At 48.8% G+C, this 70,752-nt stretch overlaps 1 protein-coding gene and 2 long non-coding RNA genes across 6 annotated transcripts in view; 1 reads left to right on the forward strand and 2 right to left on the reverse strand.

The window, feature by feature from the left end:
* Positions 1–15,084: 15,084 nt before the first annotated feature.
* On the reverse strand, positions 15,085–39,600 carry LOC128337994 (uncharacterized). 4 transcript variants are annotated; one of them, XR_008312492.1, is made up of 4 exons: positions 39,461–39,600; positions 18,799–22,433; positions 16,678–16,886; positions 15,085–15,936 (listed from the first exon to the last, which is right to left on the reverse strand). It is a non-coding gene; the product is annotated as an uncharacterized LOC128337994 (long non-coding RNA). The 4 variants fall into 4 exon arrangements; XR_008312491.1 differs by having other exon boundaries at positions 16,678–22,433; XR_008312493.1 differs by having other exon boundaries at positions 15,085–15,994; positions 16,678–22,433.
* Positions 39,593–56,378, forward strand: TBX3 (T-box transcription factor 3). The gene is made up of 7 exons (XM_053279842.1): positions 39,593–40,447; positions 42,136–42,403; positions 43,601–43,747; positions 46,692–46,768; positions 49,549–49,706; positions 51,374–52,083; positions 54,454–56,378. The coding sequence occupies exons 1-7, from the start codon at positions 40,053–40,055 to the stop codon at positions 54,892–54,894; spliced, it is 2,196 nt and encodes a 731-aa protein (XP_053135817.1). The 5' UTR covers positions 39,593–40,052; the 3' UTR covers positions 54,895–56,378.
* Positions 56,379–59,902: 3,524 nt separating this feature from the next.
* LOC128337995 (uncharacterized) overlaps positions 59,903–70,752 on the reverse strand; it is a 61,615-nt gene continuing 50,765 nt past the window's right edge. Inside the window, exon 3 of the long non-coding RNA XR_008312495.1 lies at positions 59,903–60,969. This is a non-coding gene — a long non-coding RNA (uncharacterized LOC128337995). The remainder of the gene's footprint in view (positions 60,970–70,752) is intronic.

The following is a 70,752-nucleotide window of genomic DNA, read 5'->3' on the forward strand; positions in this document are numbered from 1 at the left end:
CAGGGGAAATGGAGCCTGTTGACTCATTTAGCTGTCACTCATTTTCCCAGGGACTTTCGGATTTGGGAGATTGACAGGGAAGGGAGGGGAGACCTCAGTGGCACAGGTGTTCATCTCACATACATCCGTGCCTGTAGGAAAACCCGCAGTGAAAGGAACATGCAAGGGATTTGTTCTAGGGGGTTTTCTTTTAGAAAGAGGGGCCTTTGACTTTTATCAAGGAAGTTGCGACCCGGCTTAAATTTTGCCCTTTCCACATAGTGGCTGGAGTGTGAATGCTAGAAATCCTATGACTGTGGATAGAATTGATTGATTAGTCAAGCGACCAGCCGTATCAAACAACTGCAGATCGAAAAACAGTGCAAACCCCAAAACATAGACAATTAAACCCAAAATGAACCATATCAAACCACTGCGGGTCTAAAAACAAGGCAGAAGGAAAACATAGAAATATAAATCTCAGGAGGGCCATCTCAAAAGACCATAGGGTAGACCAGGCCTGCTCAGCTTAGCCCCCCCCCCCAAGCTGTTTTTGGACTACAGCTCCCATAATCCCCAACCACACTGGCCAATAGCCAGAGGTTATAGGAGGTGTAGGCCAACACCTGCAGGAAGGCTGAAGTGGACCAGCCCTGGTGTAGAGCTAGATGGACGAACAGTCTGACACAGGAAAAGGCAACCTCTTATGTGTCTATAGCAGGACTTTACCCCCCCCCCCCCCCCGAGGAAATATGCACAGACTCTGAGCAGCCGGTTGACTTGCTTCTCTTCAAAAATAAATACATAAAAGAGAGCCTGGGCAACTGCTACCTTTCCTCTTTGCTGACATGGAGGAACTGAAAAGCACACTACTCAAGAAGACCACATGTCACTTTGGTTTGGTTGTGCTTAAAAGAGGAGTTTATCAGCCGATTATTGTGGCATTTGAATCATCACCATCATCATGGTGATGATTCGCCATGGGAGGAGAGTTGGTCTTGGGGTAGAAAGCATGACTTGTCAGCTAAGCAGGGTCTGCCCTGGTTACATATGAATGGGAGACTAGAAATGTAAGCACTGGAAGAGATTCCCCTCAGGGAATGGAGCCGCTCTGGGAAGAGCATCTAGGTTCCAAGTTCCCTCCCTGGCAGCATCTCCAAGACAGGGCTGAGAGAGAGATTCCTGCCTGCAACCTTGGAGAAGCCACTGCCAGTCTGTGTAGACAATACTGAACTAGATGGACCAATGGTCTGACTCAGTATATGGCAGCATCCTATGTTCCTATCATTAAAACAAAAACATGTGTGAGTCCAAATGTGAGTATAAGTCCATTCTCTTTCACGAACGTGTTCCTAGCTAACTGCTTCACGTTTGACACCAGATCGCTCCTCCACTTTTTTTTTTAAGAGGCCCTGTGCAGTGTGTGTGTGTGTGTGTGTGTGTGTGTGTGCACGTGCGCGCAGAGGAGATGAGAGCAAGCTGGAATGACACTTATTTGTTTTGCCTTAACAAGCAGCTGACGGGGGTTGGCTTTAAGGGACGCCATAAAACCCCATCTGCGGGGAGGGCTTCTTTGCAAAGAGACAAGGGCTCCTCCTGGGTTTATTTGCTCTGAGTAATCAATGAGAGCCCTTCAGGTGAGGAGGTGCTGGGAGGGTAGAATGTCAGGAGAGATTTACACCTGTCCTCATAGGAGAAGCTGACGGCCCCTATAGCCTACAGAAATGACCACTGGAGACAGGCAGTCTGGGAGAAAGCGGCAGGTCGACTGGCAGAACCAGAGCGAAGGGAGATGCTGCGTACTGATAAAGACACATGTCTCCCCAGAGCAGAAGTGATGGCGCTCTGAAAGCCCTCCTTGGAAGCCGTTCTTGCCATGGGCATCCACAGGACTTTTTCTGCAGTGGGAGAAAAGGCAGCACTCTTGTACCCATTTCTCTGAGAAGAAGCCCCGTGGGTCTGGCTCGATCTGGGGGACAACTGCCCCCTTACCCTTCCCTCCAGACACCGATGATTCTTGCTGTGCCTCCAGTGGGTTTCTGGACTCAGCCAAGAGCTCCACCTGGGGAATCTCCTTGGATGGCTTCCTCTTTCCATCACCACCCTCCTCCTCCTCCTTCTCCTCCTCCTCACCCCCAGCTGACTCTCAGTAATCATACAGGAGGGGAGACCCTTCCCTCTCTCCCCTCCCTACCTCGCTGACAGATGCTATCCAGATGCCCAAGGAATCCAGCCCAATGAAGCCGGCTTCCTCATCTGCATGGAGGGGGAGAGGAAAGCATTCCTGTCTCCCAAGGGCCTGTTGCCACCCCCTACAGCCTGCCAAAACCAGCCTATCTTGTTACCCTTGACTCCCACGGCCTCTACAGTCACGGGCCACTCAGCCACCCCACCCCCACCCCGCCCTGGTTGGAAACTCCACATGACTCTCTCCAGACCTGGAGACCCAAGAAGGCTCTTGAGGGTCAGTGCTTGTCAGAACCCAGAACAGTGATTCAGTGTCATCACTGGCACTGGCACCAAAATAGACCTCCTGCGTCTGAACGCGGGTTGTGGCTAAGAGACAGAGCTGAAAACCAAGCCGCCTCTAATTCCAAGCTGGCCTCTTCCATGGACTCAGAAGGTGGCCTTCAGCAAGCTGCTATTTGTGCCGGTTGCACGCTTTAAAAGCCGTGCTGTATGCACATGCGTGCGCACACAACACACATGCACGCACGCATGCACAACACAACTTGTTTAATGTGCAGCCAGATGCAAAATGTGCAGTTCAAAAAGCAAAACAAAAAAGCACCACCCTATATGCAGTTTTAAAAGAGCATCTGTGTGCAGTTCAAAAATTCAAGTCATGCAAAAGTTGTGTTTTGCGAAATGATGTAACCATAGGGAAAGTCAAGGAAGTCGCCCCAGCTCCTCTAGAACCCAGCACCTGATCAAGGGTACCTTTTTCTCCTTCTCTTAGCAAAGACATTTCCCACAGACTCCACTGCTACTCCCCACAGGGTCTTCATCAAGAAATATAATGCTCTTCTGCAAGGGTGCTATCAAACTCCCAGTTCTGAGGATTTTCCACTCCTGGTAGGCTTCTAGTATGTGACTCCATGCAACAGAGTATATATGCTCAGAGAAGGGAAAATGCATGGGCATGTTTTCTATAAGAAAATAAAAACAGCCCTGCTGGATCAGGCTCAAGGCCCATCTAGTCCAGCATCTTGTTTCACATAGTGGCCCATCAGATGCTTCCAAGAAGCCCACAGGCAGGGGGTGAGAACTTTCCTCCTCTCCTGCTGTTGCTCTCCTGCAACTGGTATTTAGAGGCACCTTGCCTCTGAGGCTGGAGGTGGCCCACAGCTACCAGATTAGTAGCCACTGATAGACCTGTCCTCCATGAATTTGTCTAAGTCCCTTTTAAAGCCATCCAAGCTAGTAGCCATCACCACAGCCTGTGGCAGACAATCCCATCAATTAATTATGTGCTGTGTGAAGAAGTACTTCCTTTTGTTGGTTCAAAATTTCCCTACCTTCAGTTTCATGGGATGATCTCTGGTTCTAGTCTTGTGAGACAGGGAGAAAAATTTCTCCCTGTCCCCTCTCTACTCAGTGCATAATTTTATGCACCTCTATCATCAGGGGCATATCTAGGGTAGGGCAGGCAGGGCACATGCCCCAGGCGCCACTTGAAGGGGGCGCCATTTTTTCAAATGATTTTTTTTTTTTAATGGCCACTGAAAACAAAATGGCCACCACGCATGCTCAAATGGCCTCTGCAAGGCCCTAGTATCTGGGAAAAGTCAAATTCTCCAATTAAAAAAAAAAACTTACTGTATGTAATAGTGATGCCACAATGCACAGTAGAGAATTAGACAGGCACTTCTGTTTAGTTTTCCAAGTACACCTCCACATAGTGTTTGGGTATTTTATGAGCCCCAGCTTACTGAAATTTGTAGTTTTCAAGCATTTTTTGGTCTGGCTGCATCCACTGCTAAATAGTTTTTGAAATATTAAAAGATTAACAAGCTTGACTTGTATTTTTGAGCAGATATTATGGTAACATTATCTGAAAGATGGGTGTCAGATGTTTGGACAGGCGGCGCAATTTCAGTGCTTGCCCTAGGTGATATTTTCCCTAGATACGCCTCTGTCTATCAGATCTCCCTATAGTCCACTCTTTTCCATACTAAAGAGCCCCAGATGCTGTAGCTTAGCCTCATAAGGAAGGTGCTCCAGGCCCCTGATCATCTTGGTTTCCCTCTTCTGCACCTTTTCCAGTTTTGCAATGTCCTCCTTAAGAAATGGTTGACCAGAACTGAACACAGTACTCCAAATGTGGCCGCATTTATGGTGCATTTCTATGCAGAAAGCTGGAAGTTTACTGCCCAGAAGGTGTGCGTAAGGCTCCAGACAAAATTTCAGAGAGAGTTGGGGAGGGAGGGGGAAGGAGAGGGAGAAGGAGAGGGAGGAGAGAAAGAGGGAGAGAGAGAGGGAGAGAGAAAGAGAGGGAGGGAGAAGGAGAGATTCAGACTTGTTGTACTGTTATGCTGCTGCTGCTGCTACTACTACCACTACTACTACCACCACCACTACTATGGATATGTATATACCTCTCTTCAAGCAAAGTTCTTAGATTGCAACAGGCCTGCCCTGACCAGCTCTCGATCACCAGGATAGCGTCGGAGCAGCTAGGGTAAACTATAATTAATTCCAACGCAACTTGTGACTTGTCAGCCCCAGACCTTGGATCTTGTTCAGAAATCTGGTTCCAGGGTGGGGTGTAAAAGCTCTCAGGGAGGGTTGCTTCACTCGATGCTTCTCAACTGTGATTTAATGGACACATTAAATGTTCAGCTAGATCGCCGAGAGGCACATTAAGCAGCAGATTAGCAGTAGCTCCACACACCCAGCTACAAACTGTAGGCACTCCCAGACCCATCGCTGGGGAGGACCTAGGGAGGGTCTGCCCCTCTAATTTTCCTCAGGCCCCCCCCATTTTTTAAAACTCATAAATAATTTTAAAATAACTGAATGTTGCTTACACTTAGGACTGATAAGGAGGAAAGGCGGTCTTGTGGTAGCAAGCTAAATGGACCCTCCAACTATTATTATTATTATTATTATTATTATTATTATTATTATTATTAATTAATTCGATTTCTATACCGCCCTTCCAAAAATGGCTCAGGGCGGTTTGCAATTGCAACTAGATGAGCAATTGGCAGAACCGCTTGTCTTGGAACCTTCCCAGAGCTACCAACAGGCCCCAACTACGGTGGGTTCACCCTGCGCCCCGCTGCTGATTTATGAAACCTCAGTGCAAGACCTCCAACCACACCTATCCCGCAAAGCCACTGCTCACCCCAAGCAGCCTGCACGTCCTTTCGGATCCTGGTTTGACGTTGACTGTGTCAAGACTAAGACAGGGCTTCTAATCAGCTATCACACTCGCAGGAACATGGAAGCGACTCATCCAGGCAACTAAGGCCAAGGAGGACACATCCAGATTCAGGAGTTGTGTTACTAACTTCCCCGACAGTGCTGGTCTGGCGCAGATAGACAGTCACGTCCTACCAGAGGTCTGGGGAAATAACTTCCAGAGGCTCTATGAAGACTCCGACAATTCTGGCTTCCTCCTTCCAGATATGGAAATTAGGGAAGAATGACTAAGTGGTCACCTGTGTCTATATATCTGAAATTAAGAGACTTTTTGCACATCTGAGACCTGGGAAGGCCCCTGAGGGGACCTTATCTCCCAGGACCTTATAAAAATCAATCCAGAGTGATGGGTGCTGGTCTCGGCCGCACTTTTAACTTACATCGGTTCGCACAGACGCATCCCTAGAGACCGGGGGCTAGTGATTATCGCTCCCATATTCAAGAAAGACAGATAAGAGGACACTGTCAACTACAGGCCCATCAGCTTGCTCAACACAATTAGCAAGCTTTCTGGAAGACACTTGGAATGGAAACTGAAGGACTGGGTAGCTCAAGAAAATCTCCTCGCAGAAGAGCAAGTGGGTTTCAGGGAGGGCCAATCTACAGTTGATCAATGTCTAGTTGATCAACTAGATGTCAACTACAGTTGATCAATGTCTAGTTGATCAACTAGATGTCAACTACAGTTGATCAATGTCTAGTTGATCAACTAGATGTCAACTACAGTTGATCAATGTCTAGTTGATCAATGTCTACACCTCACTGAAAAATATTCCACCAAGATTGAAACCTCCCTATATGCAGCTTTTATTGGCCTCAAGGTCTTTGACCCCGTTTCGAGAGTCTAGCTTTGGGAGAAGCTGGAAGGCTCCCCGGTTGATCGACACCTGCTCTATCTGATCCGTATCTGACACTCAGGCACGTCCCTTAAGGTCAGGTGCAATCCTCAAGGCCACCTCTTGAATCCAGTTCCAACCCGGCAGGGAGACAAACAGGGATGTATACTCGCCCCACTCCTCTTCAACCTCTACATCAATGATATGGTGAGAAACTTAAACAGGCCAGACTTACATAGGGGCATAGGAAGCTGCCATCGACTGAGTCAGACCCTTGGTCCCTCTAGCTCAGGATTGTCTACCCAGACTGGCAGCGGCTTCTCTAAGGCTGCAGGCAGGAGTCTCTCTCAGCCCTATCCCGGAGATGCCAAGATACCAAGACTTCCATCCCCCAAGTCGACTGAAAGATGTATTTCCACCCTGCTCAACGCTGATGATGATGCCATCCTCTCAAGGACTCCCACTGTGCTAAGGAGAGCCTTGGGGTCTCAGGCTCAGTTCTGCAAGGATGAACAGCTCATAATTACCTATCCAAAAATGAAAATCATGGCCTTCACTAAGAGACTTATGGTCAGAAAAGGCGTCTGGCAGAATTTGTTCTTGGTAAATTCATACTGGCTTATAAAACAGCTGCCAGTATTGGCATGGCATGGATAAACCAGTTCTCTGATAGTCTAAAAATCAGCTTCAGTACATAGGTTGTAAATTGTTTTAATGTTTTTAATTGTTTTCATGTTTTCATTTTTGTCCTAATTTGTTTTATGCTGTTGTAAACCACCCAGAGGCATAAATCTGGGGCAACGTAAAACTATAATAGATAAGCAAATCAATAAATACCAACACTTATCCTTAAGATACTCCTTACTTTTGATCTTAACACTCAAAAGGAGCTGGTTGGTCTTGGTTTTCTTTGGGTGGAATACATTAACTATTTGTTAATGTGGGCAGGCTGGAGTTGTGTTGAGTGTTGCTTCTGGCAAGACTGCAAAAATGTGATAAGTATGTGTGTATGCAGAGCGCATGGAGGCAGGGTGGGGCACTCTTACAACAGGAGGCCGAACAATGGAAAAGGAAAGTGTGCCAGCCACATTGTTATGCAGAGGTCCTCCGAAGAGCCCAAGTGCAGATAGTGACTCCATGAAAAGAAGGAGGGAATACAGTCATTGCCAGCTGGTGTTGAATCCATCAAGTGGGCTTGACAGCATCAGCAACTAGGTAGCCTTATTGGTCCATTAAATAAATAAATAAAAACAAAAAACAGAGTGAAATTCAGATATTGGAAGATGCTGAAAGGCACCATCTCCGACTCATACTGCCAGAGAGGAGACAATGGTCAACCCCTCCTGTATTCCACCAAAAGAAAACCACAGGGCTCTGTGGTGGCCACAAGTCGAAACGCACAGGAAAGATGCAACTTTTGAGTAGCAAGCTTTTGAGTTCTGCAGGGCTCTTCATCAGGAGGAATGTAAAGCAAAGCCAGGGGGGACTCGGCAAGGTGTAAGAACCTCCCCACTCCCCAGTGGTTTGAAGTTTACAATGGTTTTGACATGGAGTCTTGAGGAACAGTTCTACAGAGCTGGAAAGCTCGCTACTCAGGACTTCCTTGTGCCATTATGGTTAGTCCTGAGAACGGAATGAACAGATTGCGACTTTCAGATATGCATTACCAGGAGGGACAATTGCGTTGTATGGGGAACGGGCCACTCCCTGTCCCTCAGTGATCCTGATAGCGTCAAAGAATCTTGCAGCTGGATGCTAAAGTTGTGATGCGAAAAGGAGATATGCATTCTTGTCAATTTTACTGCTTACGCACGTTCGCTCCAAAGTAATTTTCACGGGGTTCAAAGGCATTTACTTCCAAGTAACTGCACAGGACTGGTTACTACCGGGTTACTACTTGGATACTACCTCCCCACCGTTTTTAGAGAAACTGTCACCTCTCGTCAAAATCAAGTCCCAGCGTCTGGAAGGCAATGCTGGTGGTGGGCGTTTTCACCCGAATGGAAGTTCAGCTGTGTCCAACAGGGCTCACTCCTAGGTAAAAATGTGCAGTGTTGGATCTTTGCAGTCCACGCGGACCCCTCGAAGTTCAGGTTGACAACTGCGCGAGGACCCGGTGGGGCTGCGATCCAGCTAATTTATCCTTTCAAAGGAAATCGGTTTAAATCCTGCCCTGACCAGCGGATGTTAATCGCATTACTCGGAAGCCGCGGCTTTTCTTGCAATGAAGTCCGAGGGAGAGCTCCCTGAGAAGCAAACGTGGCTTGGATCCGGATGCAGCTGACAACGCTTTTGGTTAAACTGGGGAAGAAAGAAAAGCAGAAGTTGACTTCCCAGATTCTCACTTCCGCCTCTGGTTCCCAGGAACTGTGTGAATTTGGGTCCGTTTTAAAATAAAGTTTTTCTTGTGCTATAATGTTGTAGTCGCCTTGGGTACTCTCAGGCAAGAAGGCGGACCCTGTGAGGTAGGTTAGGCTGAAAAAATTAATGACTGGCCCAGAGTCACCCAGTGAATTTCATGGCTGAATGGGGATTTGAACTCAGTCCAACACTCTAGTCCAGCACTCTGACCACTACACCACACTGGCTATTGCTTGGAGCTGGCACGTCAAAGAAATCTCAGGCGATGAACCGAATGACTGATTAATCAATTAAACAACCCATTAAGTGTGCATGAATTTGCCATGAGGAAAATTTAATTCTTTTTTTAAAAAGACATACTTTGATGCACACACACATCTATCCTATCATAGGAGGTATCCCCTCAGAAGATGCATTCTTTCTTTTCTCTGGCCTAAGAGGGATGCCAGTGGATATAAAAGGATTATCTTCCTTGGAGGCCTTCAGAAAAGCCTTAAAGTCCCATCTTTATTGCCTGGTTTTAATGATATATAGTTTTAGATTTAATTTTAATCTGTGTTTTTAAATATATATATATTTCATTATGTGTTTTTATTTTACTGTAAACCACCCTTTAGGAAGGGCAGTATATACATTGAACGGATGGATAGATTAATAAATAAAATAAAATAAAATCCCTTCTCTAAGATGCCTCTGCCTATATGTAGTGACCATATATACATGTAGTTAACATCATTTAACATCTGCTGCCGCCTAATTAACTGGCAGCACCTCTGTGGTGGATCAAAAAGTTTTAATCTTCTGATCGGAGCCAATAATGGTCGCAATCTTAGAAAGGAAGAAAGGATGGGAGGGAGGGAGGACCATCCCTCCCTCTTGGATAAGACCAGAGGTCCTGGTGAGAGAGCGCTGGCCCTGGGCTAGGACGCCGGGAGACCCGAGTTCAAATCGCCCCTCAGCCACCAAACTCACCAGGTGACTCTGGGGCAGTCGCTTCTTTCGCAACCTAACCTACCCCACAGGGTTGTTGTGAGGAGAAACGTAACCATGTACATCACTTTCTGGGCTCCTTGGTGGAAGAGCAGGATAGAAATGTGAAAATAAGTAAAAGGCGTTATGGGAAAGGGAGAAAAGGCTTTCTTATAGACACCTTAGTGGTCTTTTTTCTGATGACGGACGGACAGACAGACTTCCCTCTTGTATTAGACCAGAAGTTCTTTCCTCCTGCACAACCGCCAACCAATTGTATAAGATCACACACACACGCCCTAGTATTATGGGTAAACACAGTGTATCCTCACTCTTCCCACCCCATTGATAATTTCCCCATTATCACTTGCCCCCATAGCTAGATTTTCCTGGGAGCAACCTCTACTTAGCCCAACGGGGCTTACTTCCCGGTAAACAGGATCGGGGCCGGAAATATTTGCACGAAGGCCCGGAGAGGTGAGTACAAGGGTGGGGGGTGGGGGGTGCGCGTTCCCGTGCGCCCGGCGCGCGCTCCTGCGTGCCACTCTTGATGAAGCCCGCTCCCCGCATGATGCGACCAGACATGAGATAATGAGTCTCCCTCCTAGCGCCGGGTCCCCTCCCAGGGTCTCGTCGCCCCCTTCCCCGGGCCCAGAGCTGTCGCCAGTGGACAAAAACCACCGTGTCGGACCGCACCACGCTACTCGCCTCCAATTTGTCCGGCACAAAAGCTGATCTTTGGGTCGGAGACAATGCAACCGAAATGTTTAGTTTGATTCATTTCTGGACTAATTAACTGGAAGCGCCCCCCCCCGCCCGCTCCCTCCTCTTCACAGGGCCCAATTAATTTGCGATGTATGTCAAAGGTCCTCGGTCCACGCCAGCCTTTTGTGAAGGGGTCTTCCCCCTCCCATATTGATCTGATTAGAACCTGGGTTTATTTTCTGCCTTTGACTGCCTGAAAAGTCTGTAGATTTCTCCCACCCCCACCCCCACAAAAACCACCATTAATTGGGGGGGGGAGTTAATAGAGTTGCAATTCCCAGCCCTGCCCCCCTCCCCCTCCTCAGGGAAGTTTCCTAAAGGGGAGGGGCTTACATTGCCTAGAGGTTTGGAGGGGCACAAAAAGGGGGGGGGTTATCTGACCCCCCAATCAGTCCTAAGTGGAAGCCACATCGTTATTTAAATACTATTTGTTTAAAAATGGGGGGTGGGTTAGAAGGGGCAGGCAACCCTAGCCCCCCCCCATGTGTCTGGAGGGGTCGCTCTTGCTTTCAGCCTCAAACTCCTTTCAGTGTAAGCTTAGAACTGGATCAGAGGAAGAGTCAAGAAGGGGGTGAAGTGACCTAAAAAGCTGGCAGGGGGAGGTCTATTGGAATACCTTGAAATAGTGGCCCGTGGAACAGTGTTTGGGTCGTTGGAGGTTGAAAAACAGAACTGGGGAGGCGGTAGGGGGCACCTCTTCCCAAACACAGTGTGGCTGGTGGACTCTCCCATCACTGGTACTGGGGATTCCTGCCGTTTGGGACCCGGGTCTGAGGTTCTCTGGCCAGGAACAGAAGGAAACACGTGTCTGATGAGAGATTGCGGCGAAGAGGTTTCCAGCACGTTATGTCTGCATTAGCTGGAAAGCTGGGCGAGGGACAGTGGGGAGGGGGGGGAGGAGGAGAGGGTCTTTTCTAAACCATCCTGAATTTATTAGCTTTCAGGCCCATCAGAGCTATAAACATTGATTTTATTGACCTAATTATGGACCGAATGACCTCTTCCATCGATCAAGTGAAATGAACTTGGGAGAAGAAAGGATTGTGCTGGGGAGCGAGAGGGTGGTTCCAAGGGGAAAGGGGATGGGGAAAGGGATTTTGGAGGTATGAGTTTGGAGAGGGAGGGAGGGAGGGAGGGGGAGAGAAAGAGAAAGAAAGAAAGAAAGAAAGAAAGAAAGAAAGAAAGAAAGAAAGAAAGAAGGAAGGAAGGAAGGAAGGAAGGAAGGAAGGAAGGAAGGAAGGAAGGAAGGAAGGAAGGAAGGAAGGAAGGAAGGAAGGAATTCTTCAGGATGTTTTACAGCTCTGCTCTCTCAAATGTTATTTGCTTCCCAAATTGAAAGCTAATGAAAAATCTCTCTTAGGCAGGAGATGAGGAAATTGCATTGACATTGAATCTGTTTTGTAAACGCCAGCTCGCTGGTGAATTCAGATCCGGAGGAGGGTCAATTTGGCTAAAAGAGCATTAAACAAATGGACAGCGGCAGCTCGCTCCTCGCCTCGCTTTTCCTACCGCCAGCCGAAAATGGCAGAGGAGGGAAGCCTCTGGGCAGGGAGGATTACACCCGAGGAGGTGCTACGGCGGCTCGAAAGCTGCGGAGGAGGCCTTGGGCGAGTCACCTTTTGCTTGCCCTAAAAGCTGATGCCCCCACGGGCATTCCTGCAGGCGGGCTGTCTAGCCCTGAAGTGAAACTTTCACACACACAAGCGAAGAAGGTGCAGTGAGTTGAGAGGGATACAGTTTGCCTTTACCAAGGGGCGGACACTAATAGCGAACCCTCGACCATTCTCCCTTTACGGGTCGCACGTTTTTTCCCCAGCAAGCGTTGTGTCTCTGTATGTGATTTCAGGCACACTGTTGTGTCTCTGTATGTGATTGTAGGCGGTCTCTTAGCTGGCCGGACTTTGCTTATATATTATACTTGGGAAAAAGCCTCCTTGCTCATTGCAAAGGCTCTCTCTCCCTCTCCCTCTCTCTCTCTTTCTACACACACACAGAGAGAGAGAATCCGAATCCTAAACAGACTAGCACCGCAGTTAAGGGTGCGATTCCGATTTTCACATCACAGCCCCAGTAGCGTAGATAGCACTTGCACTGAAATCCGTCCGGGTCCTCAAGTGTTCAGTAGTCTAGTGCAGAGCAAGCCAGCGACACGTGTGAATCAGCCGCCCTGGATGACTGCCACTCAGTGTGTGCAGAGGCAGACTGACGAACTTGGCAATTTGAAGTGATTGTGATATGAAAGTTCTGTCCCTCGTGTTGGATTTGTGATGAGTCATTCACACGTTGGAATCCGCTCTTCATTCAGCCGTTACCCCGTGTTTAGCTTGAACATGTGAACCAGCCCACAAACCAGGGGCGGAGCTAGGAGAGCTCTCCCCAGTGGCCCCCCTCGGAGGGGTGGATCTGGGGGGCCCTCAGGAGCTGGGGGCCGGGTTCTTTCAACCTATCTGCTCAATTATAGCTCCACCCCTTCCCCAAACCTGTTTACTGTCGATAAGTATGTTTAGGACCGCAGGCTTCTGGGGTGCCACCACGGGACTCTTGACGTGCTTGGGACCACAGTATGTTTCAGCTTTACGATTAAAACCATTTGTCTGTTCAGGACTGTGCCTTTCAGCTAAGAGGACGCCGGTAGTTCCGTAGGAAAGTGTTTAAGATCGCAGGGTAAAGTAACCATATTAATATATTTCACTACTACAACTGCTTCAAGAAATCACAACTTTCCCCACCTCTTAGTCAAAAAATATGCATGAAATGCAAAGTTTGTAAATTACTTTGTGGAACATGGAAGGGACAGAAAAGGAAGGCGAGTAGAAGAAGCCAAAAACGAAAGACTCCGCATCTCCTCTTTCATCAATGAGGAGGACACCCATTCCCCCCCCTCTCTTGCGGAGCCGGCAGCTGGCTTTCCTATCCGAAGAGAAACAGCATGGAAATTACTGTAGCCCCCCTGGGCACGACTCCTTTCTGGCCAAAGAGACAGCATTTGATGTCCGTCGATTTGGCGAAAGTTAGACGCCTGCTAAGTTAGCTTGAAACCAAAACTCTTGTGGATCGGGGCCCCTTGTCATGGCTGCTGACCCGTCTTGGCAGTTGATTGACTAGCCTCAGACCGAGGATCAGATAGTAAACAGGTTTGACAATAAACAGCAAGCCAGTCTCATCCGAGTTCAGGGCTAAGTGAGCAGAGAAGTACCTTGTACATCTTCCTTTCTTCCTTTCTTCCTTCCTTCCTTTCTTTCTTCTATTTAACAAATTTCTATATCGCCCCCAAACTCACGTTTAGCAGGGAGAGGGGACAGTTGAGGAGAAAGACCTTAATTTTATTATTATTATTTTTACCAAGGAGGAAAGACACTTTGGGGGAGGGGGGAAGAAAAATATGTTTTGCGAACTGACAATACCGTGGGAGCAGTTCAGAAGAGGAGATGCCTCATATGTTTAACAGCGGAATCTGCACCCCTCAGAGACAGCGAGCAACTGGTCCTGTTCAGCTCCAACACAAGAGTGCAAGTCCTTTGAGGACAGGGAAACATTTCATTCATTCATTCATTGTCTCTGAAAACCACTATGGGATTTTTTCTTGAAAAGCAGAATGTAAATACACACTGATTGACTGATTGATTGATTGATTGATTGATTGATTGATTGATTGAGTGCCGTCAAGTCGGTGTCGACCCCACATAGGTAGATTCTCTCCAGGATGATCTGTCTTCAACTTGGCCTTTAAGGTCTCTTGGTGGTGCCTTCATTGCTGTCGTCATCGAGTCCATCCACCTTGCTGCTGGTCATCCTCTTCTTCTCTTTCCCCAGCATTTCCCCAACTTTCCCCAGCATAATGCACATAGCAGTATATATAAATATTCACTGTAACAGCAGTATTCCCAATCCTAAACTCACAGGAGCACAGCCTAATCCATGGGAGATATAAATATACTGATATAGATAGGGATCGGCTCTCTCCTCTTTTTATTCAACGCTCTTGATTCTCTTTATTTAGCAGGGGGAGAGCAACTGGCCCTATCCACCCTCCAGTGGCTGCTGCTGGTGTCTGTCTTATGTTCCTTTTTTTAAGATTCCGAGCGCTTTGGGGGACAGGGAGCCATTTTACTGATTGATTGATTGATTGATTGATAAACCACTTTCGGGACAGTTGGTGAAAAGGGCATGTAAATATATGTCGTATTTGTGCTGAGTTAGACCCGTTGTCCATCTAGCTCAGTATTGTCTGCACTGACTGGCAGCAGGCAGGAGTCTTTCCCAGCCCTACCTGGAAATGCTGCCAGGGGTTGAACTGGGGACCTTCTGCATGCAGAGTGGAAGCTCCACCACTGAGCTAAAACCCGATCCCTAAAGGAACACAGGAGGGAAATACTTGACTAACAAGCAGAAGGTTGCCGACTCGAATCCCCGCTGGTACTGTATCGGGTAGCAGCGATATCGGAAGATGCTGGAAGGCATCATTCATCTCATATTGTGCGGGAGGAGGCAATGGCAAACCCCTCCTCTATTCTACCAAAAGACAACCACAGGGCTCTCTGGGCGCCAAGAGTCGAAACCGACTCAACGGCACACTTTACTTTTAAAGGAACGGAACATGCACACACCATTCCCACAAGGCTTGAGAACCCCACCCCACCCCCCGAAAAAAGCCCTTGGGGACTCGGTTTTTGTAGCCAACGTCAGTCTCGCCTGTTTCCCTTGGGCCAGATCCCTTCCCCAGCCGCCCTCCCACCCCTCTCCCAGTCGAAAATGCCCAGTTTCCGCTCTCCTTGGCCGCTCCCGACGGCCGCCATCCCAGCAACAGGGACGCCTCCGTTTCCGGCAGGCTGCACAGACCATGCTCGCCTTCCGCGCTTTGGCAAGGGGGGCCTCAGCGAGAGAGAGGGCGCTCCGTTTCCAGGCGGCAGTTTGCTTCTCAGGAGGGCTCCGCCGCAGATGCGCTTAGACCTTTGGCTTCTTCCTCTTCTCCTCGTCCAGCCCGGGATCTTTGGAAGTCAAGGCACTTTGGTGTGTCTGTGAGCCCACTGCGGGCCACCGGGGCGCCCTCCCGCGGCCAGAGAGGGAAACTCCCCCGGGAATCAGGGGCGGAGGGCTCTTTTGCCGCAGCAGGTGAGCTGCGCCGAGCAACAAGTGAGGACCGAAGAAGCCCCCTCTTGCTGGCGGCGGCGGCGGCTGTGGGAAATGCCTTCCTTCCAACATCTGCGTCTGCCGCCGCCGCCTCCCCGCCCGGTTCAAGCAGCGTTCATCGCTCTCTCATTAAAGACGGGCCTTTTTATGCAGCACATCTGGGAGGGCAGCCCAACGCAGCGACAAGGCTTTTGACACCGCTTCCTACTTAACTCCGCTTTCATGTGGCTGCTCTGGAGTTTCCGAGGCTTTGGCGTCTCTCGGGGCGTCTTCGAGCACGTCAGACCCTGGCTCGATCTTCCCTCCCAGGAGGGCCCCCAGCAACGCGGCCATCCAGAGCGACAGAGGCTTCTCTCCGTGCGGGCTTTAAACACGCCAGGATGTGCGCACGCGTGTATGTCCGCGTGTGCAGGGACTTCGCTCTTCCTTGAAAACAGCCTGGTGCAGGTTCGGATCCTACTCCTGGTTCCTAGGAAGGAGGGCCCAGCGACCACCAGAGACCAGTTAAGGCTTCTGCTATTTAATTCCTAAAGTGGCGTATAAATCTAATAAATAAAACAAGCAGTCATGTTCTGTACATCTTTTCTAGAAAACTGAATTTCCTTCTGTGTGATTTACCTTTCAAGCCACCTAATGGAGCAGCGGGGAAATGACCTGACTAGCAAGCCAGAGGTTGCCGGTTGAAATCCCTGCTGGTATGTTTCCCAGACTATGGGAAACTCCTATATCGGGCAGCAGCGATAGAGGAAGGTGCTGAAAGGCATCATCTCATACTGTGCGGGAGGAGGCAATGGGAAACCCCTCCTGTATTCTACCAAAGACAACCACAGGGCTCTGTGCCGGTAGTCAACAACGACTCTGCCACACTTTACCTTTACCTTGAGATGGAGACACTTTCTCTGAGAGGGGAGTTTCACAGCTAGGTTGAAAGGACCACTCTCAGCTCTTAAATATCTAAATATTAAAACTTGGATGAGGGAAGCGTGCAGTTAAAGATAATCTGCTGGTGCAGGCCTCCTGCTAAATAGGAAGGTATGTTCGCCAGAAGCAGAATCATGTAGTCTGAAAATCAGCAGAAGGCGAATACTCCGCACCCCCTTGAATGGTATCCTGAGCATTGTGCATATGTGTATATGCCCAGTTGAGCTTAGAGAAAATATAGGACCCAAAGTCCATCTGTTTAGCTTCTATGGTAAGTCACCTCACTCACCTCCACCGCAGCCCACAGAGGTCTGTGCTGTGTGGAGGTAGTCAAGCCTCCCCCGAGCAACTGGCTGATGAGATAACTCCAGCAAGTGAGTCAAGCCACAGGACACAGGGGCACATCTCCGCAAATCCACTGGCCAGTCTGTCCAGAGTGGGCATGCCTTCTGACCCCGCCAAGGATGGAGTTCAGTCAGACTGTGCTTGAGCCGTCCACTGCGGAGAGGGGCAGTGCATTCATCACCTTCAGTTCACATCTTAATGACTTCACGTCTTAAAGATGTGAACTGAATGACTTAAGTTCACATCTGCATGCAGCATATTAGCAAACCCAAAGGATGAGAGCAATCAAAATTATTCACCGCTAAACGCCATTGCTTTGCACAGAGAACTAAGCACTACATTAACCTCTGGAATCAGTGGGATTGGGAAAGTTTAACTTTGGTTCCATGCTGAGATGGAAACTGGAAATCTGTTCACTCTCCTCTGAGTTATTGGTGAAGCTGGGAAATAATTATTCCACAAGAAGTAATGTATTTGTCTGTAGAATCACCTGAAATCCCATAGCATGCTTGCTAGGTATAACCAACCCTCCCTCCCTCCCTCCCTCCCTTCCTTCCTTCCCTCAGTTTATTTTATTTCAGAGTGTGTGTGTGTTTTCTTCAAGTGATGGAAAATAAAATATTATGAGAAAGGAAATACAAATATTAGGAGGGAGGGAGAGAAGGAGGGAGGGAGGAATCTGTCCATAATCTCTTTAGACATGTGATGAGTTCCAAAACTGTGACTCAGACATATTCCCCGGAAACTCCAGAGAAAAAGTTGACCCCATCAGCTTCTGCTGCCTTGTTTCAGGTTGTCTCATGCCAAGTTGGTATGGGTGTCTCAGAGATCTCCTCCTAGCTTTATGACCCATGCCTGTGATTCCCAAATTATTCCAGCTATCCCTCTTGAACCCAACTTCATCTTAGTCTGTAACCTGGTTAAGTGAAACCACATAGCTTTAAAATGATATGCTTTCCATTCATCTTCATGAGGCCTAAACCAGCATATGTGGAAGTTTATTGCAGCCAAGGTACATGACAGGGGGGATTTAAACCAATTTTGGCAATGTAGCATTACTTAATTTCAGTGGGACTACACTGAGTAATTTTCCTCATGCTGCCAGACACTGCTCTTTGGGATTTTCTTGTATTGCATTCTCGGATCTCGATTTCTCTCTCCTCGACCCGTTTTAAATTGGTATCAAAAGATGAAGAAAGAACACGAATCCCAGTTCTCTCCAGTTCTAGGTTCTCAGCCCCTTCACAGCTCCTAAACTCACCAGTCCTCTTGAAAGATGAACCGTCCGATTCCTAACAGAAGCCAGAGGAATTAAAACTTGAGGACTTGAAGGGTGAAAGTTTCCCAGTGTGGGAATTATAAAAGAATTCTGCAGTGTGAAGGAAAGATAACATTTTGGGGGGCGGGGGAGGAAGGAAGGAAGGAAGTTTTCCGTAAAATGTTTCTCAAGCATTTCTTGGAGTACGCCTCCAAGCAAGCATTCGGAACCCAAATGCCTGTTCTCAACAGTGCGGTGTAAGCAGAAAGGTTGTTGAACTCGAACTTGGAGAGATTCTGGATCAATCCCCAACTCAGCCGGTTACCGGCTCACCGGGTGACCTTGGAGTAACCCGGCGTGTGCTCTCTTTCTCCTGGTCAATCTTCCCTCTGCTCAGGATATTGTGGAGAGGATAACGCTGCATGGGTAGTTTATACCCCGTGAAAGAGTGGAATATCAATATAATAAATCCAATTACAGTGAAGTTTATGGGATTTGCTACTAATTCAAGCTTAGGGCTTCGGCTTCCCTCCCTAAGCAGATTCCACGGGAAATCGGCGCGCATTGCTTCTAAGCGACTTCGCTGAGTTTCCGGCTGCTTATTGATTGGATTACAGGCGGTAGCATTACGCAGACCGATCCCTGACATATGTATTCGTTTGTTTATTCGGAGCGAAGTTGCCCTGTGGTCGCTTGAGGCTTACTCCCAAGTAAAAACACATTGGACTCTGACTCTGCTTACTTACTTCTCAATACCCAGTCGACATTAGTTAGAAGTGAAATCGGACTGAAACGAAAGGATCTCACCTTTAAGGCTGGGCACCTGGAATCTGCGGGGTCTTTTTCATTCCCTTCCAAACGTCCCTCGAGATTCACCTTCTCCGTCAAGCTTTCAGCACCCGTAGACCCCAGAGATCCTGCTATAAATCCTTGTAAATGAAATAAAGGCAAGTTTCCCCTCTGTTCACTCCCTACCTCCATTTCATTTCAATTTTAGAGTGTAAGCCCCTTAGGGACAGGGACCCATTTTGTTGTACATTGTAAAGCGCCATGCCCATTGATGATGCTACAGAAATAATCATCCAACAATCCTAATAATCATTCCTGAGCACACTTGTTTGGAAGCGAGTCCATTAACACCAAAAAGACGCTGCTTCCAAACAGAGCGTTTAGGTAATTTCTTGGATTTAATGTTCGGGCTGTAGGGATTTACTTATTAATTGTTCGATTTCTATACCTCCTTTCACAAAACTCATTCCTGAGGCGGTTTACAAACGTGTTATATAAACAACAATCCTACGATCTCCATAAGGAATTGATTTACTTCTTGATTGATTGATTGATTGATTGATTGATTGATTGATTGTTCTCTGTCTATACTGCCTTTTATACATCTGATCCCAAGGCGGTTTCCAAAAGTTAATCCACAAGACTAAAACCCATATGGAAATAGCTTGGAAAGCAATTAAAAGCAACTCAAGGAGCCCTAAAACCAGGGACAGAGCCGCAACCACAAGATGCTACGCGCATCCCATGCAGGTGCTGTGGGGCTCTGATTTTGAGAGGACCAACCAGCAAACCAGTCTCCAAAGTGGAATTTTTTCCCCTGTTTAGATCAACGGGGGGGCGGGGGGGCGGGCTTTCACGGGCATGTAAATGCCCCCCTCCTCTTTAGATCAACCATTGGGGGGGGGGAATAGGTTTCCAACGGCCCGCCCGTTCCTTGAAGGAAACATTATTTACACCTGTCCTGGAACGGATGGCTGTATTTCGGTTCCAATTGGCCTAATTGTAAATCTTTTCCTTATGGCCCAAACTCCGGCACCCATCTGGGTTTAATAAATGTTCCCAACACCCCTCCTGCAAAAAAAAAAAAATCCGACGGCAGGAGCCCCAGCCTGCCGGGACGGTAATTACCGAAGGCAGCCTAATGGTCTGAGACTCGCTCGGGGTACGGAGAGGGGGGCGCCGGGGAGGGGGGCGAAGGCGGGCGGAGGGCGGGCAGGCTGCCCATTAAGCGGTTCCCTCCAAAGGGTTTCTCTCGGCCGAGAAGCGAGGCACACAAGCGCGGGCCCAAAATGGAAACCACATCCCCTCCGCGCTAGACAGGGCGAAATTAGAAGGCGTTTGACAAATTGAATTAAAGGGGACTTTAAACTCGGCGGGGTCCCCGTGTTTATTCTTTCCACCTCTGGCTTTCTGGGATAAGCTAAGTCCTATTTAAGAAAGGGGGGATAATAATAATAATTAACAATTAATAACGCCACTGCTTTGCTTTTTTCTTTGCTTTTCTTTTCTTTCTTTCTTTCTCTTTCTTTCTTTCTTTTTCTCTTTCTCTCGTCTGTCTGCCTCATTTCATCCTTCTTTATTTATCTTGACTGTCTGCCTTTTCCTTCTCTCTTTCTCTCTCCTGTCTTCCTGCGTATTCTTTCTTTCTTTCTTTCTTTCTTTCTTTTCTACGCCTGAAAACATTTTGCAAAGTTGATTAGCTTACAGGAGGGATGGAAGTCTTTAATGCTTACAGTATAACCAACTCATAACCCAGGAAACTTAGCAAAGAGGCACCTTTTAATGTGGTGATTCTCTTTATTTAGCAGGGCGAGAGGAACTGGCCCTATCCACCTCCAGCACAGTACTTCCAGTGATTGTTGCTGGTGTCTATCTGAGGTTTCTTTTTAGATGGTGAGCCCTTTGGGGACAGGGGTCCATTTTATTTATCGTATTTATTTATTTCTCTGTGTAAACCACCCTGAGCCATTTTTGCAAGGGAGGTATAGAAATCAAATAAATAAATAAATAAAGGGTGGGGGCTATTGTAAAAGTCCATCTACCGGGCGAGAAGTTCCTTCCCCCAGGAGGGAGCATTTCTTTCTCCATCGAAAGATGCACAGCATGGATGTACGGACTGCGATCTCAAATCGATTGCCTTCCAAGCATGTCCCAAGCGGTGTGTCAAACAAGTTCAAAACAACTAGCTTGACGTAACTGGATTAAGAGATCGAGATAACACTCCCATAATTGCTGCAAGATTTGAAGCTTCTGAGTTCCTTATTTCAGAATTCATTTTTATTTGCCCACTTGTCCTGCGGGAGGTGCAAATGCAAGGAGCATTTGGGGAAGGCTCCCTTCCCTGGCCTTGTTCATCCCCACAGGACTTGCTTGGGTCGCTGACCTCCGAGATTGCCCTGAGGTCTCTGGCATCCATCTCCAGTGACAATTGAAAGCAATGGAAATTGTAATGGCTTAAAATTGTGAAAAATATTGGGAGAAATATATGGGGGCAGGGGAGAATTGCAGGAATAGCTGCCTTCAGAGCTGGAAACCCTTGGATCTGAGCCACAGTTTCCGGAGGGACTGTGGTACACTATATAGTTTAGGGGCTGGGGTGCTTTTATGCTATTTTAGGGATCTTTTGATAACGCCTTGGGGGCTCACAGAGAGAGAAAGGCGCTCAAGAATGGGAAGTTCTAGAACGGGATCCCTGCGAAATGAACAAAGAGGCACCTTTCAGAGTGGTGATTCTCTTCTATTTAGCAGGGGGAGAGCAACTGGCCCTATCCAACCCCAGCACAGCATCCCTCCAGTGGCTGTTTGTCTTTGCCTTCTATTTCTTATTTAGATTGTGAACCCTTTGGGGACAGGGAACCGTCTCATTTATTTATTCTTCATTTTTCTATGTACACCGCTTTGGAAACTTTGTTGAAAAGCGGTATATAAATAGTATTCGTATTAGAAGTTTTGCGACCTCAGAACGGAACAAAGGCGGTCTTCTGGACCCAAATATGACCCCCCCTTCCCCCTTTCTCCTGTGGAGGTTCATTGTGCAGACCTGGCCGGAACTGAGCTGACGGTAGACCCAGCCAGGACCTCAAGGGAAAGAGAAGATTGCGACTGTAGCAGTCCTCTTCTACACACTGGCTCTCTTGCAGGAGTGCAGACCGCAGGAAAACCTGTGGAGCAACTCCTCACCGGCTTTGGGGAGGGGGCTGGGAGGGAGGGAAGACACTTAGGGGGAGATATGGGTTTGTAGATGAGGGGGGAGTTCAGTCAAATAAGCAGGGACTCCTGAAATGCTTGGGGTGGGGGGTCTTTCTCGCACAGCTCTGCAGGTCGTGTTGAACTCGGTGGCTTTCCGGAGTGGTGGTTTGGTTTCCCAGCGGCAAATCCTCCGGCCACTTGTTGAGGCGCTGCTTGGCTCGCTTTTCTCCCCCCAAGCCGGCTAGACTCCGTTCGGTCCAGGACCACACAGCCGAAATGATCTCCGTCCCTCAGCCTCCATCTGGGAAAATAAGACTCTAGACCAGAGAGCCCGCCGCCAGGGCCGTGCGGGGCTTTTCCGAAGCCGTTTCCGGACATTCCGAACCTGGGCAGGTTGGCTGCCGCCGACTCCCGAGTAACTGCGCCTCGGATCGCAGCCACCCGCAGCCGCCCCCGACGGAGAGCTGTGAGTCCATGAAAGACAGAAGTCACTAGAGGCTCAAACAAAGGAAGATCGAGGTTCATCTCGGTCTCAAAATCGGAGTGGGTGGGTGTCTTTTTTTTTTTTTAACTGTTGCCCTCCTCCCCCGAAAAAGACCCATCAGATTTATACAGAGTGCCTCCTTACAGAACAATAAAATGTGAACAACCCTATGGTCGTATATTTGGGGGGGTCAGATGGTTCTCCTGAACAACACAGTGGCATAGAACTCTCTTAGGATGGCATCTGTGTGAAATCCGAGTTCTCCATCTCTCTCTTGCTTTATCGGACTCTCTCCAATAACTTGAGCTTTTTATCTTCTTCTTTTTTAGTGACACCCTCCTCCTCCCCGAACCCACTCCAAAAGACCCATCATCAGATCCATGCAGAGTGCCTTATTTTGGAAATAAGTCTCACTGTGTACGATGGGATAGAACTCAGAATCTCACATAGTGAAGTATGAAATCCAAATTCTCCACACACCTCTCTCTCTCTCTCGCTTGAGCTAGTTTTCCCCTCATAATTTTAGCTTTGCTCCCGCACAAAAGGCAACCTCGGTTTTGTTTCCGGACATAGTTATCATTTATTTATTTAACCGATTTGTATACCGCCCACTGCCAAAGTCTCTAGGCGGTTTACAACAATCAAACAAGCAATGAAAACAAATAAAAAAATCACATTGAATATGCCCCGTGGGATCTTTGCTTCTGCTCCCTTCCTCCGCCCCACGATAGTCACGCAATTATGATCAACACACCACACAGATCGCTCCGCAGCGAGGATGAGCACAGCAATAATCCAGACGTCTCTCCCGTTTTGGAATACGTGGACGCACTAGTATTCCAACAAAGCAGGACACACTCACAATATCCCTTGGATCGCGTGGAAGGGATCCCTTCTTTAATACAATGCACCTTTAAAAGAAAGGATAGATTCACTCGCGTGTCTGTTGCAGGGAACTGCGGGGCTATGTACGAAGGGGGGGAAATCCTTTGAGTTTGTCACTCTGCTTAATTAAGGACAGCTCTGACGCCCGATTCTCCCTGTGTTTCTGCTAACTGTTTTATTTTCTGTAGGTCCGAGACTGTGAGACTTGAATCTAAACGTGATAGGAGCGCTTTGAAAAATACAGTTTAAGGGGCTTGGCGGGGCTGGTCCCCCCCAGGAAGAACAGACTCTTCTTCGCCTCAGTCAGGGTTTCCCCGGTTTCCAGGAGCACTGACAGGCTAAAGGGCATCGTTCCCTGGGGGGAACCCTTCACGGCAGGTATGGCTACAAACTGCACGTATTTATATTTAAGGGCCGCCGCCGAGCCCGTCCCGTCTGGATCGCTCCTGCGTGAAAGGCAAAGGCTGTGCACAGCTACAACAGGCAGAGAGAGGGAGAGAAATGGGGGACAACTGGAAGCAAGGGGAGATCAGGCCGCCGAGGGGGGAAGAGGAGCGAGAGATCCGACTGGCTCCTCGGAGCGAGTATCGAGGAAGCGGCCCGGCCATTGACAAGGGCCAGCCAGGCGTGCTGCTCGGTCAGACGCGATCGCAGGCCTGGGTTACTGCGGTATTCCTTTTGGCTCCAGCGCGCTCCTGGATCTCGTGCACGCTTCAGAAGTAGGGCTATAGGACGACCCAGCCCCCGCGCCGGACACGTCGATTTCATGGGTCTTTGGCAAATGGAAGAGCTCCCCTGAACCGTTGTTGGGCTCTGATGGCTCTCTCCCTCCCTCCCTCCCTCCCTCATTCATTTATTTATTCATTCATTCATTTTATTTCTCTCTTTCTCCCTTCCTTCCTCCCGCCTTCCTTTCTCTTTTCTTCCTTTCTTTTTCTTTCATTCTCTCTCTGCCTCCCTCCCTCCCTCCCTCCCTCCCTCTCTTTTCTTTCTTTCTTTCTTTCTTTCTTTCTTTCTTTCTTTCTTTCTTTCTTTCTTTCTTTCTTTCTCCCCCCCAATCCTCCTCTCAGCCTTTCCTTTACTTTCTGCCTCGGTAACTGACACCCAGTCGGGTAACAGATACTGTGCTCAAATTGAGAAAACGTGTCCCCGGCTACGAGATGGGCGTTAGTTCAGCCGATCTGGAAGACTCCATCCTGCGCCTGCCTGTCATCTACTGACAACAGCCCCCTTCCTCTCTCTCTCTCTCTCCCTCCCGCCCCCTCGAATCCTCCAGGGACAGAGGTCTACGCTCCTCCCACACTCTCCAGCCGCCGGCCCCCCCCCATCCACCCAGGTACAACCACCAGCCCATCGCTTAGCAGCGGCCTAACTGGCACATTTCAAAACACGAGCGAGGGGATGACAGTCGGTCTGCGCAGAGGATCAAATGCCCGCTTTGTTTGGCTCTTGAGGCAAGCTGGCCTCGCTTGAACTGCCAGGGAAATTGCCTCCCTGGTTCCCAACCTCTCCTGGCTGGCTGCAAAGTCCTGCCTATGCCTGGGGCGGGGGGGGGGGTGTCCTCGAGGACACGTGCAGACGCCTGCCTCCTGACCATGCCATCCTCGGGGGAGGGCCAGCTTCTGCGGGACTGTGGGATGGAGCTACCAGGAAGCCTGCCCGATGCGGAGAGGAGAGAAGGCTTGGCTTCTCTGGCGAGCTGAGCTGGTCGGCCTGGTTCTGCCGGGTCGACAAGAACCGGCGTGTGCAGAGACAGGCGGCGGCGGCGGCGGCCCTGGCCTTCCTCTCCACTCTCGGGCCCCTAAACAGCTTGCTGGAAAGTCCATCCTTGACATCGGCCGGAATTGGACAATCGAGTGTTTAGGGAGGTTCAGCTCGTGGAAGGCCCAGAGAAGGAGGGAGGGAAAGAATTAGGAAGGGAGGTTTGCCACAAGGAGTCTGTTATTAAGATGGGAGGGAGGGAGAGAGAAAGAGAGAGGGGGGGAGAGGGAGGGAGAGAGGGTGTTTTAAAATCCCTCATTTTTAGATGTGGAGGTTGTGAGTTCACAGCAAGGATTTAAAGGCCTGCACCTTGCATATCTCCACGGTTAAATTTCACAAAAGCAGCATTTTAAATAATTAAGAGAATTGTGGTTAAGACTATCTTTCTAATCTACTTGTAGCCAGGCCGTCCGTTTCAGCTGGCCCACCCCCACCCACCCCACCCACACACCTTACTTATTAGATGTATGCCCACCACCTTCTTCCGTTATTAAACTGAATGGGATGTCCTAAGAGTTCTCAGGGCAGACCTCTCCCATGCAGGCACTGACCAGAACTTCAGCAAGATTCCTGAATCATCCACCCACCTTCAACATACAGTCCTAGTCTATAGACCCCCATGTGGCTTCAGTGTTCTGCATGCTTGCTCAGAAGGAAGCCCCACTGGGCTCAGCAGGATTTACGCCCAGGTAGGGGTGCATAGGATTGCAGCTCAGGGTGGGAAAGCACCTTAGCCAGAAATCAAGGTGCTCCCGCTCCCTAAATGGCCTGCAGTGTGTTTGCTTTGTTTACACACACACACACTTTCCAACGATCATCCACCACAAATTCAACTGAAGACCACTGACTTTATAAACTGCTTTAAAACCATTGGAGGGGGGGCGGAGCCCATCCTCAGTTAGATTTATTACCATTGGGGTTTTCATCCATGGAAAAGTACTCTTTGGTTTCAACGCAATCAGGATTGCACACTATGGAGACGTTATCCCGCTCCCAAACACGGTAGAAAAATCTCACAGATTTCTCTAGGATCTACTAGTTAGAGAAAGCATGTTTAGGACTGGAGTATAGATTGGCTTAAATCCAGTTTACTTTCACCTAAGTAACTTATTGATCGGGTCTTTTAATTCTCCTTCAGACACACCACACAGGATGTGCACTGCACAAACGTAGCCCAAGAACGCCTGATTTACGAATTATAGTTGGGACTTCTTTTCTAACACCAAAGAACCCGATCCAGCCCAACTTCAGCACCCATATGTTTCCTTGATTTCAACAGATGCGTTAAGCGCTCAATATGCTCCCCTTGTTAAAGCCAATGGCTGTTGAAATCATTGTGATAGAATTAGGCGCTTGTGCTTTGGATTTCAATGGGACTGCTTGGAGCAATGGGTCAGCCACCTTGACAGGAACGGAGGCTTAAAATGACTTAAGGTGGGCCGGATCATTCCCTAGGGGGGCGGGAAGGAAACCCAGTTTGAACATCCTAGAAGGGAGCATGTAACCGCGTCCAAATGTAGTGCACCTACCCGGCAGAAAGCCGGTTTGGGTCAAGGAACGGTTAGGAAGCTGTCAGGTCTCAGACCTAAGGAGGTTGGTGGCAAAGAAGAAACCAGGACAGATGTTCGCCCAGGGGTTTTTGGTCGGGAAAGACCGCGTTTGAGGCAGAGGGCAGGGGAAGTGGGGAGAATCACCACGGATTGAATGCGTAGCGTGGAATGGTTTATGTGGGATTTTAAGGCGGCTGGCGCCAAAGCCGGGTCTGGGAGCTAAAAATACTGGAGACCTCTAGAAAGACCCCTTGGAAAAATCAGCGCCCCTGCACGCAAGATTTAGAAGCGTCGCTCTGATCAATAATGCAGAGTCCTTATCAAAGGGCACGGAATGGAAGTTGTAGGAAAGCTGGTGGGAAAGAAAGAAAGAAAGAAAGAAAGAAAGAAAGAAAGAAAGAAAGAAAGAAAGAAAGAAAGAAAGAAAGAAAGAAAGAAAGAAAGAAAGAAAGAAAGACGTTTTGGTAGGGAAACAGAAAACAAGCGAAGGATAAGGAGGGGGTTGCCAGGATACCAGCAGCAGATGAAACAACCAAGTAGGGTCTAACTCCCGAAATATGAGAAGATAAGAACTTAAGACGAGCGCTGTTGGAACAGATCCAGGATCCATCAAACCAAGCGTCCTGTTTCCAACACAGAAGCCAATCAAAAGCTTCCTAAAAGCCCACAAACAGGGAGGGGGCATGAAGGCAGCAGCCCGTCCGCCTCCCCTCCCCCACCCCCCGTGGGTTATTTATCCCTAGCAACTGGTTTTCAAAGATATACTGCCTATGAACGTGGAGGCTCTATCGCGGCTTACAGATCTGCCCTTCCTGCCACTGTGTGTGCGATCCTATAAAAAAACAAGCATAGTAAACGGGGGCGGGGGGGGGGACAGCCACGCGTAGCATAATTAAAAGGCTCAGGACCTATCAAATAAATAGTGCTCAAAGGGATCCCTGGAATCGAGGGATAAAACCTTCTCTGCACTTACTCTGAACAATCCCCTTTGCAATGAATGGAAGACACACGACAGATTTCATGCCCTTGCAGGACGTCCATTCATTACAGCTGGGCTTGCTCAGGAGAAGTTCCTGGAGGACTGGGCCCCATGCCTTTAGCAGTCTGAATGGAAGAAACAGCCCCTTCGAATTTCACTGGATCCTAGAGCTGCGTTGCCTCTCATTCCTTTTCATTTCAACGGAGTTTGCTGCTCAGTGGAGCAAACAAACACTTTCGGATTCATAGGGGAGGCCAGTTTTGGACTTCAACAGAATTCTTCTTCAGGATTAAATGGGGGGCTGTCAAGAACAGGCTAGGAATTCCACTTTTACTGTTTTATAAAATCCAAGGGAAAGGTGGCTTGTCACCAGTACTGAGGATCACAGGACCCTCAGGATTATATTGGGAAGGGGGCACAGTGGGGTGCAAAGGATAGGGCTGATGAAAACTCCCCCTCCCTGGCTGAGCTCCAGCAACATTTATCAGCATGGAAAACTTCCTCTGTACGCCAACCACAGTGCTTCAGAGTGTTCAAAACACTTTATATAATATACATTGAGGCCATTCTCACAACCAAAAACAGTTTTCTACCCAGGTTTGGAAACACACCCAATTTTCGGTTGTGTGGAAGCAAAGTAAGAGAAAAACCTTGGTAGAAGTGATTTTGTGGAAGCAAGGCCAGAGAAAAAGCTAGCCAAGTTTCCCTCCTACCTTGCTTCCACACAACCAAAAAGTGGGAGCACACATAGCTCCCAAATCCGGGTAGAACACATTGTGTGAATGACCTCATTATCTCAGAAGTCTCAGCCCTGTAAAGTAGGTCGATTTTACTAATCCACACCCAGACCATCTTGTCTCCACACAGGCACCACACAATTCCTGTTCCCAGGAATGTTTCACGGAAATACGGAGAAACAGAATATAACTTTCTCTGTGAGTAGGGCTGGGTGGTTAAATGAGTGTTAAAGGATAGCTAATCTGGAGCTCAATCTGGAGTTCAATGTACCACTTTGGCGCCAACCGAGGAGGTTAGTGGATTGCCTTCAGAGATAATCTGTGGGGAAGTTCTCCCACACAAGCTGCATGGAAAGGAAAAGGAGCTGTGCAATATTCTTTCCCAGGCGCACAAATGTTTATGCCTCACTGCAATCAGTGAGAAATAGATTGCTTCAAACCCATATGCTTAACACAGAAGCAAACTGGGGGAGGATGATCTAACAGGGATAATCAGAATGATTCAATCAGGGCAGATAAGGACTCTAACCCTAATCTAAAAGAAGGTAGCTGCCTCATGATTCATGCCCAGGAGATATGCACAGGAGGCCGGCTTCTGCCCTAGGACCCTTTTGAGATCATGGGGGAGTTCTCAGTGGAATTCCACACACCACAATTAAACCCTCCTCGATTTGAATCTGAATGGATTGGAGCCTCCCAAATTGAAATCTCGCCCAAAAGAATTTTTTTTTTAAGCCAGCTGATAAAAGTGTTTGTGAGAGAAGAAAGAGATGATAGGTAGGTTGTAGATAAATGCTCTCTTTGAAGTGTGTTTTTGCCTTTTGCATGCAGAGGTAGATTCAGGATTCTTGCAAAATCCTGCTTCATGCAAATGCAACAGATGGCCCCCAGAGGAGAAGAACTGGTCTTGGGGTAGCAAGTATGGATTATCCTCTGCTAAGGAGGGTCTGCCCTGGTTTGCATTTGAATGGGAGACTGCATGTGAGCACTGTGAAATCTTCCCCTTAGGGGATGGGGCCCGCTCAATCTGCATGCCGGCATGCAGAAGGTCCCAAGTTCCCTCCCTGGCAGCATCTCCAGAGAGGGCTAGGAAAGACTCCTGCCTGCAGCCTTGGAGAAGCTGCTGCCAGTCTGGGTAGACAATACTGAGCTAGATAAACCAAGGGTCTGACTCAGTAGAAGGCAGCTTCCTATGTTCCTAGTGGAAGAGGGGAGAAATCATAGGTGCCCTCTGCTTCTTGTGACCTTCCTGTGTCTGTTAGATGCCCACCAACTGCCCACTCCACACTCAAGGAATAGCACCTGTCCTCACCAGCAGACTCCACAAAAAAACTGATTTGGAAATAGGCCAGCAGGTTTGTGTAGTTCAGACTTACACAGTCCCTTCACTATGTGATCCTACAAGACTCCTAAAATTGGATCTTTCCTTTGGCTCACCCCCTGGTCTCAGATGTATGGCCACAGCCGGGCGTAGCATTCATTGGGGAAGAAATAAAGTTTCTGAAGCCACCACTCAGTGAGTAACAGAGAGAAGATCTGTATGTTAAAGCTGGAAGGGATCTCGGAGCCAACCTGATGTGTGTGCCCTTAAGTCGCACAGGAACATTACTCAGAGAAGAGTAGTCCCATTGAAATTAAAAGGGCAAGTTAAGCATTGTGTGTGTGTGAGCACACACACATAGATACAGGGAACCCTTGAGGAGCAATTTCTTACTCAGTTTTTGGTGGGGAAAAGAAAAGACACGTTTGTGGGGGAGAAAGCATGTTTGGGGGGATTGAAGATGTGGGTGATTAGGCCAGAGGTGCTCTTACCCCTGGACTTCCAGGCAGAAGTCCAGGCCCCCCCCCAGGGCCCCCCAAATCCTCTTTAGTCTGTCCCCATGGTGCGGCTGTGTGTTGAAATGTTTCTGCTAATGCATATTTTGCATGAATATACCTGTTTTATATTCTTACATTCTTGTGAGTTCAGTTGCTGTTTGTGCCCTCAAGAACCCACCTGATAAAAATAACTGCCTGTGTGTGTCACGGCTCTGTGTGTGTGTGTGTGTGTGTGGGTGGGTGGGTGGGGGGGTGATGCTTAACTTGAAGCGGAGTGGGGGGTGGGACTCCAAAGGCCTTTAGGTCCAGGCTCCAAAATTTCCTAGGTGCACCTCTGGGTTAGGCTTGGGGAGTTCAGTCAAATGGGAGGAACTCCTCAAATCCTTGTGCCCCTGTGAGTGTGCAAATGATCTACACCACCCTGCGTTTGGGTGGGTGTATTTTGATTTCAGACGGATGCTCTAAAACTGCACCACCAGGTACAACTCATGAGCAGAAGCTCCTTTCTACTCGCAGTCAATGGGGCCAGCCTGAACAGCGGCCTTAAGAAGCAAGCCGGCCCCAGAGGGGGAAGTGGGCCCCTCCCTGACTCTCCTGGGGATGGAGATGCCCCCCCACCCAAGGACCTGCACCTAGTGCCTCAAGGAGCAGGGAGAGAAGACAGTGCAGGCCTGGGAGAGCTCCCCTTCCAGAGGTGTAAACATTTTTTATGTAGTCCAAGAGGTGATTGAGCAGATCCCCATGGAGTCCCCTTTAATGAGAAGCCAAAGCCTTTCAGCAAGACAGGAGGATGCCACTGTGTCAACAGGTGAGGCTACTTAAGCATGCCCCCCCCTTGGGCCGGCCCTGCGCATGGGGGTGAAAGTTTAAGTTGGAAAGAGCGTGTAATTGTCCGCTTTGCCAGACCTCACACGTGCCTGGCGGAATGTTTACTGCATACAAGCCAATTCACTCCACCGCCGCCGCCTGCAGCTGCCTTGGCCCCACACAGAAAGGCTTGCAGAGAAACAGCCCCCGCCCCCCCAACACAGAGCATGTGCTGGGGCATAAGCAAAGAGGCGGCTTAGCCTAGTGGTTAAGTGTCCGGTCTCTGCAGGAGGTAAAGCCCTGGATTCGAATCTCACCTCTGCTAAGATATTCTGGTCTTCAAGAAGGGATTCTCCTTTTAGCCCTTCCTCTCCGATAGGGAGGCAAATCACCTTACAGGTGTCTGCTAAGCACTAGTGAGGTTCACATGTTATGTTCAACACTGGTGCACTCTTGTGTGCGCTGTCAAACATAGCCTATTGTTGGACTACAACTCCCATCATCCCTGATAATTGTCCACTGGGGGGATGGGAGTTGTAGGATGGGGAGTCAAAGCTGTCTGGTGGGTACATGGCACACTAGAACAGAAGAAGAAGAACGCAAAAAGCTGCCATATACTGAGACAGACCATTGGTCTATCTAGCTTGGTATTGTATAACTTACTGCATGACTATCGAAATATGGCCCCTATTTGGGGTTTCATTTAACATTGTATTATGATGGTTTTTATCTGTGGCTCTTACTTTATGACCTGTGCTTAACATTGTATCACTCATTGTATGACTCTTCACAATATGGTTCTTGTTTTGGTCTCTATTTAATATTGTATTATTCAATAAATGGTTACAGATTCTGGCATTGTTATGAATATATATTGTTTATTTTCTTCATATTTTAGTACCCTGTTTAATTCTTTCTTCTCTATTTCATTGTGAGTAAAGTCTGCCATAGAGTTGGTGTCGACTCCTGGCAATCACAGAGCCCTGTGGTTTTCTTTTTGGTAGAATACAGGAGGGGTTGACCATTGCCTCCTCCCATGCAGTATGAGATGATGCCTTTCAGCATCTTCCTGTATCGCTGCTGCCCGATAGAGGTGTTTCCCAGAGTCTGGGAAACATACCAGCGGGGATTCGAATCGGGAACCTCTGGCTTGATAATAAAGTCATTCCCCTCCCGAGTTTTGTATCTCGCTACCTGGAGATGCTGCCAGGGAGTGAACCTGAGACCTTTTATTTATTCATTCGTTCGTTCGATCGATTTTTAGACCGCCCTTACAAAATAGCTCAGGGCGGTTCACAAACATCAAAGACCCTTTAAAACAATTTAAGAGCACTGGAAGGCCAGGCCGAACAGGCAGGTTTGCAAAGCAGATATGGGCCCCATTCCCCATTCCGAGAGTAAATTGCCCGATCCACCGGGAACAGAAGATTGATTGCACAGGCTTGGACGTTCGACCCCTCAGCCAACCTCGCCCTGGAATTAAGAGACTGATCCACCTCACACACACACACACACACACCCCTGGCCCCCTTGGCTGGGTGTAGCCACTTTGGAGAGAAAAAGGGTTTCATCGGCCCTTTGAAGAGATGGGACGCAGCGGCCCGTATCAGCGGGCTGGACTCGAGTGAGTCGCCCAAATCAAGCGGAGTCAGCCTTATCTCGCTCTTTCTTGTCCCCTTTCTTGTCTCGGGGCCCTCCTGAGATGTTGATCTGGCTGGTCTGCGCCTCTGCCGCCAGCCAGAGCCGGGCTAACGAGGAGAGAGAACCGCTGGCCAATATTTAACTAAGCTGGCTGGCCACCGGGCTCTTTCTGCCCGCCACCCCTCCCTTGGGGGGGCTTGTTTGTTTGCTGGCAAATTAATCAGCCCGCGCGCGGTCGGCGCCAGGGCAGATTTATCACACGCAAGAGGAGGAGGGGGAGCGAGGAGACACAAAGCCAGTTCGCACCTTCCTGCTTTTGATCCCGGCTTAGGGCGGCCCTCCCTCCAGAATAAGAGTCTCCAGGGGGCTTAGGCAGGAGGTCACTCCAAAGGGGCGGAAGTTTGCACACCATTAGGAAGAGGCGCTCGCTGGAAAGCACGATCCGCAAACATGTCGTAGAGGGGGCGAGAGAGGGGTGAGGAGGTGGAGGCTGGTACACAGAGAGGCCTTCAGAATCTGTGTCCTGCCCAGAGCTGTGTGCAGAGGTGCACCCCGGTGATTTTTGGAGCCTGGACCCAAAGGCCTTTGGAGGGGGCCCCCCTGCCACCTTCCCTGCAAATTAAGCATCATCGTGGTCAGCCAGGTGACCACACCACCCAGGACAAACTGAGGAGGATTGGGGGGGGGCAGGGGCTGTGGAGGCCCTGGACTTCAGCCCCAAAGTCCAGGGGTAAGAGCACTTCTAGCTGTGTGCGCTCTCGATTTTCGGTTGTGTGGAAGCAAGGGATAGCTTTTCCTCCTACCTTGTTTCCACACTATCACTTTTACCCAGGTTTTCCTCCTACCTTGCTTCCACACAACTGAAAATTGGGAGCACACATCACTCCCAAACCCAGGTAGAACACAGTTTTTGTTTGTGTGAATTATCCCAGAGCAAGGTTATGGGGAGGGAAGGTCCATGTTTCATGTTTCACCCACCCTGGATGAAAGAAGGCTGGGATAGAAAGAATCGTGAGGAGCCACTACATACCATAAAAAAGTTGTGCTGGATCACGTAAAATAGTTGTGACATTTGTTTCGGTCAATCACACAAGGGTTCTCAAACTTGGGTCTCCAGGTGTTGTTGGACAACTCCCATCATCCCCATTCACAATAGCCAAGGATGATGGGGATTATAGTCCAACAACATCTGGAGACCCTGAGAACCCACAAACAAGGTAGCACCTTTCAGACTAACTGATGTTTTAATACATAATAATAACTTCTCCTCTTCAGGGATATCACCTACTTCTTCAGATGGAGAGTGAAATCAAGGATAGTCAGTCACAGCAGGACGTGTTTAGACATTTACAATGCCTTTATACATCCTAGGTAGTAAAGGAGAGAGATTACCGACTATGTGATTCTATAATGTTCATAAAAGCCATAATCTCTATTCAAAGAGAGATGGGCACTGTCAATTTTTACTCTAAATGTTTGTTCAAGAACACTGGAGACTGATCCAGAATAAATAATTAATTTACTTCCAGCACCGAAAATCTGGATTGCAAGCTATTGGCTGAAGACTGATCTTCCTCAGCTTTTGGACTGCTGTCTAAAGTTGTGGATTAGCATTGTGTCTAAACTGCCTTACTGTCTAAGAAAATGAGATAAGTAGACAAATGTATAGAGAAACTTGAATCTATTTGTGGGGTTTGGGAATGACACGTTTCAATATAACAGTTCCACCATTTGTGCATTTTTAATTCTTTATTGTGAAGTGCATTCATGTTACCTATTGTTGGTGGTTGACATACACAGCAAGGATGAACCAGTACAGTTACTGTTCTAGAGTACAAGAGCAGAACTAACCAACAACTTGCATCCATTCAACAGAGGACAACTTTTGACACCCTCCCCTTCCCCCCCCCCCAAGCATCCTGAGCCACCTAAAAATATGTTCCCAAAGTCCATGCAACCCTCAGGGATATATTTTTGGGTGACGCAGAGGGCTTCCTGGGGAAGGAGAGGGTCTCCAAAATTGCCACTTCCCAGCTTCATGGGGCAATTAGCTGGGAAGTTCAGTTAGCCTGCTCTCTCAAGTAAACTTTGTTCTGTACGGCAGCCAGCTTCATTTTCTTCAAAAACCGGGGGCTGGCTGGAGGAAATCAACATCTCTAGCAGAGGTTAACAAGAAGGGGGTTCAGCCTCACCCCCTGCCTGCTCACCCGGAATCAAGTCCCATGGGGTTCAATGGCACCCAATCCTGTGTCTGGCCTTTGGGGTTTTGTTGTTGTTGTTTGGGTTTGGGTTTTTTTGTTCGTTTGAGCGGGGAGTCTCTCTGAAAGGCACTCAGGTCTGCTTCTTGGCAGACAAAACCGTAAGAAGCCTTGACACTCCCAGACCCTGCTGTAACTTCGCCGTGGGCTTTCTGGCTTTTTGCAGAAGGCCTTGGCCAAGTTACAGCCTGACTGCCTAAGCAGTGGGAGTGGGGAGAGAGGAGAGGTTAGTAGCTGTTATTACACCACCACCACCTTCTAGGGTGTTGCCCTGTCCTGAAGATGAAGAATGCAGAGACACAAAGGACTGATCCATAGAAGAAATCCTAATCGTGGCTCACCAAGTCTCTTGGGTCCACATGAACACCTGCATTTCCTTCCAGCTTTTTGGACACACACACACACACACACACACACACACACACACCCTCCACACTCCCCTGAAGAAGCCCCTCTGGCCTGCCCTCCCTCCCCTCTTTCTTCTCCCTCTGCTTCTCCAAAGGGCCCAGCCGGAGAGGGAAGGGGAGATCTTTCAGGGAATGCAAAGGAGAGCCTAGACACGAGATTTTCAGCCGCCTGGCGCCAAGCGCTCTTAGCCCTGAGCCTTGAAAAAAACCAAAATGTTAGGAGAGCTAATCGTGTTAGATGTCCCGCCCCCATCTTGCCCACACTTAGGGGCCCTCAGTTGTCCTGGCCTCTCCCCCGCCCCCCCCCCCAACACAAACTGTTTGCCTCCTTCTCAGCACACAGACTCCTTTATCTCATTCAGCAAGGAGGGGAGGAAGAGAGAGAGACTGAGAGGGGGAGAAACGGAGATCACCTTTGATCTCCATTAGCACACTGGCCCTGATCCACTCACACACACTCATCTCAGGCATCATTGCATTTTCCTAGACAACGCATATGCCTAATGCATAAATGTAGATTCCCACAGCACACCCTGGCATTCACACACCCTGGCCTCCCCGCTCCACACACACACACACACACACACACACACACACACACACACAACATGTCCACTGTGTCTGTGTCTATTACATCCTTCACTCTCCTATTATTTTGCCCATTTCTCCTGCAAGTGCAAACAAACACCCAAGAAAGATAACATATACAAGCCAAAGTTAATTCACGCCCATGTCCTCTGTTTTTGGGTGTGTGTGTGTGTGTGTGTGTGTGTGTGTTTGTTTATAACATAACCGGGAGAAAAAACTTCCCCAGAGAGATCACTACTTACTAATACAGTTAGGTGCCCGCGAATCTTTCTCTCTTTCTTTCCTTCTCTTTCTTGTACCTATATATGAACCCCTCCTCCTCCCTCACTCATCAGGGGCCCCCCACTCCCCCCCCCCCCTCTCTCTCTCTCTCTCTCTCACACACACACACACACACACACACACACACACAACGCTCCTATCCACGCCTCCAGCTCCCTGCGCAAGGGCTCCCCTCTATCTCCAAGAAATCAGAGATCTCAGGGGCAGATCCCCGCGTGCCAACCACACACACGCCCGCCCCGAAACACGCGAGGACTTTGCACATGTGCGCTGCGTCTCGCCAACGACCTGCCTCTCCGCGAATTGCCAACTTCAAGGCAGATCAGACCGGCTCCGGCTCCCTAAGATAACCCGGCGGAGGAGCTGCAGAGAAGTGGGCGGTGGGAGGGGAACTGGGAGAGGCTGTTGCTGCTGCTGCTGCTGCTGCCTGCGCCTGGGGTTCGGGGCGCCGATCTCCCGCTCGGCAGCACAAGGAGGCGCGCCAGGCTACCGCCCGCCCCACACTCTCCCTCCTCAGCGAATCCCGCGCCCCGAAAGCCCAGGTCCCACCTCCTCGCTGGGAAAAGGAGGGGTCAGAAGGAGCTGGGATGGAGAGCAACCCCTTCGGCGCCGGCGTGCTGCGCCAAAGCTCTAGCAACCCGTCAGCGCTGCCGTGGGCCCAGACCGCCGCCCCCCACCCGCGCGCGCCCCCCAGAACACCCAGCCAGGAACGCGGACACTTCAGACGGCGGGCTTTCACAGCTCCCTCTGCAAAGGCTCTAAACAAACAAACAGGCAAACGGGAAGGAGGCAGCTCTGATCCCAGAGGCAGATAAAAGAAAGAAAGAAAGAAAGAAAGAAAGAAAGAAAGAAAGAAAGAAAGAAAGAAAGAAAGAAAGAAAGAAAGGATGAAGCCAGGAGGAGGAGGAGACGGCAGGCCCCAGGCGGGTCATAAAGGCGATCCCGGACCCAGATAGACGCTAGAGATATACAACCCACCCACCCACTGCTCCCTTCGGCTCCCCTGAAGCGAGCAAGCTGCGGAGACTCCAGCCCTCACCTTTTCTCCAAATTAGTGACAAATTTGTGAGAGAGGAGAGGACACAGCTCTGAACCAGGAGAGCGGTAGCCAGAGAGAGTCCCCCCACCCCACCCGCACAGACACAGACACAGACACAGACACTCTCTCTCTCTATCCATCACTCTGTTCCTAGAAGTGTACTGCAGCATCTGTGGGCATGAAGGCTTTGAAATGCCGGCTGAGGTGTGAGGAATCCTTTGGTCACGTTCTCCGAACGCAGGATTGTATCGCTCAGCTAGGGCGCGACAATCCCGTCTCCCCCCCAATTTCCCCTATATGCCCGCTTCTACCCAGTGCCAGTTTGAGGATCTTCTACTGCCCCATAAGGAGCGCACTGAAAGTGTCCAATGGGGGTGGGGGGCAGACACAGGCGTCCGCCTCCGACGCCCCGCGTAAAGAGCCCCATCTCCACGCAGACCCCAGTTCTCCTGATTATTCTCCACGTTCACTCCAGCAAAAATCCAAACCAAACCAAACCACCCCACTCGGGTCCAGAGCAACGCGCGTGGGGAATACTCACGCCGGCCGAGCCTAACTGTGTGTGTGTTCGCGCTGCCGCAGCTCCACCAAATCAAGGGGGAGGAGTGTGTGTGTGTGTGTGTGTGTGTGTGTGTGTGCGCGCATGAGGAACTGGGGGTGGCTGCAGTAGACAGAGGAATGACAGGCGGGCTTCCCAACATCTCAAGACCAGGGGGAGACATTTTAAAAGCGGGCGGGTCGCGGCGGAAAACGCTGGGAGCGGATCAAGCTCCCTTCCTTAGAGGACTAGAGTCCGGTAGACTCCCCCCAACCCAGGAGAGAGAGGGATTTTCAAAGGGGGTGGCCTGGGGGAGCGTGCGGCAAGCCTGGAGCGGATCGAGCCCCCTCCCCTCCCTGAATCGACTGCAGCCCCATAGACTTCCCCCTACCCAGCACACACGTATCTTCTGCTGCCAATGGGGAGAGAGAGAGAGAGAAGGCGATGAAATTGAAACCTTGCCGAGAGGCTGTTGATAAGTCCAAATTGAAAATGTCCCAAGCTGGGTCAGCCAGTGCCAGAGAGCGCGAGAGCGCGAGAGCGATTTCCCCACCCCCACCCCCCTCCCCCCTCCCTCCCCTTTCCTTCTCTGGCTGGAACTGGCTGCGTCGTGGGCCAATTCGCCTCTTCTCCTCAGCCCCCTAGAGGCGGCTTCCTCTCTCTCTCTCACTCTCACTCCCCCTCCACCCCCCCCCGCCTCGCCTTCCTGGTGGCTCTGCTCCTCCCTCTCCCCTCCTCCCCTCCCTCCCTCCTCGCCTGCCCACCCCCTCCCTCCCTCCCTCCCTCGCCTCCTCCTCGGTCCCTCGCCTCTGATCATGTTGACATCTTCGCACGGCACCAAGCAGTGGGGATGCTTTGCTGCCGCGTTACAATTTCCGACACCTTCTTTTTATAACTCGCCTCTGTCCCCCTCCGCTCGACCTGTCAAAACCACGCCTATGGAGCCACACAATTGGTCCGAAAGCGTCAAAGAGCCAATCAAGTATGCCGCAGCTGCCCTGCGAGCCCACAACACGTCCATACAATCCGGGGCAGCCGAGCAGCGAGGCACAGACACCCACACTCACGCGGGGGGTGCTCGGAGCCCAGCGCGGCTCGCTCTGGCCGGCTCTGCCTCGCTCTCCCCGCGGCTCGCTCTCGGCTCCGCGCTCTCCCGGTCGCCAGCGCCCTTGCAGGAGCTGAGGACCGCGCGCCAGGCGCCTTCCTCTCCCCAGCGCGATCCTTAATAGTATTTTTTTTTTTTTAAAGGCACCGAAGAAAAAGGAGTGGAAAGGGAGGAGAGATCCCAAAGAGGACGGCGGAGAGCAGAAGAGAGGCGGCTTCGTTTCTGGAATCCAAACTTTGGCCAAGCTGTGCGGAGGGGGAGGGGGAAACGGAAGCCACATTTCGCTGCAAGCTTTGGCTCTCCAGCTTCTTCCCAGCCTGATTAGAACAAGAGACTTTAAAAAAAAAAATCATAATTCTGCTTCTCTTTCTCTTCCCTCCCTCCCTCCCTCTTTCTCTTTCTCTCTCTCTCCACACACACACGCACACCTCTTTTCCACCTTCAACAACTCAGCTGTTGCGGGTGGGGGGGAATAAAAGGCAAGAGGGGGCCAATCCCAGGAGGGCGAAAAAGAAAAAGAAATAACCCATCCAGAGCCACCGATCTGAACCCTCGAATAATAAAAATTAAAAACAAGTCACCAGAGACCCAGCAAGCAAGAAGCGTTCCTACCTGCACGGCGGAATTCTCCGGTGGGGTTTCTGCCCTTCCGACTTCTCCTGCAGAACTCAGGCGGCGGCGAAGGCTTGGAGAGGTTTTGTTTTGTTTTGTTGGGTTGTTGGTGGTGTTTTGTTTTTGGGTGTTTTTTTTTTTTTCCTGTTTTGAAAGCTGGTTTCCCAACTGCTTCCAAACACACGTTAAGAAAGCAAAACATCCAGCAGCCCTCGACCTCAGAGGCTGGAGCCGGGCGAGCCGGCAGAAGCCAGGAGCGGCTCCGGGCGCCCGCGTTGCCGGCGACGATGCCTCCTTTCTTGGACTGGGGCGCGTGGACTCTCTGGTGACTGCATATGTGTCCCCCACCCTCCGTCGCGCCCGCGTCTGGTGGCTGATCTCCTTTGCTGACGACCCTCGACTCCCTTTCCCTTCTCCTTGCCCCTCATCATCCTCCTCCTCCTCCTCCTCCTCCTCCTCTTCCTCTCCTCCTCCTCCTTCTCTGCTCCTTTTGTGAATCGTGTGACTGCGGGATGAGCTGTTAAAGGCCGCGCCAGGATTCCTCACTGCTCGGGCCTCTGCAAGGACTCCAGCCGCGCAGGGAGGCAGTCGGATGAACATCTCCATGAGAGAGCCTGTGATCCCTGGGAGAAGCATGGCTTACCACCCGTTCCTACCTCACCGGGCCCCGGACTTCGCCATGAGCGCCGTCCTGGGCCACCAGCCGCCGTTTTTCCCGGCTCTGGCTTTACCTCCCAACGGAGCGGCTGCCCTCTCGTTGCCCGGAGCTCTGGCCAAGCCTATTATGGATCAGTTAGTTGGGGCCGCGGACTCCGGCATCCCCTTCTCCTCGCTGGGACATCAGGCTGCCGCGCACCTGAGGCCTTTGAAAACCCTGGAGCCGGAGGAGGAGGTGGAGGACGACCCCAAAGTCCACCTAGAAGCCAAGGAGCTGTGGGAGCAGTTCCACAAACGGGGCACGGAAATGGTGATCACCAAATCAGGAAGGTAGGGCCAGCGGGGTTGACCGGGCTGCATTTCTACCCCTCCCACCCACCCCCCGTTTCTCCCCCTCCCCAGCGGATTTCCAAACAGGCCGGTCGGTTCCTTCGGCAGAAAAAACAACGCCGCTCACATTTCTCCGTGGGGCATTTTGGAAATATTCCGGGCTTATGTGACCTGTTCTTTCTGTGCCTGCGAGCCTTCAGACTCTAGAACAATGGCTCTGTGTGTGTGTGTGTGTGTGTGTGTGAGAGAGAGAGAGAGAGAGAGAGAGAGAGAGAGAGAGTAACTGCACAAAACAATACATTTTGCACAGAGAATACCATCACTGTACAAGATAATATATTTTGTGTCTGCCACGCACAAACATGCCACTTCATTTGTGTGCACAGAGAGAGAGAGACTGCAAAATAATTTAGAGGGGTTTGTGACTGTGGATACTGGACAGATTTCCCCCAGAATAAATGCAACCGACCATCCCCTTGAAACTTTTATTTATATGCATGCAATCCTCTGCACACTGAAATGTGTGAGACTTGCTTCCAAGGAAAGGCGCCCAGGATCAGGCCCTGATAAAATCCCTGGGAGGAGTCCTAGAGCTGTGATCTTTGCCTCCCCAGAAACACTGCTAGGTTGCCTTCTGTGTAAATCTACTTGGGATTACACAGCTAAGAGCTCAGTTTTAAGCATATCTACTTGAGTGAGTAAGTAAGTCCCACTGTAGGTAAGTAAGTGTAACTTAAAAGTAAATGTGTGAGAATACGGGTGCTTATAGAAGGCTTGGATCCAGGAACAATTAAAAATATAATAATAATACTTTTGACTGTAATAGAAAGTTCTGAAGTTCTGCCTTCCAATAAATAAAGCTCTGTCTTCCATAAAAGTTTGCCAGCAGTTCCTTCAGTGGGCACCTATAAGCACAAAGAGGGTGAGAGACAATCAGAAAAATAACCATGCCAATAAAAATACAAGCTAGTTTTCCCTTCACACATGTCTATAATTAGGAATTATCATCAGGGAATTATTTCATTGAATGCAGAATCTGAAAGGGTGACTTGATGAAAATATCCCTGATAAATGCTCTTCAGCTTTTGAGAGGGTCACATTTGAAATTCAAGGCACGTCTTAAATTGCATTTTAAGTTGCCCAAGAAACTGGAACTAGAAGGCAGTTAAAGGACTTTGGATGTTGCAGGCGGTAGCCACAGATTTCAGGAAGATTCTAGAGAACATTACTTCATTTAAGCCAGAATTTCTGGTCACCAATAGCCCCATATAAAGTCCCATATCCTGATAATGTTGAAATCAGCTGAGGGAATAAAGAGTCTGTGTGTGTGTGTGTGTGTGTGTGTGTGTGTGTGTGTGTGTGTGTGTACACTTGTGCATGTGTAGCAATCTTTCCAGATCTCATCTCTGTAAAAAATCCCGCTCCACTCCTGCCCACAGAAAAATAGGCTATCTTCTATTATTTTTATTTATTTAAATTCACAATGCCCTCTTTAGAGAAAGACAAAAGGTCGAGATAATTGGACATTTTAAAAACAAACCAACTTAAAAAATATTTGCAGGCATTGGAGAGCAAAATATCCCTAAACAGGAATGATCTGCTGTATTGAGATTTTCTTCGTTTGTGGAGGTGGCTTCCCACTAAAATCTTCTCCTTCTTTGTGTGTCTTCTGCCTCTCTTGTCTCTAGGAGAATGTTCCCACCCTTTAAAGTGAGGTGCACAGGTCTGGATAAAAAGGCCAAGTACATTTTGTTGATGGACATTGTGGCGGCTGATGATTGTAGATATAAATTCCATAATTCCCGGTGGATGGTGGCCGGAAAAGCTGACCCTGAAATGCCAAAGAGAATGTATATCCACCCGGATAGCCCTGCAACAGGAGAGCAGTGGATGTCCAAAGTTGTCACTTTCCACAAACTTAAACTGACTAATAATATTTCGGACAAACACGGATTTGTGAGTGCCTTTCACTTTTTTTTCCTTCCTGTCTGGCCTTCAGACTACAGTTGGTGCCTCTCCAGAACTCCCACCTTTAAAAAAAAAAGAGAAAGCAAGCAAGGGGGAAGTATGGGGAATTTAAACGGGAACCTACCTAGACCTGTTTCAGAAGGGAAAGAATTGGCCAGCCCAGGCCCAGCTTTATAAAATCCAGATTTTAAATAAGGAAGGAAAAATGATCTCATATTTTGGCAATTATGGCGGCCTGCTATAATGTAGTGGGTTGCTTTGTGTTATACGTTTTAGGAAGTGGGGGTGGGCGGTGGGGACTGGGATCCAGTACTAGGAAGAAGACGGTCTTTTCCAAGACTATAAACTGAATTAGCAAACTTCCGAACAGTAGACACTGGTAGGATCCACATTAGGTTTAAAATGGGGGGGGGGAGAGAGAAAGGAAGGAAGGAAGGAAGGAAGTTAATTCTAATCACAGTTGATCTGGCCTTTATTTGGTAGCTCTTTAATGAAGAAATAAAGAAGAACTAGGCAATTACAATTGCAGGAAATAGTTAGAGGGGTGGGAAGTGGGTCGAAAAGGCGAGGAGAAAGTGAATCAGTAGACAGAAACTCCGTTCCAGAGCTAAGCAGCTTTAATGAAGATGAACCGCTTGGAGTTGAGCCGGTTCATTTCCTGATCGACTTAATAAACTCCTAAGCTGGTCTCAGAGAGTCAAGGGCTCCGTTCACAGCACACTCTCTTTACTGAGAGAAATTGCTTTCAGGCCAACAATCCAGGGATATACGTGCAGCCAAATGAGCTCATCCCTTCTGGCTGTTCCTTTCCTTTGGAAGAACGAGGATGAGAGGGGAGATGATCCCTTTCTGCGAACTGGCGTTTGGGGATCTTGGGTACTTCCTGAGTGAGAGGCCTGGCTTTTCCTGGCCTGGACGGAACGGGATCAGAGAGGCCGACCAGACTTTCCCCAACACACACTCCCGCGAAGTTAAGATCGATGCGGGATGTATTTGTGCGGGGGCGGGCGGGTTTCTGGAAAAGGCAAAAGGTTCCCAAGCAAAGGTTTTGGAGCAGTGGCGGAAGGCGGGCGGGCAGGCAGGCAAGAGGGGCGAGAGGCTGGCTCCATTCAGCCCCCAGGGTGTTGGTGCTTGGTTGCTTCCGTCTGACACTGGGTCTCTCTGCTCCTCTGTGCCACAATGCAGACCATCTTGAACTCCATGCACAAGTACCAGCCGCGATTCCACATTGTCCGGGCCAACGACATCCTGAAACTGCCTTATAGCACCTTCCGAACCTATGTGTTTCCCGAGACCGAATTCATCGCCGTGACTGCATACCAGAACGATAAGGTAAGGGGATTCATCCGAAGGGGTGATTGTGCAGGATGGGTTTAGGAAATACCTCAAAGTTGAGGCTCCTTCCCCCCCCTCCCCTCCACCTTCCTTGAAGCCCTATGCAAAATAAAATTGAAAAGGGGGGGAGGGATTAAACTCCTCCTGGTTGTGGGGACTCTAGATCCAGAGAGAATGCATTGAACAGCGGTGCATTATTGAGCATGTGTGTGTGCATGGGCAGAGTAGATGCCGCCGTTTGGTGCATAATGTGCGTGAGACAGAAAAGACTAACCACGTGGCATTGGCATTCTCTCCCTCCTTTAAACTATATTGCCATCTAGGCCCCCAACGAAAGTCTGTTTCCTATTATATATATTTTTCCCCCTCCCTATACGGGTGAGTTTCGTTAATTTGCGGTGTGGGGGGGGGGGGGGAAGAGAAAAATTCTCTTGTATCCGAGAATCCATCTAGTAGCGTTTAACGGAAAAGGCCACGCCAGTCTTGGATTGGGGGCGGGGGGGTTTGCAAGCCCCCTCCTCTGTGATCATCGACACGTCTGGTTCCAGGAGGCTGTGCCCACCAGAGTGGTGCATTTAGGAGCCTAAGTGAATGCGAAATTTATGGTAATGAATTCAAGGCGAAGGGCTCCCGAGACTCACACTGCTCTGGGTTGTTTTATTTTTATTTATTTTTTCCCTCAGCGCTGTAAATTAGAAGGGCTGGAGTTTGAACTCCAACACGGAGAATACTTGGCAGGATAGCAAGAGGGAAACCTCGGCTGCCTGCGCTTGGAAAGGGGTGTGTGTGAGAGAGGGAGGGGGGGGCTGTGATCCTTCCTACTCCTGGCCAGGCTTATGCTAAAGTTGAGCTCTTTTGGGGACACTGCTCAGGTTGGAGGCAAAACATTGCAGGGAGACTACAGGATGGTGGGGGTTTTTCCGGGTGTGTGTGTTGTGTTGTGTTTTGCTTTGTTTTACTTGTGAGTGTGGCGGCCGGGGGGGCGGGGGGTCACCGGTCTTCTTGACAGATTCTCTTTTCTTCTGGCTGTGGTTTTGGTGCGTTCAGACCCCGGTTTGGGCCAGCCACGAGAAGGAAACTTACCAGGGACTAGCTACTTGTTGTGGAGAAGCTCTGGAATGCTCCCACGGGCAAGAGGACGAAGTGACTCCGGAACAAGCCGCTTGAGAATGGTTACCGGGGATTTATTATTTTATTTTTAAATATTTTTTTGCCCCGCTGTAGAGGTCTCGCTGGTTGGCTCTCGCTGACTCTCTCTGGAGGCTCAGCCTAGTCTCCTTGGAAGGCGAATGGGCCTGTCTATTGCCGTGAAATCGCGCGTCAACCGGCCTTGTAATTGAAACATAGGGCCCTGCCTCGTGCATTATCGGGCGATCTTTTGCCAGAGCTCACCTAGGCGGCCCGCGTCGGATTCATTACGCACTTTCGGTGCAATTGGAAAGTAATGAAGTGACCCCAGCTAGAAAGGCGTGCGTTGAATCGAAAGAGGAAGGCGGGTTCTTTTTTCTCCTTTTACGCGCCCCCCCCCCAATCCTTAACTATTTGGAAACAACTAACAGATCAGAATCCAATCTCTAGAACTCGTGGGAGGGGAAATGAGAAGAATAAATGTAATTATTCTAGTCCCAAACTCGTCTATCTTCTCGCAGCAAACTAGAATATTTTATTGCATCCGAATTTCTGCACGGCCTCAGAAGTCCTTCTGGAGAAAGGAAGCTGAGCCTCGGGATTCTATGCATATTTACTCGCAAGTAAATCTCACTGTAGCCAGTGGGGGACTTGCTTCCAGTTAAGCGTGCCTAAGGAGTGCCTGGACTACAACCGAATTGGCTAAGGGAGTAAGGTCGGTGGATATGTCTCCATTTCCGGGGCACCACCAAAGCCTAGGAAGAAAATGGGTCGTCTGAACATAGCCAGAGATACGCAGTTTTAACTAGCGTTGATTTCAGGACGAAGCAGGTACTTTTCTCTCAGTGATTTCTATGGCAGCTTTAAAAAAAAAACCAGTGCTGGGCTTACACTGGATCGTGTCCAAACAGACTTGCATGAAGTCAGCCGGGCGCAGATGGTTTGGTCGTCATCTCAAAGGGCTTCCAAAGGTCGAGGTGGGGGGGGGGAGACAGCGAAAAGGCTGTAGTGTGTTTGCACAGTAATATTCCACGCGAGCCGCCCCCCCCGCCCCCCCCAGCCCTATACATACAGGCAGGCATGCTGTGGAAGGTAATTACATTAAGTATTTTATTATAGCAAGCGGGTGACCGCTGTTCTTTGCGGTTTAATTATGGCAGGTAGAGAGTTTAAACTGAAACATAACTTTAATGGATAGCAGGGCCGGTGCGTTCCATTCATTCCTCGGTGGGGGGTTAGCAAAGCCGAGGGGAACGATTCCTGTAATTGACTGGCCCCAACTGAGGGGGAACTGGGGGGCGAACTGGCCTTCGGTACGTGCTCAGGGGCACTCCCTCCCCAAGCCCAGAGGAACTGGCCTCACAGGTCACCATGCCAACCTCAGTGTGCTTCAGACTTCTGAAGAGGCATCCTAAATGCACAAGATCTCTTGCTCTTGCACAGAACCCTTTCCTTTCAAGGGAGCCTTTTGCAGGAGAACTGTCCTCTGGACCGCACCTTGAATTTGCCAGACCAAGTCCATGAAGATATTCCTGCCTTAATATTCAAGGCGATGAAATGTTGGTTACTCCTCCTTCCGAGGAGCTCAGGGTGCCACCCCCCTACTATTTTATCCTCACAACAGCCCTTTGAGGTAGCTCAGACTGAGAGTGTGCGACTGACCCTACCAGAGCTTGGTGAGGATTTGAACCCAGGTCCCTCCTGTTCCACCGCTTTGCCCTCTAGGCCCAAGGGCAGTTTTGTAACCTGGGGATGGATTTCAACACTCCTTTCTCCACACTAAGAAGTTATTTCCCTTCTTCTTTTTAAACAGATAACCCAATTAAAAATTGACAACAACCCTTTTGCCAAAGGCTTTCGAGACACAGGAAATGGAAGACGGGAGAAACGGTAAGTCTGTGTCATTGTCTTATGTGCCTGTTGAGTCTGGTTATGTGGGTCTGTAAAGCCAGGCCAGAGGTCAGCTGGAAAACCTCTTCCTTCCTTCCAGGAGTGGTTTTTTTGTTGCTGTTTTTAAAATCTCTAGTTTTGATGAGGGGCAAGTGGGGCTTCTAGCCTGGTTGAGTACTGTCTAGGATTATTATTTCAAAAACAAATCAAAACGTTTCTCAGTGCCCAGAAGATATGTTATTTGCCACCCAAGGGAGAAGTCTTTGGCAAAGGGATGAGTATTGGTTGGCACGCATGTTCACCATTGATGAAAAGAGGAGTGTGGAGCAGAAAAGGGTGGAGAATATCTGACAGCAGTTGTTAAAAGCTTCCAAATTATTCACATAAGACTTTGCACTAACCTGATCCTGTGTTTTAGCCTTGAGTACCAAGTGTAGATTTAGAAACAAAGATGGCGTGAAAATCAGATGGAGTGTAAGTGAAAAAGAAAACAGAATTAATCAGCTTTGATCAAGGAGATTTCCTAGCTAGACACAGTAATAGGAGCAGCAGCAGTGGGGTGGGGAAAATATTTTACTAATCTGATTCCACATTTATTTTATTTTGCTAGCCTGATCCCATGCTTTAGCCTTGAGTATCAAGTGTAAATTTAGAAAGAAAGATGACATTAACATCAGATGAAGTATAAGTGGAAGAGAAAACAGAACCAATCAGTTTTGGTAAAGATGGTTTCCTACCTGGACTCAGTAATAGTAGTAGTAATTGTAGTAGCTACTACTATAGCAGCAGTGAAAAAATGTATTTTATTTTACTAACCTGATCCCACAATTTAGCCTTCAGTACAAAGTATACATATAGAAATAAAGATGACATTAAAATCAGATGGAGTGTAAAGATGAATTCCTAACTGGAGACATTAGTAGTTGTAGTTATATAATTGTAGTTGTAGTAGCAGTAGCTGCTACTACTATAGTAGTAGAAGCAGCAATTTCAAAAAATGTATTTTGTCTTGCTGTCTTCAAACGTGAATATTTTTGTGTTTTGATCAATGTGAATAATTTTCAGATTGAGGGGAAAGAGGTACAATCCAACAATATTAAGTATTCTGATTTCACCTTTGATTTCAGTTCAGCTAAATAAGTTCGGCCAAATCCATTCATTACCTTTTATTTCAGTAGGTGAGATTTGAACTCGTGTCTAACTTCTCCAGTTGAAATCAAGGGCTTCACATTTGCTGGACTGTGTCATGCATATGTATACATGATATAGATTTTGGGCTGGGGTGTTCTGCAGAGAGGCGGAACCAGTAGGATAGAAATTATTTTTCAGTTTTCTCTGTATGGTTTTTTTTTTAAGGAAACTGTAACTGATTGTGAACATATTACATTTAAAATGTTTTATAAAATGATTTCCCAGCAACTATTAATAGGCCAGATATCCCAGGAGCACCCTAACTTTTTAAATAGCAAATCACTCAGGATTTGCTAATTTAATTTTGTCTCCACGGCTTACCAGCCCCAGATTTTCATCTGTGGGGGAATGGGGGTGCTCCATCTAGGATTAAAAAATATTGGACTGGATTGGTAGTATGGGGGTCTGTTGGGAGTTCAGAATCCACCTCTACAACCAGGAGGATGTCTATATATACTGGGAGGGGGGAGAAGAGGGCTATCCTTGGCTTGACCCCATCAAAACGCCTTCAAGTAAGAAGTTCTTAACTTGGGAGTTGCTTCCCCGGCACATGACCAGGAAAAGTTTCCAATCTGCCTGAAAGGAGTCCTCTCTTCCAGGGAACTGGGTGCCCTTGCCAAACAGTGAATTAGAAGCTTCTTCCTCCCAGAGTAATCAGCCTTGTTTCTGTGGAAATAAACGGAAAGGAGGCCCATAAGCTGTTTGATCACAGCAGCCCGGCTGACCCTTTACGGGTCTAGTCTGGAGTAAACAGGCCGTGGACCCGGAGCTCAAGGCCGCTGGGCTCTTAAAACACACTGACTTGGCCATAAGCTCTGGGCAATCAAAGGGACTTCAGTTCCAGGTCAACTTCGTGATCAACCAACCTTTTAGACTCAGCTGCTTACTCAGTTCATTCATCCACATGCTTACTCAAAAGTAAGCCCTCCTGGATTCAGTGGGCTTGCTGCTTAGTTAATTGTGCTTCCGTTGCATTCTTAAACATGCCTGTTAACTGGGCAAGAGGCTCCTTTTGAAGGGATGATGACTCACTTATCTTTAACAAGGTAGTAACATTTATTATTTATTTATTATTTATTTATTCGATTTCTATACCGCCCTTCCAAAGATGGCTCAGGGCGGTTTACACAGAAAAATGACAAATAAATAAGATGGATCCCTGTCCCCAAAGGGCTCACAATCTAAAAATGTCTCTCTATTTATCCCCGCTCCAGATTTTATTTTATTTTTTAGATTGTCTCTCTGGGACAGGGAAGGGAACCCTCTTTTCCTTGCTCTTGCTATGCACAGGTCTTTGAGAACTCATTAAAACATATAACTAAAATTAACAATTGTGGGGTTAGATGGCTTTTTTGTTGAAAAGTTGCTAACAACAACAACAATAATCATAAATAGGAAGGAACTCCAGTGTGGGACATGTAAACTGGTTTCAGTCCTTGTGATTTGATTTAAAGTAATCAGTGTGTGTGTGTGTGTGTGTGTGTGTGTGTGTGTGTGTGTGTGTGTGTTAGAGAGAGAGAGAGAGAGAGATTACACACACACACACACACCGCCACACCATGGAGTTTTAATCCACAATCTGTCTCCAGGAAACAACTGACTCTCCAGTCCATGAGAGTTTATGATGAGAGGCAGAAAAAGGAAAATGGAACCTCAGATGAGTCCTCAAGTGAACAGACAGCTTTCAAATGCTTCGCTCAGTCAACCTCCCCTGCCGTTTCTGCTGTGGGCACCTCTAATCTTAAAGGTGAGGTGATTTTTATTTTCCTTCCCGCAAGGGGTCTTCACCTCTTTTCTTTTTTTTTAAACCTCAGGCTTAATTATTACCTTTTCTGTCCTCTTTGGGTTGAAAGGAGCTTGGCGGAAAATCAGCCTATGGCTGAAGGTGGTGGTGGGGGAGTGGAGATTCTGAAAATGGATCTGCTTGAAAATACTCCAGACATTAAAATCCCACTCCCCCCCCCTTTCCGCCTTGTATCTATATTTCTTTTGATGGGAGTCAGCCAGCCCTGCCTGAGGAAGGGGAGCAAAGACAGACCAGGGCAAGAGTTCAAATTTGCAGCCACTCCATTAATATTCATACTGAACTTTCTTATTAAGGAAAGGTCTCTTTCCAAACTTCCTTTCCCCCTTCAAATCCCATCTGACTGCAGAGGAGAGTTGGCAGAAGTCGTCCTGCTAAATCCTGGTTTTAAAAAAATGGCAATATCTATCTATCTGTCTGTCAAGTATCTACCTTGTTTTCTTCGTGAATATTTGAGCTGGGATTTAAGCAGCCTATCTGGAGTACTTGGGAATAAGCCCCATTTACTTGGGAGTAAATACCATTGGAATCAATGAGACTTACTTCAGAGTAAATGTGCATAGGGTTGGATTTCAAAGACACAGTATTGCAGCCTTGGACTTGACCTGTGGGCAGGATAAATGAAAGTTTTGATTATCGGGCATCAACAGACTAGTCAGTCATGACTACGCACCACTGAAATCAGTGAGTCATGAGTAACTCATGGTTAATTTAGCCTGGATGCTGCTGCCTACTTCTACTACTACTAGGACTATTTAATAAGAAGTTTTTGGCCCGCCCCTGTGTGCCAAATGTCTAAAAACATGAAAACAGAAACTCAATGATTTGGGGATTTTTGAAGTGTGTTCAGCAGGCACTGTTTCCAGGGCTAGAGAGAAGCCAGAACTTCATCTAACTTCTCTTGTGTTCAAAGACAGCAAACTCTTTCAAGGGCAGCTGTTAAATAAAATCTGGAATAAATACACCCGGTAAGATTAATACTATCCTTCCCTTGCAACCTCACTGCCTTTCCTTGAGGACTTTATTCATAAAACCAGAAGACAAGCAAGCCTGCAGAGAGGCAGTAAATGGGCTTACTTATGTGTAAAGCCCACCTCTGGGAATGCAAACAAGAGGGAGGTCTGGTCCTCAGGATCCATCTAGTATTTCTTCCGGAGGATGGAAGCAGGATCTAATGCTGCACCACGAGGAGATAGAAATGAAGCTGGTGGGCGAAGGAATTAAAGGAAGAAACCCTCTCCTCTCCATGAAGCACAGGCTATTTTTCCCCCCAATCGCTAGGATTTTCTTATGTACTGGGAGAGCATTTAAGAGAGGCTGGAAATCCCAGATCGGACTGATGCGGGACAGCCTCAACCAACTTCTGTGAGGAGGACTGGGCCAAAGTTTTCAGTATAAGTTTGGAAAGTGGTGTGTGCACTCCAGGCCAAGCAGAGGCAGGCTGGGTGTGGGTGTGTGTGGATGTGTGATTTTGGACCCAGCTGAAAAGCACTAATGAGAAACCTGCTGGAGCCCTTCCAGACCTTCTCTCCATCCCAGTCCCACACTGCTTAGAGGCCTCCGCTCAGCTTTTTCTGTCTCTCCCCCCACCCCGCCCTATTTCCCCCTAGATTTGTGCCTCACGGATGGAGAGAGCGATTCGGAAAGCAAAGAGGACCCCTCGGAGGCCAGCGACTCCGGGAAAATCTCCACCACCACCGCCACCACCCCTCTGGCCGCCCACAGCAGCTCCTCAGCCGCTGGAGGAGGAGGAGGAGGAGGAGACCCGCGGGAGAAGAACCCCTCCTCTTCCTCCAAGGCGGCTCTCTTCCCCCCGGACTCGGCAGGCAGCCGCGAGGGCACCTCCAAGGCCGCCCCGGACTCCCGGCACAGCCCGGCCACCATTTCCTCCAGCACCCGCAGCAGCTCGGGAGGCGAGGAGGTCAAAAGCCTCCCGCCGCGGGAGGACTGCAGGGGTCTGCCCAAGGAGCCCTTCGCCCCTCTGACGGTCCAGACGGACAGCCCCGCCTCCGCCGGCGGCCACCTGGGCCCCGGCCACTTGCCCAACCTGGCTTTCCCGCCCGGCCTGGCCGGCCAGCAGTTCTTCAGCCCCTTGGGGAACGGGCACCCCTTGCTGCTGCACCCCAGCCAGTTCGCCATGGGAGGCGCCTTCTCCAGCATGGCCGGGATGGGCCCTCTGCTGGCCACCGTCTCCGGGGCCTCGACAGGAGTGACCGGGCTGGACAGCACCGTGATGGCCGCGGCGGCGCAGGGACTCTCCGGGGCGGCGGCGGCGGCGGCTCTGCCTTTCCATCTGCAGCAGCACGTCCTGGCCTCACAGGTACTCTTTTGCGCGCCCCCCCCCAAAAAAAAACCCCTCTCCCTTCCCCTCCCTGAGATCTCAGAGTCTGGGAATGTCGGGCCTCCCTGGGGGTGTCTTTGCCGGGATGGCCTCTCCTTTCCCTTCCCCGGGGACAGAGATAAGGGGTGGGGGGATGCTAGAAAATATTTGTGTGTGGCGTGGAGGGGGGGTCCTTTCTTTTCCAAACCTAAACCAGAAGTCACTTGTTCAAGACTGAAGCAGTTTTTTAAAAATATAAAGTTAATTTAATTCTGGTGCCATCAACACTCTTGTCCTTTTCGCTGCATGTTTCTGGCTCTTAAAGAAAGATCTGCTTGCTGTCCCATTTATACTCTCTTCCCCCCCCCCGCCTTACTTCGTGGTCAAAATGGGCCTTCCTAGACGCCCATGAGCAGGGGTGCGGGTCCCCCCCAAACATTTGTGGAGTGCCCCCTCTTTAACTGAACTCCCCGCAAGCCGAGAAGTCCATGTCTTCCCCTCCCTCCAAAAAGAATATTTCCTGCCCCCCCCCGCAAAAATAAATAAATAATGGAGTGAGATGTTTCTCCCCCTCAAGTTTTCCCTCTGCCTGCACCCCCTTACCCAGGAGAAAGTTGCCCAAGCGCTGCAAAGATTTATTAGAACGGATGTTTTGGTGGTAGAGAGAAGGGCTGGGAATTTGGCTCCTTGGGGGAAGATCTGCGTGAATGTCGACCTTCCCTACTCGCACAAGTAATGCTGTTTCATTTCTGAAGGGTGTGCATGTTGAACAACTCTGGAAGAGAATCAAATAACCATACATTACCCCCTGCCTATGGTTATTCATCAGAATGTGAAGTTGCTTGGTCTAGGGAAGGCAGAGAGAAGGGGGCAGCCTAGACATATTGCCTAGGCAAATGCTTCTAATCGAATGGCTCTCGAGGAGACTTGTGTAGGCCCGGCCCCGTTCTCATGGACCGAGAGGGCTGGAGATAGGCGGGCAAGAGTTCAGTTTTGCCAGCTGCGTGGGGTGGGGAGGAAGGGGGGGAGAAAGGCAAGGCGGATTCGCCTCCCCGCTTCGCTCAAGAGAGGTGTTGACTCCCGCGGCTGGAATGGCAGCCCAGGGTGCTCAGCACCTTGCGAGAGGGATGATTGAAAGGGGATCTAAAAGTAGCCTCGGCTTGGCCGGGGGCCCGCCTCGGCTTCAGACTGCGCGCTCAGCGCGCCAGGGTGGGAGCCAGAGGGAAGGAGTCTGGCTGGGAAAGGCCTCTCGGACTGGCTCTGCGCCCCACGTGGATCCGGGCTGCGTGCGTGCGTGTGTGTGTGTGTGTGTGTGTGTTGGTTTGCCCCAGCGTGCTTTTTGACTGTTTCCCAAATCCCTGTGTGTGTGATTCCCTGCACAACCCAGATGGAAGGGAAGGACGACCAATGTTTCTTGAGGGAGGGGGCCCACTGGCTGGGTGACAGCTTCCTCTTTGCCCCCCCTCCCCTTTCCACCTCCCCAACTCACTGCCCGGCTCCTGATGGGAGGACTCAACTCTGCGAGAGAGAGAGAGAGAGAGAGAGAGAGAGCAGCCCTCTGCAGGAGGCATTGCTGAAGTCGCCCTCCCCGCCCCACCCCAGTTGTGGCTGGACTACAAATCCCATCATCCCTATTGGCCATGGTGGCTAGGGATGGTTTTATTTATTTCTTTATTTCTTTGTTTTTACATTTGTATATCCCACTCTTCCTCCCAGGAGCCCAGAGTGGTGTACTACATACTTGAGTTTCTCCTCACAACAACCCTGTGAAGTCGGTTAGGCTGAGAGAGAAGTGACTGGCCCAGAGTCACCCAGCGAGTCTCATGGCTGAATCCTAGTCCAGCACTCTAGCCACTACACAATGTGGTTACACTACACCTCTTTTTGGGAGCTGGGCCGGAGTTGTGCAGTCCTGAGATAGCAGGGTGTGTATGTGTGGGGTGTGGGAGGGATATTTCTGAGCTATGGGAATGCACCCATGCCGAGAGGGTGTGTATATGGAAGTGTCTGTGTGCATGCAGAGCTTGTGATATTGTCTGCAGAAGATTTAGTGCAGGGTTGCACCCCTTTGGGACTACCAGCTGCTGTCGGACTACAACTCCCATCAACCCCAGTCTCAGTGGCCAGGGGTGATGGGAGTTGTAGTCCGATAGGGAAGCAGCCCTGAGAGGGGAGATTGTGTGGTGATGGTGTTTTGGTCTTCACTGGGTGGTGGGGGAGAAGGGGGGCGGGGGTGGGGGGGCGGAGCCCATTGTCACTCTCCCCCCAAGCCAGGCTCCTGAGTCCCAGATGAGCCCACCCGCCCACCCTGCCCCACCACCACCACCTCCTTGCCCACAGCTGACTGACTGACCACTGCTTCTCTTCCAGGGCTTGGCCATGTCTCACTTCGGAGGCCTCTTTCCCTACCCGTATACCTACATGGCTGCCGCAGCTGCAGCCTCCACGGCGGCGGCCAGCAGCTCCATGCACCGGCACCCTTTCCTGAGCGCCGTGCGCCCTCGCCTGCGCTACAGCCCCTACTCCATCCCGGTGCCCTTACCGGACAGCAGCAGCCTGCTCACCACCGCCTTGCCCTCCATGGTCAGCGGGGCGGCAGCGGAGGGCAAGACCTCCAGCCCGGCCTCGGGGGCAGCCCTGGACTCCAGCTCGGACCTCAACAGCCGCTCCTCCACGCTCTCCTCCAGCTCCGTCTCCCTGTCCCCCAAGCTCTGCTCGGACAAGGAGGCCACCAGTGAACTGCAGAACATCCAGCGCTTGGTCAGCGGGCTGGAATCCAAGCAGGACAGAGCCAGGAGTGGGTCGCCCTAGCCAGGTCCCCCCCACTTCCCCCCTCTGGGGCGGGGACCCCCGGGACTTTCCTCATTTCTGACCACTGGCTCGAACTCCGCACTGTCTCCCCCCTCCCTCTGAAGGGGGCTTCTCTCCGGCAAAGGTTGTAGGGGGTGGGTTGGGGTGGGAAGAGAAGACAAGGAGGGGGGAGAGAACTGGACAGAGGCGTTGCTGTCAGAAGCTGCTATTAACCAGACTGTGGTGTCCACTGGAGGGGGTGAGGTGGGGGTGGCCAGCCGGGAGAGGCCAGGAGGTCTCCTAAGCTGTGCACACAAGGGCGCCCCCCCCAAAAGGAGGAGACACAGAGAAGTGATGATCTGTCTACCTTCATAGAGAATTGACTTTGCATATCAGTTGGAAGGAAAGAAAGGAAGGAAGGAAGGAAGGAAGGAAGGAAGGAAGGAAGGAAGGAAGGAAGAAAGAAAGAAAGAAAGAAAGAAAGAAAGAAAGAAAGAAAGAAAGAAAGAAAGAAAGAAAGAAAGAAAAAGAATCCTTAATAGAAAAATGATTTTGCATATCAGTTGGAAAGAAAGAAAGAAAGAAAGAAAGAAAGAAAGAAAGAAAGAAAGAAAGAAAGAAAGAAAGAAAGAAAGAAAGATTGATTCTGACCATGGCCCTTGTCAGTCTGTGTGAATGTGCCCTTTTCATATTCCTGTGATGTGTCTATCAACTGCCATAGACTGTTTTTGCATGTACCTCTAGTCAGTCTACTTCTGTTGGATTTATTTTACAAATGCTTGCTTAAAATCCCAGGGAAGTTGTTTTTAAATCTCCGTTTGGCCCACCACCACCACCACCACCACCACCACCACTTCTGCCCCCCCACCCGCAACCTTTTAAACTATTATTGGAATGGGGGTGGTGGTGGTGGTGGTTTTCTTTTTGTTTTGTTGTGTTCTGTTTTATCAGGGCCATAGTGCCCTTAAAGGGCTGACAACTTTGGCCTCCCTTTCACTGCATATGCAATACCAAGGTTTAAACATAAGGAGGAGGAGGATAAAAAGTGGACACTATGGACAAAGTATTTATGTAATTAATGGATAACTTGTAAATACATGGCATATGAATACTCAAAATTAAATTTTAATTTATTGATATTGTACATATGTCTGTAAATAAGGACTGTCTTCTTTCTGGTTTTCCAGTCATTTTCATTTCAAAAGAAGAATCCCCTGGAAAGAATTTAAGCTTGCAAAGCAAACAAAAACCATCAGGGAAAACAAAACAAAAAAATAGTGTTTACACCTGTAATATTTTATTTTGGTTCACCATGTCGTCATGACAAAAAGTCATTTTTATTTTATTTTATTTTATTTGGGAGGGGGGAAGCATGCAAACAGACAAAAAATAATGATAAAAGGATACAAGGATTGTACAATAGTGTCATTGTTGATCTTTCCCTTATTCTAAAGTGGTAGCACCATCAGTAGAAATGGTTAAATAAATATGTGAATTAAACACCAGTACACTTCTGTAGTGGGTGTGTTTGTTTAATTTTTTTTTTAAAAAGCAGCTGGAATTTTTACCCATTTAAAAAATCTATATAATGTCCAGTTTTGTTCCCCGGATGCCAATATAAAGCCCCTCTCATGGGTTTGACTGTTGTCTAAAATATTGTCTGTTTGAAAAGAGTCCACCTTTCCACACTTAAAAGTCTGGTGCTGGTCAAACGAAAACACAAGGGGATATTTTGAGTTAGAGGACTGTTGAAAAGTTCTTAAGGGGTTTTTCTCCATCTCCCTTTCTCTGCCAAGAAAAGTGTCTTTAAAAATAATTGAAATTGATTATTTTTTAAAAAATTGAAATCTCTCTGGGCCTCACGAGCTACGCCTGGAGGGAACCTTTCCAGGTTTGGAGTGGAAATATTTAACTCCCATCTTCCAAGCCTGTATGTCCTCCCTCTGTATGATCATCTGAGCAAAAGAACAATCTGTAGAAACTGCAAGGACCCTATATAATTGCTGCTTCCCCCGAAAATAATGGCCCCTAGATCCTGTGTGTGCGTGCGTGTGTGTGTGTTCCTATCAAAGGTTTCCCACCTCTCACCAAATCCACCACCAATCAAAGCCATTTTAAAGGTGAATTATTTTCGTGGGAGTGATCTCAGGAACTCTTCATTAAAAGCAGGTTCCATTGTAACGAACATACAAACGCAATTATGCACTTTTAAAAAAGAAGTACATTTCACCGGGTCCAAGCAGAATTAACTTTTAGGAAAGTGGGTAGCTAGAGGACGTCCCACATGGAAAAATAATTATATTCCCACCTGGGCAATAATTATGTTTGAGAGTCATGCCAACTGAATTTGATTGCTTTATCTATACAGATGGATCGATATGGGGAAGAGGAGAGAGAGAGAGAGAGAGAGAGAGAGAGAGAGAGAGAGAGAGAGAGAGAGAGAGAGAGAGAGAGAGAGAGGGGACAGACGAATGGGATAGTATTAACCAATACACGAATGAATGAATATAATATAATATATATAATATGTGTGTGTGTGTATATAATATAATATATATATAATATGTGTGTGTGTATATAATATGAATGAAAGAGGGGGGAAAGAGTTACAAAAGGATTATTGACAACAGAGATTCAGCTCACAAGGTGGCAGTTAATAGTGTCAATATACAAAGGTATTTTTGGAAAGAAATCCAAGCAAATTGCAACCTTTATCCTCCTGCAAGCGATCTGCGCGGATCTTATTGGGGAGGGCGCGCAAATCGCCGCCACAGAACTGAAGCGCCCGGAGCCAGCAGGATTCCGCCTCTGCCTCTCTGGCCGCGAGAGAGCCGCCGGGGCTTTGAAGGTCATCTTGCGAAGGGAAGGAGCCGATAAGCCCCGCAAAGACGGGGGCCCCGTTGGCCGGCCAGCCGCTCGGCCGCGCGCCTTGATGAATGGTTGTTTTTAGAAAAGCGGCTCGAAGGCCCGCTCGGCCGCGGCGAGGCGATTCAACCCGAGCCAGCTGTAAATATTATAAAAAGTTCACTTCCCGGCTCTGTCCTGTTGCTTCCCCAGCCCGTCTCTGAATTGTGTCACAGGGAGATAAACACCAGCCCGGCTGCTGAAAGCTGGATGTATACAGCCAACTCTCTCTCTCTCTCCAGTCCTCCTGATGGGTGCTGCTCTCCAGACCTTTCCTGGCTTCTTTGTTGGTTTTAGTGTGTTTTTCTCTCTCGCACGTGTGTGTTGTTGTTTTTTTACAGCCCGATCCGATGCATGTTTACTTGGAAGTAAACATCCAAGCAAAGAGTAACTCAGCACAGAGGCTGAAAAAAGCCATATTTAACAGGGGGAGAGCAACTGGCCCTATCCAACCCAGCCCAGCATCCATCCAGTGGCTGTTGCTGCTGGTGTGTTTACCCTTGTGTTCCCTTCTGGATTGTGAGCCCTTTGGGGACAGGGTGAAGGAGAATGGGGCTTGCATTTATATATATATATATATATATATATATATATATATATATATATATATATATATATATATACACACACACACACACACACACACACACACACACACACACCTATCTCGTTATGTAATAACTTTATCACATTATTTTAATCATATCATCGCATAAGGGGCTTCCATGCTTTCAATCAAGAACCCATATGTTAAGACTTTGGTTTCAATATGTTCATGCCAAGTTGCTGACAAGTTATTTTGAAAAGCTAACGGAACAGAACTTTATTTTACTGTACTTTACTTTTTACTTTACTTTACTATTTTATTTTATTTTAGTTGTATGTAAACCGCTTGGAGTACTGTGATGAAAAGCGGTAAATAAATATTTATGATGGCCGTGGTCCTAATTCTCATGGGGCTTACTCCCAGGTAAGTAGGCATCGGATCCTCCTCCCAGGGGAAGCTGAAAACATCTTGTGGCGTCAACACACATAAATCACCGTGAAGAATTTCACTTCAAAGGGGCAGGCGAAGGGGAGAGATTGAATCTTGCCCAGGGAGAGAAGAGAAGCAAACCTTGGCTTCTTTACACCCTAGACACCGAGACTTCTTCCACCGCACCCTCCACGCAAAAAAAAAAAAAAAAAAAAAAAAAACCAACAAAAAAAACCCCACTCTCCTTTGGGTTTCCTTCAGGAAAATACCGTGGGGCGGAACAGCAGAGCAACCCTAGGCAGGTTTACTCGGAGGTAAGTCCGGTTGGGTTCAACGGGATTTACTCCCAGGTCCGCGTGCATAGGGCTGCAGCGGATCCAGCGAGAGGGCGCATTCTGGTTTACTCCCATGGAGACTCGACCCACCCACCCCTCTTTTCACTTGCGACGGAGCGCTCTGCCTCTGCTAAAATAGTGAGTGCTTTGTTCAAAGAGATATGGTTAGCCTCCCCAAACGAAGAGGCCTCCGTTCCTCGATAGGGGAAGGAGGAAATGTAAGGACGGAGGAAAGCGCTCGATCTCGTGGAGCTTGGACTCTCTCGCCTTTCTCCAGGGCTCATCGTGAAGGTCGAGGAGAGCTCTAGTTGGAAAGGGTCCCCAAAGACCATCCAGACCGACCCCTCTTGCCGGAAAACACTTTATCTCCGCAGCCCCCACCCAGCCCTTCCCAGATCAATCCAGCATATCCAATTTTTAATCTCTGGTTTCCTAAGAAGGGGCTGCAAAGACCCTGACTCTGTGGAGTTTCCACCTGGCTAGCAACAGGTTTGAAATTCCGGGCTGGGATGGGGCCCCGAGGAAGAAATCCGGGGTGGGGGGCATTTGGTCATCTGTGCCTGGAAATCCAACCTCTTTCTCTCCGGCTGAGCCAACCTCAAAAGAAGCAACTAACTCAGCCAAAGCAAGGGGGGTGGGGAGAGAGAGAAAACAGAGACCACAACTGTGTTTTTAAAATAATTCAGCTACCATCTCTCAAAGTACCTTAAAGATGGACAGAGGTGTGGGGGCGTTTGGCAAAGAAAGAAGCAAAGACTTGTTTTGACACTGTTGAAACTTTTAATATTCTATCCTGCAACACACCTAGGTAGTCCTGTTCTCTCTCGCCCCAATGAATCAACCCCGAACCCACCTTAAGGTAATACTTTAATTAGGGAGGGGATACAGTACACCATCGTTTATTTGGGACACCAGAGGTGGGTCTAATAAAGGTATTATTTCATTGCTTCTTTTGTGTCAAATACAGTTTAGCCAAAATGTGTCCTATCTTCATCGTCTGAAGAACATGACAGAAATTCTGCAATCATTATTACGTGTTGTGTTTCTGCTTTCCAATGTATATATCCGGATTTCAGGCCCAGGCTGACTCTCAAGGTAGTTTAGGCTCATATAACAAAACATACTCAATCCATCTTTTAAATATAACCAAACATGAAACCATAAAAGCTGACGCAGGAACACAGCTGCAAGCCAGCACCCAGTTAGGAAGCACTACTGATGCCATTTCAAAATTTACTCAGAAAGAAATCCCATTGGTTTCAGTAGGACTTACGCTCAAGAAAATCTGCAGAGGATTGCCGCCTGAAGCCTTTTAACTATGTGTAAGGCTGCAGGGTTTTGTTCTTATAAGATACAAAAGCAGAAATGCAGCAATAATAATGCTGTACAAGAGTGAGGAGGCATTTGAGAGTTGTGCAATAAATGCATTTGTCTTCCAGGTATCACAAGACTCCTCTGTGCTGTGGGTTTGGCAGCGGACTAAAATGGTCACCTCTCTGGCCTCCACCTCAGCTCAAATGCATGCTCTCCCAGGCCTCATTGTCACTCAAGTGGCACATCTCCACAACTTCAGACTGGGACTCTCAGCACCGAATGTTTTGCCACAATTCAAACAAACAAACAAAAAACAAATCACATAGCAGAGGAAAGTAATTCAGCCTGACCTGTTAATTTTCTCTGTGCAAGGACTTGTTTTCTAGGGAGGGGCTTTCCTTCATGTCTGTTCCCACCTGTCATCTGAAGTGGTTTAGCCTTCCTCTTCAGATATACATTTCCCACTTCCGAGGCTCCAACTGTGGCAAGATGAAACTGAAATCTAGGTTTAGATTGTCTCCTTCCCCATGTACACACACACTGTCCATCTCCAGGAGTAGGTCTCCCCTGTGGAAGACAGAGGAGTGGGCCTTAGAAGGAAACAATTCTCTGATTTCTGGCCAGCAGAACAAAATTCAGACGTGCAAAAACCATATCCTTGCTGGGTGTGTTTGGGGGAGAGAACCTAATTCCTCTCCTGAAATGGCTTTGCAATCAGCCCAGTGAAGTGTGAACTGGAACCTTTTTTGTCAAACTAGCTGCTTCTTTTGCATCAACTTAGTGCCACTATAGGCAACCTCGGGGACTGGAGTTCATCTCCCTACCTGACCTCAGGTGGGTCTCAGATTTGGCTCTCCAGACGTTGGGCTACAACACTCCTCTGGGGGTGATGGGGGTTGTAGTCCAGGAACACAGGAAGCTGCTTTCTACCGAGTCAGACCATTGGTCCATCTAGCTTGCTATTGTCTACCCAGATTGGCAGCGGCTTCTCCAAGGTTGCAGGCAGGAGTTTCTCTCTCAGCCCTGTCTTGGAGATGCTGCCAGGGAGGGAACTTGGAACCTTCTGCTCTTCCCAGTTAGTTATTTGACATATTTGTATACCACCCAAAACACAAGGCTCCAAAACATAGGAAGCTGCCATCTACTGAGTCAGACCCTTGGTCCATCTAGCTCAGTATTGTCTACCCAGACTGGCAGCGGCTTCTCCAAGGTGGCAGGCAGGAATCTCTCTCAGCCCTGTCTTGGAGATGCTGCCAGGGAGGGAACTTGGGACCTTCTGCTCTTCCCAGAGCAGCTCCATCCCCTGAGGGGAATACACTTCAGTGCTCACACATTGTCTCCCATTCAAATGCAAACCAGGGCAGACCCTGCTTAGCAAAGGAACACTTCATGCATGTTGCCACAAGACCAGCTCTCCTCCGGGGGCCCGACTTCGAGAACCCCCGCCTCACCCCTGAAAGCAAGAAAACGAGGGATTTCTTGAAGGGGAGAGCGGCTCCCTCGAACTGTAATGTTGCAGCGTTAATGAATAACTCTTGTGGCGCTGGTTGGGGGAGGTAAACAGCGAGCAATTGCCCTGGATTATCCTGTCTATTACTCACCTGGCGCCTCTGTTGATATCCCCAATGGTTTTATAGCTCTCTGCAAGCCAGGGCAAAGCTGACAGAGCGGAGCTGGGCCCGGGCATTAAGCAAGGACGCAGCACCACCTATCGCTGCAGACGGGCAAGGCAGAGGGATCCTTGTTTTCCCAGGGCTTGGCAACTGCGGACGGACACCAACATGTGAGCACTGTCGGCTGTCCAGGTGGGTCTGGGAGAGAGAGACTCCTGCCTGGAACCTTGGAGAAGCCGCTGCCAGTCAGTGTAGACGGTGCTGAACCAGATGGACCAATGGTCTGACTCAGTATAAGGCAGCTTCCTATGTGTCTGGGATAGGATAGGATAGGATAGGATAGGATAGGATCCCTGCTAACTAAGCAAAGAGGTACTTTTTAAAAAATGGTGATTCTCTTGATTGAGCAGGGGGAGAGCAACTGGCCCTCTCCATCCCCAGCACAGCATCCCTCCAGTGCCTGTGGCTGGTGTCTATATTTCTTTTTTAGATTGTGAGCCCTTTGGGGACAGGGAGCCATCTCATGCATGCGTGCGCGCCTGTGTGTGTGTGTGTGTGTGTGTGTGTGTGTGTGTGTGTGTGTGTGTCCCAAACCACTTTGGGAACTTGTTGTGGGAAAGTGGTATATAAATATTATTCATATTGGATAGCTTAGGAGAGGAGAGGAGAGGAGAGGAGGAACTTACTCAGACATGTATGAAATCTTAATCGAGCTTTCCTTACTGCTCCTGTTGCTTCTACCTTAAGTGTGATAAAAACCAGTCCTTCTCCCCACTTGAAAGTAGGTTGTCTGTGTGGCTTAACTTACTCTTGTGAGCGACGTGAGCATAGCTCACAGCAGCATCACTGGGCCTTGTTTGGTTGGGATCTTTCCCTTCCTTTATGGTCGCCTATTCCACAGTGGTTGATTTTCCTGAGATCACTCAGGCCTGCCTGGGTGTATCCCTAGACTGACCCAGATGTCCCCCTTGCCAATGTGTGTGTGTATGTGTGTGTGTGTGTGAATCTGAATAATTCAATAAATCACTCTGCACATGCTCTGAATCAGGCAGTCTAGGATGGGGGTGCCCAGCAGAAGACACGCCACCACGGAAGAGAGGCTGTGGCTGGCGAACAAAGGTTAATGACCTTGATGGCCACAAGCTGGGTTTCCAGGACAAATGTGCGGGGGCGGCTAGTGAGTTTTCTGCTGAGATTAACTGAATTGCTACTTTGACGACAAGTTTGACAGAAAGCAGGGGTTCCCAGCCTTGCGGGCCTAGATGTTCTTGGCAGTGGACTACAACTCCCATCATCTCTGGTCAGAATGGCATTGTGGCTGGGGATGATGGGAGTTGTAGTCCCACAACATCTGGGCACCCAAGATTGGGAACTCCTGACATAAAGAAAGAGACCTTCCCCCACCGCCACTCTCTCTCACAACACACACACACACACACACACACCAGTCCTGTCAAAGTTTAGGCACTTGTCCCATTGATTTTAGCGGGAACAATTTTTATATATGAGAGGATGACTCTCATTGAAATCAGTGGAGTATCTGTGACTGAACCATGCCCTTATGTCCTCCAACTTCCCCCCCCACACACACACCCTTTCCTGGCTTCTCCTTTTAAATGCTATGCCTCTACCACTGCTACTTTTCTACAAGCAAGGAGGTTTGGTTTGGTTTTCACGCGGGAGTGCATAAGGAAGCTTACTTGAAACTCTCCCTGCATGTAGAAAGCTAGCATTCACTGCTACTTTTCTACAAGCAAGGAGGTTTGGTTTGGTTTGGTTTTTGCAGGAGTGCATAAGGAGGCTTACATGTACCGACTCAGACCACTGGTCCATCTAACTGGCAGCACGGACTGGCAGTGGGTCTCCAAGATTTCTGGCAGAAGTCTTTCCCAGCCCTGTATGGAAATGTGTTGAGGACTGAAGGAAGATCTTCTGCATATAAGGCAGCTACTCTTTGACTGAGCTATGGCCGCATCCACAAGATCCCACAACCTTTCATCTTGCCCCCTTCCACAAACACCCACCCTGAGCACTCTCTGGTCCTCAGCTCTTCTTCTTCAAGGTAAATGTGTCCTAGTGATTTTAATTCTACGGGCATTTCTTTTCAGGCCAAATGTCTTTAGGATTTTTAGGCCTTTAGATCAAAGCTCTGCTATGACATGGAGAGTCATTTATGGAGAAGAGAGTTGGTCTTGTGGAAGCCAGTATGACTTGTCCCCTTAGCTAAGCAGGGTCTGCCCTGGTTGCATATGAATGGGAGACCAGAAGTGTGAGCACTGGAAGAGATTCCCCTCAGGGGATGGAGCCGTTCTGGGAAGAGCATCTAGGTTCCAAGTTCCCTCCCTGGCAGCATCTCCAAGATCGGGCTGAGAGCGATTCCTGCCTGCAACCTTGGAGAAGCTGCTGCCAGTCTATGAAGGCAATACTGAGCTAGATAGACCAATGGTCTGACTCAGTAGATGGCAGCTTCCTATGTTCCTATGACAGCAGCAGCATTCTGGATCTGGGCACTGAGGAACCTCATTTAAATTCATGGGTGAGACAGTGATTAATTTCAATAAGGCTTACTGTGCCAGAATTGTCCGCATTGTACTGGCCTCCATGGGACACTCCCTAGCAAGTGACCTTAAGATCGAACTTACTCGGAAGTAAGCAGAGAATACTCCCAAGGAATTGTGTTTAGGAGTGCATACTTGGTGGTCGATCCCACTGGCTTGATGCTGAGGTGCTCGGCCAAATCCCAATGTCACAGAGTCATACCTCGACCCCAGACAACTAAAAGAAAATCAGCAGGATATATTCTATGAATGCCGGCATCTTCATCCTCTTGGGATCAGTTGCCAATTGGATGTTCCTTTTCTCAAGTGCTTAAAAGAAATCTCCTTTTCCTTCCACCTTTTATTTTACAAATCCACCTTTCTTCCCTGAGCCATTTTTGGAAGGGTGCTATATAAATCAAATAATAAATACATAAGCAAACAAATGAAATTCTATACCATTATTTTGTAATAGTAGCAATGCGGATCTTGAAATAACAATCAATAATTAATAATCAATACCCTGCTGAACCGAATTTGACAGCGACCCAATGAAAAAGTCTGCTCAGAAGGAAGTCCTAGCCAGTTTAATGGGCCACCATGCATCCCAGCCCTCTGCAGAGACGCACTCGGAGGTATGTCCCACTGGGTTCGGTAGGGTTGCCTCCCGAGAAAGCGAGCAGAGGATCGCAGCCTTTCCCTCCCCCTAAGAAGTGTGTTTGATCCGCGGCAAACTTCGGACGCAGCAGGAGAGTGTGAAATGTTGAAACTGTCTTTGCCATGTTTGGAAGTGAAGGGACTCTAGTTTCCTTTTCTCTTTCATTCCCCACTTTCCAGTCCTCTGAAGACCCGGCGTGGACATTAAGGCAGACAAGGTCTTCTGCGCTCTCCGGCCAATGAATATATAAATTTTTCGAAAGACTTCGTGCAAAACGTTCAGGGATAAATCGCGGAGCCGTTTCCCTCCTGCCTCTGTGTCTCCATAAAAAGCTCTTTGGGGTGTGGTTGTTTGTTGGTCGGCTTGTTTTCTTTCGGTTTGCGGCGATCTCGCTTCCCTCGCCATTTCGTGGGGTTTCAAGTGCGCCTTTTGAAGTCCAGGCCAATGGCTGAAAGCGACGCACCTTCAGATGCCAGGCTTTGTAGTCTTTTATGAAGCGGGGCGCCTCCCATCCAGACCCGCCGGGAGGCCGCCGAAAAGCCTGCAGAGAAGAGCCCAGGTGGAAGAGGTCTTTGCAGGCAGGTCGCGGTGTTAGTCTATCACAGCAGAGCAAAACCAAGAGTCTCTCCGGGCGACTTCAAACTTTTGGAGCTCTGCCCTCGGATGTGTCCATCAAAGCGTTCGCCGCTATAAATCGTGCGTCTTTAAGGCGCCACCAGACTCTTCGTCCTAAAAGGTATTTTGTTCTTTCCACGGGAAGTAGATTTCCTTTCTCCTTGTTTTGCTGTAGTGCGTGCACACACACACGCCACGATCCAGGCAAATTTAAGGTTAGAAGCAATGGATTCAGTGGGAAAGTTCAGCGCCCTACCTTAGTGAAAATGAGACCTATAATCCCGATCCGCTGCCTGCTTACTCGGAAGTCAGGGTGCTTATACGGTCTATAAAGCCATCTTTTAAAAACCACTGGCAGCAGGCGTTCAAAGAGCGCCATTGGTTTAAGGCTTTTCGTTCTAGTCAAAGCCGTGGTTTTGCAGCCTAACCACTTAATTCGGGCCACGGTCCTCAGCGGGTGCGACCCATGGCACGCAGTGGGGTTTGCCTCTTCATAAACAGGCCAAGCAGAAGACGGGAATGCGCGCTGTGCGCCACTAATTCCAGCGAGGCTGGTTTCCCAATGTGTGTATTGTAGTTTCTCTGTGAATTGTCCTGAAATGAAGCGGGACACCTGGGTCCTCCTAATACATTCATTTAGCTGAAGCTAAGGCCGCAATCTATGGCAGCGCGCGGACTTAAAAGTCACCTTCGTGGATACTGAAAGGACGTGCTTGCAAAGGTAAAAATGCCGGGAAGATCATCGGGCTGTCCACGCCAGGCTCCTTTCGGACTCCGCTCTACAGCATCCAAGATAACTCGCTTGCCAGAGTTCAATATAACTTGGAGTGCGCACATCAGCGAGGCAGTTGCCCATTCAGAAGTGCAGAAGGCGCTCTCCGTGACAGGCGTGCCATGGCCGTGCATGCCCACGCCAACGCCGGAGAAGCCGAGGAGCCCCAGCGCTCGGTCCCTGCGCGCGCCCCCCCTCCACGACACCCCTGGGGGGTGATCGGTGCAAACCGGTGCAGATTTTGATTTAATTTTGAAGTAACCCTTCAGGTAGACCTCGGAGTAAACGTCCTTGGGATATGGGGGAGAAAGAGAGGGAGATTGGAGGAGGAGGAGGAAGAAGAAGAAGAAGAAGAAGAAGAAGAAGAAGAAGAAGAAGAAGAAGAAGAAGAAGAAGAAGAAGAAGAAGAAGAAGAAGAATCCTATTCCCCCGACCTCTTTTGTCCAATTCATTCAACAGGCATAGCAAATGGGCTTTCTGCAGTCAGTAAGCATTTTCCCCTTGGTGGTGTTCTCCTCGCCTCTTTGTCTGACTCGACTCCCACACCGCTGCTAAAGGGGGTTGGGGGGGGGTTGGGAGGGCAGCGCTTTCCAGAAGGGGGGGGAATAAGGGACTCAGTCCTCTGAGGGGTTGGGTCCCCAGCTCAGAGATAGAACAACTGCTTTGCGGTCGTAAGGTCCTGGGTTCAACCGCTGGGCAGCATCTCCAGGAAGGGCTGGGGAAATACCCATGTGAAACCCTGCTGCTGCCTGTCAGTGTAGGCAATAGGGAGCTAGATGGACCAAGGGCCTGGCTCAGTAGGTGGCAGGCAGCTTCCTATGTTCCTGTTATTCATCCAAAAGCGAAATAAAGGAGCTAAATGGAAACAAGACTTAGCCTCTGTGTGTGAACACAAGCGAGGGCCAGGCAAAAGTTAATTCCATTATGTGTGTGTTGTTTGTTTGTTTGTGTTTGTTTTAAAAGGCAGCAGATGGATGGATGGATGGATGGATGGATGGATGGATGGATGGATAAACAAATAAACTCGCAGAAGCTTCTGTCTACCTGAACAGAAGAGTAAAAAGATTTTAAGCAAGTTTAGGAAGGAAGGGTTACTGGCCGGCTTCCTAACTGCCTGATCTTCTTGTTTCCTCGGGAGTAAGTTCAGCTGAAGACAAGAGGACTCACATCCAAGTCAGTGAGGATAGGATGGCCCTGAAACGCGATCCTGGGTGCGCTTAATCAGAAGCAAGACTCATTCTGTACAGTGAAAATTACTCCCAAGAAAGCATGCAAGGAAAAAGCAGCCAGATCCTATGCCCATTGGCTCAAAAGTAAGCCCCATGGCTTGCACTGAGGCTTCACACCCAAGTAGGCTAGCGATCCCTACGCTACCTACTCATGAGTAAGTCCCAAAGATTTCAAGATCAGTTCCTCCCAAATGAGGGTGTCCTCACTGGCTGACATACTGAAGAAAAAGACTCAAAATAGTCCCCCTGAATTCAAAAGGACAAGTTAAGAAGTTCTTAATTTGTCCTATTAATTTCTTTCCCCCCCCCAATAACTTTTTATTCAATTTTTCCACAGCATAAGACACACACACACACACACACAAAATAAATAAATGATTTCTTTAAAAAATTGACTTCCATCTCATCATTAGAACAAGCATCAATTACAATACCCAAGTCTTGCCTGTAACTTAATCGTTCTCTCCCCCGCCCTGCCCCGTTAAATCATGCAAAAATCAACTCTAGGGCATTTTGATTATCACTCAAAAGCCTGATACAAATCCATTTTATAATATGTTTTTAGGGAAACAAGAAGAGAGTCCCACTCCCTTTTAAATGCTTCAAATTTATTTCTTAATAATCCCCTTAATTTGTCCTATTAATTTCGATGAGAGTACTCTGAGTAGTTTTTCTCAGTATGTCAGCCGCTGCGATGAAGGTCTTTTGCTGCCCCATAGGGGAGTGTAGGTGAGACTGAGACTGATTGGTATATAAATTTTGATTGGAGTGTAAAACTTGAGTTTATAACTGCAGTTCTTAAGGGTCCTTCCAAAGGAAATCAATGCAATTGCAATTCCTGGACAGGGGTTTTGAAACTACTACCACATGCATATTGCGACAAATATCTATATACACCTTTCCAACCAAAGCGTCCAAAGCAGTCTTAATAGGAAATAAATAAATAAGACCACAAGAGCTCACAAGAGAGATTTTTGCTAACACTCAGATTTCCATTTCAGTTCCATAAGTCCACGCAATCCTATATTCAGTAGGTAGAGCGACAAGAATCATTGTTGTCATGTTTACCGTTTCCACGAAAATCTACTTTAAAATTAGTCTAGCAACCGTGGAGACTGAAAGTTCACCCCACTGGAAACACAGAGTAGTAGACGCTAGCAGCAAGCAACTGCCATTGGAGGAGTTCAATAATAATTTGGAATATATTCAGCGTATAACAAGCATGCAGGTAGAAATGGCAGCTCTGGAGGCCCCACACTGTACACCAGGAAGTTTTTCACACACTGCCACATTGACCCCAAGTGGCTGCACAAGCTTGACCTGCCTGCAGATGTTGGGACTACAGCTCCCATAATCCCTTTGGCCGCTGTGACAGGGGATGATGGGAGCTGTAGTCCAACAGCAGCTGGACTGTTGTGCAGCCCTGCTATACCTGAATGTGCAGTGTTAATATAAACACCAAATTCTGCTTTCTTAATCTATCCATGTGGTCTCTGTGTGCTCCCAATGGATCCCCCCTCATAGGAACATGGGGACATAGGAAGCTGCCATATACTGAGTCAGACCCTTGGAACATCTAGCTCAGTATTGTCTACACAGACTGGCAGCAGCTTCTCCAAGGTTGCAGGCAGGAATCTCTCTCAGCCCTGCCTTGGAGATGCTGCCAGGGAGAGAACTTGGAACCTTCTTCTGCTCTTCCCAGAGTGGCTCCATCCCCTGAGGGGAATCTCTTCCAGTGCTCACACTTCTAGTCTCCCATTCATATGTGACCAGGGTGGACCCTGCTTAGCTATGGGGACAAATCATGCTTGCTACCACAAGACCAGCTCTCCTCTCCATTTCTCTAAGGTTGCAGGCAGGAGTCTCTCTCTCAGCCCTCTCTTGGAGATGCTGCCCGGGAGGGAACTTGGAACCTCGATGCTCTTCCCAGAGCGGCTCCATCCCCTGAGGGGAATATCTTGCAGTGCTCAAACTTCTAGTCTCCCTTTCATATGCAACCAGGGTGGACCCTGCTTAGCTAAGGGGACAAGTCATGCTTGCTCTCACAAGACCAGATCTCCTCTCCCCCCTCCCTCCCTCCCTTTCAAGAATCCCCACAAAGAGAGTCCTACATACAGCACCTTAACGTCCCACAAATTCATTAGAGCTTCTTTTGTGGAGTAGCACCCACTTCATTAGATTGTCTACTCCACAGAAAGCTTGTGCTGCTGGAAGAAGTGTGTTTGTCTTAGCAACGCTTCTGTTATTCTTGCTGCTGCCGACTAATTTGACCCCTCTGGATGTTCTCTCACAATAATAGTCCCCGAGATAATGCCTCTGAGTCTTCAAAGCACCCTAATCTTCACAAGAGCCTTGTAATAGCAGGGCAACATTATTATCTCCATATAACAAATAATAAGGGAAGGGGGGTTCCAAAGGTCATGGGGTGAGTTCATGGCACTGGTGAAATCTGAATTCCCTTCTCGGGGACCACACTCTTACAAGACCAACCAAGGTTTCAGGCAGGAGTCTTTCCCAGCCCTACCTGGAGATGCTGCCAGGGATTGAACAGGCAAAGCAGAGGCAGTCCACCCATGAGTTACAGCCCCATGCCCTATGCTGAGAATTAGCCCTGCCTTCTCTCTGGTAGGAGAGGGAATGCCTCTTCTGAGCTGGTGCTCTCTATCTACATCTTTAAAAGAACTTTTAGGGCAAATGACCGAAAATCTTTCACAAATCTGCCAAACAGACCTCAAAGTGGATTGCAATCCAGGGAAGCACGTGCAAGATTAAATAAGTTCGCTCTTAAGACACCCCAATATTCTTGGCTGTTTGTACTGCTACAGAATGTGAATATGAATACAAGTATGAATACAGTGAATATTGACATATTGCTTTTTGGCAAGAGTTCCCATATCTACGTCAATAAAAATAAATGAATGAAATG

Source organism: Hemicordylus capensis, chromosome 15 (assembly GCF_027244095.1).
Source record: "Hemicordylus capensis ecotype Gifberg chromosome 15, rHemCap1.1.pri, whole genome shotgun sequence".
Lineage (NCBI taxonomy): Eukaryota > Metazoa > Chordata > Lepidosauria > Squamata > Cordylidae > Hemicordylus > Hemicordylus capensis.

Excerpts from the sequence above, each read along its gene's own strand:
- TBX3 (XM_053279842.1), top strand. The coding sequence starts at position 40,053 with ATGAACATCTCCATGAGAGAGCCTGTGATCCCTGGGAGAAGCATGGCT. Across the intron at positions 43,748-46,691 it reads CTGCATACCAGAACGATAAG|ATAACCCAATTAAAAATTGA; the intron begins GTAAGGGGATTC and ends CTTTTTAAACAG. Across the intron at positions 46,769-49,548 it reads AATGGAAGACGGGAGAAACG|GAAACAACTGACTCTCCAGT; the intron begins GTAAGTCTGTGT and ends ATCTGTCTCCAG.